General features: G+C 32.0%; 2 protein-coding genes across 2 annotated transcripts in view; both read right to left on the bottom strand.

The window, feature by feature from the left end:
* Window positions 1-2,384, bottom strand: part of NSFL1C (NSFL1 cofactor p47) — a 23,767-nt gene extending 21,383 nt beyond the window's left edge. The window contains exons 1-2 of the mRNA XM_051216732.1: window positions 2,126-2,384; window positions 1,909-2,087 (exon numbers count right to left, since the gene is read on the bottom strand). Coding sequence (XP_051073833.1) covers window positions 1,909-2,087; window positions 2,126-2,221 — 275 coding nt within the window. The 5' untranslated portion in view covers window positions 2,222-2,384. The remainder of the gene's footprint in view (window positions 1-1,908; window positions 2,088-2,125) is intronic.
* A 12,163-nt stretch (window positions 2,385-14,547) lies between these two features.
* Window positions 14,548-67,073, bottom strand: ARG2 (Amino-acid acetyltransferase, mitochondrial; the record flags this gene model as incomplete). Its single annotated transcript, XM_051218449.1, has 12 exons — window positions 14,548-14,872; window positions 16,721-16,875; window positions 20,345-20,566; window positions 23,057-23,305; window positions 43,120-43,540; window positions 50,541-50,739; window positions 52,820-52,956; window positions 55,794-55,898; window positions 58,939-58,995; window positions 63,843-64,257; window positions 65,348-65,509; window positions 67,055-67,073. 12 exons carry the CDS (start codon window positions 67,071-67,073, stop codon window positions 14,548-14,550), a joined length of 2,466 nt encoding a protein of 821 aa, XP_051073832.1.
* Window positions 67,074-72,089: the final 5,016 nt, after the last annotated feature.

Genomic DNA, 72,089 nt, shown 5'->3' with positions numbered 1-72,089 from the left:
AAAACACAGGACAAGAAAAAGAACTTAACAAACAAGGTTAGTAAAAATAACAAGGCAAAGCTAAGCAGTACAAATAAACATATGTAGTAGGATCTAAAACAAAGAGAGAATCCCCTTACGCTATTCAAACCGATTAAGACCCATGTCATACAAAGCCTGTGTTTTTCGATTTATTTTCATTTATTATTTATTTAAACACAAACAGTGGTACAAGAAGGCACTAAATATATATGCTCCACATAAATCATTCGATTTTTGTGAGGGCTGAGATATTGCCCGGATGCCAAAATCGATAGTTTTACTCAGCCAACAGACCATTCTTCTAAGCTGCTCGGATCAACAGTAAACTAGGAGCCAACTGCCTAAAGTCCTCCACCTACCTACTCGTATATCACTCAGCATCATAGGCTATTTGGGTCGTAGTAAATAATTCATTTTATCCAACAACCTAATATTAATAGACGTAGTCAGATGTCATGAATGATGCAAGTCCTACGTAGTTAGGCTGACCCATTTTATCCATGGTGATATTTGGTTGACTTATGAATAATTACGGTTAAAAAGAAATTCCCGGATAAATTACAAGGTCAAAGGACTCAGCTACTTCATTTACTATTTTATGAAGATGTAGAATTATGAATTATCTACCGTTTCAGTGATATGAAACCTTTGCCAAACTCTTGAAGATTTTTACAATGTTAAGCAAACCACATATTTTGATAGCATCTGTGCAGCTGCATCAGCACATACTTTACTAACAATATAAATTGACTAGTTTCTTTTGTCACACACTGTGTTGACAAGGTCACTTACCATCCTCATACAAGAAAACGAACTAGCGAGTGTGCTTGTACTTCAGAATCACGTGGAAAGAAATATGATCGATACATTCATAACTACGCCATAAACCAGCTGATTTCTAGCTCTCATCAAATGGTTGACTGGTTTGACGACTCTCCAATATTAAAATACAGCCTAATACCTTCAGTTAGTTTAACCAGTTATTTCTAACTTTTAGGAGCAAGCAGTTAAATGTTGCTAAAAACTTCAACGTTAGTAAACCCTAGCTTAACTGAATATGAACGATCGACGTCAACGACGTCAACTACAACAAATACACAAGGAGCAGTAGACTCGCAGTTAGCTTAGACTGTAATATTTTGACATTTCACTTGAGATCCGCAGAAAAGTACAGATGAGCACTGGGTAATATCCCAACCCTCACACAAATAGAATAATAACTTCAACTAGAATAAATTACGCTTGCGTCAATCCTCATTCTCATAAATTATACTCATAACTATTCGGTTACGTTCGTCCTTCTTTTATATTGCATCACTTGTCTGTTCCTTCCTATTTCCACTTCATGAATTCATTTATTTTTCAGCTCATGCAGCAGCTCGCCTATGTTGGAAATCCCATTTTATCGAGACGATCTTAAGTCACTGATTGAATGAACTATGAACCAGCCTTTTGGAAACCACGTACACCATTAAAAATGGGTTCCTTCAACGTTCCCACACTAATGCAGTTCGAACTGCAGATAGGGTTGATTGTCTTTAGAAAGTCTTAACGTCGATGTCTATTGTCTGTCTGAGAACCGCACTCAAGAATCTAGTAAAGTACTACAAATTCGCTCTCCATCTGTTGCTTGAAAAAGCTAGTTTCACGTGCGTTTATCTGGGCACTGTGATATGTTCGTCTAGTTTTGCTGGCGTTGATGTCGCACTTAGCGCTAAAGCTGAGGCAGCACTAATAAGCACTCAAAACAACTGTAAAAAAATGACCAGATACTTGGAGCTCGAAAGTGGAGTGGAAATTACGATGAGACTATTATTTATCTGATATGTTCAAACAAACATGTTCGTTTAAATTGAACAAAATGAATAAGACAACATATAATCTTACTTATCATTTTCCAGTGTACTCAGAGTTGCTATTTTAGGCTTGCTGTGAGGTGGTTTATTATACGTGGAAACTGATGGTTCCTTGTTGCTTTTACTCAGTGGTTCACTACCTTGGTTGAAATGAGAAACATCGCTTGAATGAACACCATCATCAGAATCGAAATACGCTTTGACTGCCTCCTAAAACAAATGGTCAGCTCAAACTCCGCTATTCCTACATCGCAATTCCAATCGAAAGCTTCTAAAAAATGTTTGGCTTCCATTTCAGACGTCCCAGTAATACTGCAAAAGTTTTCAATGACAGAAGGGTCCATCTGAGTGAAAAAAACAAAACCTTTGACAGATTACAGGCAAATTAAATGTGTAATTGAAACGAAAAGCAGACCAAACACACAAATAACTCCGGATACTTTGTAACATAGGCAATAAAAATCACTACTCAATCACTCTTAACTGTTACGCACCTTTTAAATTTTGGTAAACCTCAAGTGTCCAATATCTACCAAACGAAACCGGTTGAGATAATTTTTTGAAGTAAGATTACTTACACTTGTCACACCTGGAAATACACCGATAATGTTTTAATTGGTGATCTGTACTGGCGAATCCGATGGCACTAATCATTCTTGTGAATCGTCAGTTTACGCAGTTTCGCGAATCTTCTGCAAATTGAAAACAACATCGTCGCCTCGATCCCGAAACTAACAAGGTTTCGCACCAGTATCATTGACATGGGTCCATATTGACACTTTTGGTTCCTTTCATTCGCTTCGATATTCTTCGGTTTGCTTGTCGAATAAATAAGCATCACCCCCCGCTTATTATTCTGTAGAGACAACTTTGTAGCAGGAAAAATTATTCCCAGAAACAATTGATTTCGTGAGTCTTCGGCACTGATGCTGACCTCATTAGTTTTATCGGACACATCTAGCTGAAGGCTCTCGGTAACGCATCCGCACCAGATCTTGAATTCGTTTACCGTACTACGCATCCCTTGCAACCACCAGCCATGCCTAGACGAAAAGCATATATGGAAATCAGTAGCCTTTAAAATATATCTTCGAATCTCTTCATTGCTCATTTGACAAGGATGAGATTTCTCAACCATAAAGGTGTTACGTGTAAAGGAATTGTCAAACTACGAATACCTGTGACAACTTTAGTGGTGAGAATGACGTTACCAAGCATAGCTTTTCGCAAACGGTGAGTCCGTATCTCGTTGGAACATTGTATACCACTTTTCAACTTTATTTTTACAGACTGTTATATTGTTCTCATGTTTTCAGGTATTTTCTTTCTCGTTCACTGCCATATCATATCTTTACGACAGAACAGACACCTAAGCTGTTTAGGATTTAACCTCTTTCATGTCCAACACTTCAGCTAATTCCATTCTGACCTGGCAATATAAAAGTTCGGTTCTACTACCCAGAAGCTGACTTCTACAAGCACAGAGTGACAGACCTACGTGCACAACTTTTCGCAGTTGTGAAGGCATTACCGCGCGAGTTCCACAGGTACTCCAAGCTCAATATCTTTACTAGTAACGTTTCGGAACCTTATGACACTTTGGAGAAGGCTATGCTTTAACGCTGAGACCTCTCCGATTGACAAGGTTTGCACCAAATCTTCCACAGCACTAAATCGCATCATGGCTCGGCGACAGAAATGTTTCCAAGTATGTGTGAGGCCAATGGTCAGCGGACATTTGATGAGGTCCTGTTTACACAGCTCTTGTCGTCTAAGCTTCCCTAACAAGTGAATGCAATCCTTGTCTGATTACAAATTGACGTCGTAGACAGACTGGCTACATCTGCCGACCGGATTCTGGAAATTACCAGAACCCCCAACGTCGAAGTTTATTCTGTCAAAGAAAGTTCTCAAACGACACAAGACTACATCACAGACCACTATCAAACTCTCATACGCTGTCTCGATATTCATCGTAATCGTACACGCTCTCAAACTCCTCTAAGAAGTTCGTCAGGAGGAAGATCTGTTACTGGACCACGAGCGACTGATTATCTTGATTGGTTTTAGCACCACGATAAATGTGGTAGGTCTTCTAGAAATCGCGGGAAACCCAGTCTTCAAACCATCCAACACGAAATCTCTTAGGCCAACTTCCCAGCCAGCACGCATTTACGGCGACCGTAGCCGGCAAACACAGCTGTATGTTGTACATAATTGATGTGTTGACGAAAGTTCTCTATCTCGTCAACACTGGAGCGGACGTTAACGGTCATCTTGCGGATTCCAACGACCAATTGAGTGAAGCACTTTTGAACTGACAGGTAGCAAATGAGGAACCGATTCCTACATACTGTTAGCAATGTGTTCACCTTAATGTGAGTTTACGCAAACCCATTCACTGAATTTTCATCGCTGCAGATGTTTCTATGCCAATCCTTAATATAGACGTAGGTTAGTAGATGGAAATAATAAATTATTTGTTTGCATAACTTCCTTTTCTGGTTGTAGATTATCTCCAATCACAGTAAGGCACACAATCAACTCATTCAATCAAAGGATACTCGAACAGGTACATTGAACTATACCAAACGCACCTGAAACTATCTTGTGTAATTAGAAATATTCCGCATCACACCACGACTACAGGACCACCTATATTTTTGGAGGCTCGTCGGCTCATCACATTAGATGTACCCGACTAGGAAATCAAATGAGTCCTATAACTATAGGTAAGCAACATCTGGCAGTCTTTGTCATTCTTCTCGAGACGATTGCAAGATACTCAATCGAGGTAAAGCACTTTCGATGAGGAACCCCTAGCCATGTATTGTGCCGTACGACACTTTCAACGCCCTACGGAAGGCCGAGAATTTACACTGTTTACCGACAGTATGCCTCTCACCTTCCCTTTAGGCTCGTTCTCAGGCAAGTACTTCACTTGAAAGTATCGGCAACTCGACCACATATGGCAGTTCACTCAGGATATAGAACATATTTCTGAAGCAAATAATATATAACTTGGAATATTTTCAAGGTATCGACCTTCTTAAACCCACTCAACTTCAAAAAAACATTGATCTTCAGCATGAGCTATCTTCAACAAACCTGAAACCACAAATCAAACAGATGGAAACAGGCGAGAGAACTTCACTATATGACACAACTACATTTAGGAATCGTACAACCCTACCTAAACATCATTGACTCAGCGTCTTCAATACGTCTCACAAGCTATCTCACTCAGGTGTTCAAGAAACCATCGACCTCATCATGATACGATTTTGTTTGCCTGGTATGAATAAGGACATGAGAGAGCTGCCAGAAATCCATGGTGGAAAGACACAGCAAATGTTCCTCAGGCTCTTTCACAACTCCCGAACATGTTCATCTGGATTTGGTAGGACCTTTGCCAGACTTAAAACGGATGCTCTCACCTCTCAATGTGTGCATCGTTTCACATTATGGCCAGGAACAGTACTCATCAGGGATATTACTGTCGAAACAGTGGCTCATGCCTTCATCGAACGGTGGGTAGCAAGCTTCGGCTGCCCCTTAACTATCAATACAAACCGTGAATGACAGTTTTAATCTGGACATTTTCATTGTCTTATTTCAGTAATAGGAATCCCAAGACTCTGAACAACAGTCTACCACCCATCAGCGACTCGGTTAGTGGAATAATTTCATCGACAGTTGAAAGCTTCACTCTCAGCTGAAAACACTTCACAATCGACCAACGTCATTCCACTAGATTGACTTGGTATTCGCAATGCAGTGAAAGCTGACGTTGGACGCATTCATTGTGCGACACTCCAAATCCCAGTAGAGCATGTGAATCCTTCATCTTCTTCAATAAACATGGATCTAAACTCCTACACGAGGAGATTTACAGACTACATGCGTTCGTTTAAACCTGTTTCCACTCAACCGCGGTCAACTGGTGTTTTCGTTTAACATGATTCACGACATAGCAGACACATCCTTGTACGTCACAAACATTATAACGAACACTCGAAATAGCACACGAAGGACACTTCAAAGTTTATCGTCGTAAAGCTAAATACGAGATAGTCGATAAGAACGAAACAGAAGTTAATATCAACATTGACCATCTCGAAGCTGTATACATGGAAGTAGACACCTATAAAGTTCATTTGCCTCCAGTACAAAAGGAAGATATGTTTACTATCTTTTGCAATTACCAAGGTCACCTTTTAAGCATGCGATTGCAGCTTGAGCCCATTTTCGACTTTCGGATCTCATTAAGGTTGAACATATTAAGGCGAACATATTTTTATCTGATTTGATAAATTTGCACTTTTGAAACCCATTTGAAACTGAACATATGAACTGAAACCGCGTGGCGATAACCCATGGTCTTAGGGTCACGACCCACCATTAATCATAGAACATTATGAGACAGAAGTAAGAGGGAAGGCACTTCCTCAGTGCTGTAGTTGTTCGCCTTTGCATGTGTTAATGTTCATGTTAGCACACTTGGCCCCGTTCACAAACATTAACCATGGTTTAGACCAGATAGTTAAAACTCTATTTTTCTTTCCACTAGATCAACAAATTTGAGCTACTAACTAAAAACATCTAGGGCTCCTCGTAAAATGACCTCAAATGAATCGTATTTAGTTGGGGCAACATACGAACAAGTCATCGTGAGTTGAAACGATCAAATCGATGACATTTCTGAATGTCTCAGTCCGACAATTTAGCTTTGTGTACGGAACATAATTTACAGTAATCATCATAAGAACAATATCCAGATTTGTACTGTCACACCAATAAGTTTTTTTACCTAAACTCATGAATTTTGCGTGAAAAAATGTCTAGATTTCGATGTGTTAATTTAGTTCTGTCTCATAGATCGATATTTATAAAAATTTTACGTTTTCAAAAACGTCTTCTTTATATTGCTTATAGGTGTGGACTCTTTTGTTACTAAATATATGAGATAACCCTAACCAGAAAGATCAAAAGCAACTAATTTACTACATCTCACTCGGTGATGTCGAAAAACATAGTGAAAACTCACAACGAAATGATTGTCTAATTTTCCTATTCAACAAAACAGTGGTGAGTCGATGAGTTTTATCTTTATCCAGGTATTTCTTAATAGCTTAACCTTTCGCTAACGAGAGCCTTTAAAATTAACTACATTGTAATCTGATATGTCATGAGTTAAAGAGCGAATATGAAGTTTACTTACATCTGCGATGAACTCTCACTCTTAAATTTTAGACACTTGTAATAGGTACGACCCATTGCACCACAAAAACTTCCCGGGATATTTCTAGCTTCTTAAGACATACCAAATTGAATGGGGTGCGTGAATTACAAAAGTTCGAGGAAGTGTATATATATATATATATATACAATTGTAGTAATTCTGATATGTTTAAAGCTGAATGCAATTTAGTTGATACAATGTCATACTTATCTGATTACCTCTAGGCCCAGAAGAACTTTTAAAAGAACCACTAAATATATCAAACATAATAATCAGATAGAAAAGAACCAGGTTTATTAATGTATATGAGAAGGAACGTTGATAATGTTTAAAAAGTTATTCTTAAATTCATTTTATGAATCGTCCCCAGTCCCTCTATGTTTTAGTGTTCAGTTCCAAACTATCTTGTTGTTGAGAGAATTGATTAGATATATGTGATGTATTGAAGTTAGGGTTTTCTAAAGATAGGTAAACCACTTACTTATATTCGTATAAATACGTTTCTCATTTCTACATACATTTCCTGTAATTTTTCAAAGCTATTTCTAACAAACTATCAAAGGTAACTCCCAGTGTCCCAGTGAAAAGCCCTGTCAAAGATGAGTATGAAAATTAGAAATAGTCGAGTTGATAGGCTGTTTCTAAATAAACTTACGCTAGGCTTAAGTAATTGAATGAAATGATTATCATTGTTTGACGTCAACTCTTAAAAACTCAAAAATTTAGTTTATTTGAAAATTGATGGGTAGAAATTGTCTATACTTGATGTTTTATTAAGTTTTCTTAAGGTAGTTGAGAGATCGTTAAAATAAATTTTTTTTTGAACAGATTGCAAAAATTGCAATTTCAATAAGTAATCCATAATAGATTAAGTGGGAGTAACCAATCATTTCTACAAAAATCAGGTTGCATAACATGAAGAAGGACAATTCATCATAGTATGTTAATCATTTGACCATTGTTTCTAGGATGTTTGATCAAATTGTTAATTATATGAAATATTTATATGCAATTGAGAGTGTTAACGTATGTTACATAATAACTGGTTTTTGTTAACTTGAATAAATTTGCATAAAATATATTACATTTACTGTGTTAAAACTGATCAAAATATATACTATAATCAATTGAAGAAAGTTGATTTGTGTTAGATACAAACTATGCTAATGTACATAGTGTGAAATAAACAGCAAGACGCTGCTTAGATTTGTTAGTGTTCAGTTATGTAATCAAAAGAAAAAACATTCATACAAACACTTCATAAATAAAAATGTCTCTATGTACACATATAACAGTACGCTATTGTTGATTAAAGTTTAATCAAATATTTACCTTTATTTTTATTTTGGTGAATGAACGTATAGAAAAAATAGTTCATTCGTCAATCGGTTAAAAGTGAATAATAATTAGTAAACAATTGATTATGATACAAGTATATCTTCATTAAATTTATCTTATATTTTAATCTTAATTATCTCACTATGTTGAAGAATATTTTTATTCGTTAAAAAGGAAACATAATTTTGTGTTTAGTTTTCATTAAAGTTGAACTCCACCAATCGTCAATCAAGGGTGAGAATGAACTTCAAATTGAACAATTTTCACAATTCCTCATCGTGACAAAATAATTTTGAACATATGGACGAAATAGCGTGGTTTTTAAAAAATTAAAACTCTGAATTTTTACTGGGAGTTAATCAAATCTTCCATCGTGTAATAACTCATCCCTTACATTGGCCGATGATTCTACTAAACTGGAAATTAACTAAGGTTGAAAGTATGAGACATTATATTTTAACTGACTGACTACGATAATCCAGTATTGCAAATCAATACATGTCATGTTCCAAGGTATTTGTACGGTTCATCAATAAGTTATTGGAATATTAATTAACAATAGTTTTTTGGAGTTCATACTTGAGACTGATTAATAACAAATGGGGAAGTTCTCAATGAAAGTAAGTTTAGTTTTGGAGTGAAAAGGTGATTTGTCGGACTAGATAAGTGATTTAGATTCAGAGTGAATAAGAATTCCAATGTTGAATAGTATATTGTTGGTAGGATTTTGAGAGCCTCAAGTTTATACGAAAAATGAGAGTAGTGGAATTATCTAGATTCTTTGATGACTGTATATCTGTGAGTTATTTCTATTAAAAACACCTAGATAAAAACTGGAACTAATGGGACGTTTGTGATTAGGCAATAATTTTAGGTCTTCTAGTATCACAAAGTAGGACCGAAATTTGTTTGATTCTCTAATATGCCCCTGAAAAAAATGTTTTAGTATAGTTCTGATGAATAAAAACCGAAGGATTGTACAATTGCATAGAACTGGTATCATAACGGGTATCCAAAATACCGTATTAAGTAATATAGCCAAAATGAAGACAAAGCCCCTGAAGAAACCTCAGAAGGCAAAAATACTGTTTTCGTCCAATCTGGAGTCAAAGGTAAAGACAATAAACAGAAGATTAAGACATACAATGACGGGAATTTGTCACTAATCCTGATTAATATCAATTAAAATAAAGTGATGATGCAAATATTTGCGTACATTTGTGTGAGGCATTAGTCCCTTTGATAAATTTCGATAGTGTAGTAAAAAGACGAAGATTATCAGAAATGAAAATAATGTGAATACAATTTGAAACCTCATTGTTTTGCATAATAAGTTAATATTACCAGGGAAGGTTCATGGTGAGAACAAACTGTTTTTGAATACACAAAGGGGGTTTGAACTTTTTTATGGCTAAGGCTTCAGTAAATCCTAGTATACTGGGTTTAAGTCCCAGAGAGAACATTAACTTTGAGATGCAGGTACATCCAGCTGAAAAGTCCTAAATAGTACGAAACATGCGTCCTGGGTTTCACTGCTAGCCACTATCCATCTTTGCTTATAATGCTTAGTATACGCACTTTTTCACTTTTCTACAACACCACAAAAGTGGAGTTAAGATCAGTCTTATGACCTGCTTCAATTATGTGTTTGGCAATAGAGGATGATGGATGTTTAACCTCTACTCTTATTGAATCATTTGGTTTTATTTGTTTCTTAAGTCATTAACGTACATGTTCACACACCCTAATTTTAGATCACGATTACTCCTCCCCATATATGTGTGGCTATACACACATTTAAATTGGTAAGCACAGTGGGATGTGATGCAATCGTTCTCATGTCTTTTAGATTTTCGATGAAGTATCGACCTTGTTCATTCCTTTGCTACCTAATACGTATTGTTAATAACTGATTTAAGCCTTTGATTCAATAATAGGCTATTTGAATAACTTCTAGATGGTAAGGTGATGTAGACAGGCCTTTTTTCTGCCAAGGCTATAGTAGTTCTCACTATAACATGACCTTTCCAGCCATTTCTAGTCTAGTTGACTTTTTATTTTTATATATAAATGTTCTTAACAGGTATATGTGTGATCAGATTGTTTAAAATGTATTGCACTAATATATCTTATAGTTCTGATAATCTTTGTCTTCTTATTACACTATCGAAAGTAGATTTATGTATCGTAATTCCGATGGTGGTAAGTGTTCATTAAATTCACTTCAGTGAATTTTCTCCCAGCTGGATGTTTTTTCTAATTCCAGTCATCATGAGTAAATATTGTACAGTCTGATGCAGTTTCACTTTAGGGTTGCCTAAGGCGTAGCGAAGGTTTCTCTTGAGAAGTCTACTAAAAGTATCGTTTTTTAGCAACTTATGGTGTTTGGAAAATAAATATTTAATTGATATATCGTCATTTTGCAAAAGAACTATTCAACAAAATAAGGTTTTATTTCTAATGTTAGTTGAGAATACCAATTACATTGTTCACTCAATAGTGTGATCAATTCAATAATCAAATACTTTTCACAATACAGTTACCAAAGCAATCTATTGTATAAAATAAATGTATGCTCATCTATTATATTACTTATTGTATTTTACAGTAAATATTACGTTTATAATAGAATGTAAATGTTAGCAGTGACCACTGTACAAATTGAATCTATTTCTGGTAGGCATAGTGACTATTCAATAAGAGATTGTATATCTTTAAAAATAAAGTCAAGTTTCATAAGCCTATTCTACTTATTACAAACAATTTATGACAATTATTTATACATAATTATCCATAGAAAACAAAGTCTATGATCTAAAGAAGTCAAAATCTACCTTAACGATGTTGTTTTTCCGAAAAAAAGAATATTTTTTGGGATGAATGTAAATAGATTCAAATGTTAACACAATATAAAAACAATATTTATTTGAAGACACGTTGATATCAAGCGGGAAATTACTGAAAATCATGGAACGCTAAACGTTTGGTAAATCGTATTTCTAAACTCATCTGTACATGTATAGCCACACCCCATCAAGCCCACTAGTGACGAGTATAATAAGTGTATTATAGGATTCTGATTCGATAGTCTATAGATGTACCCTATTCGAGGCCTAAGGATTATCTGTTTTACACCGCGTGACACTATTTTTAAGTTTAGCTGAAAAGTTTTTTCAACGACAAAAGAACATGTGTCCTGTGCTTTCTGATTTCCAATGGTTTCCAGGCTGTCAGCCCGTGACGCAATTCATCCTGAAATAACTATTAATTTATTTACTATGTTTACCTTTCAATCTATCAACAAAAGTAACCTGTCGTATTATTATGTATTGTTTTGTATGACATTTACTACCCATCTGTAACTAAACAATACGTTGAATTGATTTCCAAAAGATCTTTTATCATTAAATGAGATCAGTTACAGGATTCTTAAAAAGTTAGAAACCCTAGAAAATTACCAAACAAAAGGTGCTTATATCCTGCTGTTGTAACCATAGAATCCAGTGATTCGATGAGAATCTACATTCTACATCATTCACTTTAATAAACTGATCGTGATTTTCTAATAATGAAGTTACTGAAGATTCTCCAACTTAAGCCAAACTGTTATGAAAACTATATTCATACTGAATAACATACTTCGATCTTCTACCACACCACTAATGAGTTTTGACATTTTAACATAAGAATACTTAGATTACTTATGTAGTGAATGTATCTAATGCAAAATTATAGGACTTTTTAATAAAACCTAACAATCATAAAGTAAATGCTTAATTTGCAAAATGTCCACCAATTGTCTCAAAATGACTCAGACTTCATTGCTCTTGTATTTCCATACAAATTGCATCCTGTTTCTATTCTTTACTGTTCTATCTTCTTGTCTCTCTGCTGCCAGACCTTCTGTTCACGACTAACATCATATACTACTTATGTCAATATAAGTAGCACACACTACGGAACTATTTTGACGTTCGTATTAAAGATTCTGACTTTGATATCGGTTGACAGTTGTTTTGAGTTCCACATGTTCTTCAAATGTAGGAATGCTGTTCTTACTTTGCCAATCCTTGCCTTCACTTCTGCATCAGACCCTCCTTGTTCATCGATGATGCTAACCAGATACGTGAAAGATTCCACCTCCACATTTTATTCAGGAAGATTTGTGAGGAAGAACAAGTGCCGACAGACTAGAGAGATAGATACCTCATCAGGATGCCAAAGTAAGAAGATTCGAACAAGTGTGAGAACTACAAATGCATCAAACTTCTATCGGTAGCGTGGAAATTTTTCAACAGGGTGAAAGATTCAGTAGGCGTTCAACTTCGGGATCAACAAGCTGGATTCCGTGAAGATAGGCTGTGCACAGACCAAAACGTGACACTACAGATCATTATTGAACAATCACTTGAATGGAACTTGTCACCATACATCAACTTCATTGATTATCAGAAGGCGTTTGAAAACGTGGATAGGAGAACATTATAGAAACTTCCTCGACACTATGAATTGGGTAGCTGAGAAAATCCTCAACATCACGCGGAATTCATATGACCGACTACAGTATAAAGTGGTGCACGGAGAACAGCTGACAGACCGATTTCAAGAAAGGACCGGAGTCAGACAAGGCTGTCTACTTTCTCCTTTCTCTTTTTTCTGGTAGTTGAGTGGATTATGAAGACCTCAACATCTAAGGGGAAGCGCAGAATAAAATGGACAGGTTGGAGGAAACTAGACGAGTTGGACTTCGTAGACGACCTAACTTTTCACTCTCGTACACACCAACAGATGCAGGTCAAGACAAACAATGTAGCAGCAGCCTCAGCATCAGTAGGCCTCAACATACAAAAGGGAAAAAGCGAGATCCTCAAATGCAACACGGAGAACACCAACCCAATCGCACTTGATCGAGAAGCTCTAGAAGAGGTAGAATCTTTCACGTGTCTGGGTAGCATCATCGATGAACAAGAATGGTCTGATGCAGAAGTGAAGGCAAGGATTGGCAAAGTAAGAACAGCATTCCTACATTTGAAGAACATGTGGAACTCAAAACAACTGTCAACCGATATGAAAGTCAGAATCTTTAATACTAACGTCAAGATAGTCCTACTGTACGAAACTGAAACTTTGAGAACTACCACAACCATCATAAAAATGTACAGGTATTTATAACCAACTGTCTACGTAAGGCACTGAATGTCCGTTGGCCGGATACCGTCAGAAGCTGCCTGATATGGGAGGGAACAAACCAACTTCTAGCTGAAGAGGAAATTAGGAAAAGACGTTAGAAGTGAATAAAACACACATTGAGGAAATCATCAAACTGCATCACGAGGCAAGCGCTAACTTGGAATTCTGAAGGGAAACGAAAAATAAGAAGGCCGATGAAGACACTGCGTCGGGAATTGGAAGCAAACATGGAAAGGATGAATAGCAACTGGAAAGAACTGGAAAGGATTGCCAAGGACAGAGTTGGATGGAGAATGTTGGTGAGCGGCTTGTGCTCCTCCATGAGGGTAACTGGCGTAAGTAATGAAGTAATTAGGAAACGATAAATTTGACCAATATGAAAAGAAACCCAAACTTTTATAAAAGTGTTTGCGAACATTATGCGTACAAATATTCGGATATGGACAAAAGCATTGCTAGCTATGATATTGAACAAAAAAGTAGGGCTGAATCGAGAATAACGAAATGTATTGTGTCTATTACCATTACTGCTTATTCCACGACTGACACCTTCATCTATGGAAAAAGAGGAATTTCAGATCAATAAATTTTATACAATTTCTACGAATGAGTAAAAATTACATCACAAAAGTAAAAAAATGAATTAAAATCCATCAGATAAAAAAATCACAAATGTATTTCAAATTTGACAATAATAAAACTAATTAATTAAAATCATAAATTCAATTATACAGTGAAAATGTCATGTAAATTTTGGAGGGTTCTTGGAGGTGCTTGACATAAACGTCTATTCATTCTTAAGCTTTTTTTACAAAAAAGAAACACAATGAAAATATAAAAATATAACTATAAAATCAAATCAACATTTACAAGTGTACTTGTTTTTTTTCTACTAAGTTATCAAATAATCGGAAATTTACGATTTTCACAACTATTCTCTCTCCATTGATTTACATCTTCATACCAATAAGGTCGTTCCAAGTTATCGATTTCATGCGCCAGCATACATAGTCGACAATCAGTGAATGTATTAAAATCAACTGTTCCATGGTTATGCCAATTAAAGTATTCATTATAAGCAGTTTTATTGTTGTCTAGATAGTACAAATAATCCGCTAATTGTTTGACAGAATTAAAATCATCTACATGAATAAAAGAATTTGATGGAGCTGATCTTACATATTCTGATTTCGATGCACCCATTACGATTGGAACAACAGTATTTCTAAAATACAATATATTATTAGAGCTATTAATTATTCTATCATAAAGTAGCGTAAACTATTAGTGGTTTGAGGAATTTAATTGAAAAATGAGGATTGTTAGACAAGTGCTCTGGTAAAACAATTACATTCCTGATCACTTCAGACTCATAAGCCTATAATAATTATTTATTGGAATATTTGAAATAGAAAGGGTTGATAGAGTACAAGTTTAGTTACAGGCGATCATCATAATTACTTGTAGTACAACTACTAACGTAAAGAGTTTGGTATAGTTTAATGTAATCTGCATAATTAATTTTCTAATAATTTGAATATAAAACAGTTTGGATGGGAAACGTGTTTATGAAACAACAATCCAGTGAAATTTACTTTCAGTATTTACTCAATAGTTGCCTCATCAAAATGCATTCTCCTTAAAATATGTAGTCAATCGACGAGATATGATTTTTCCTACTTTTTGACAGGAAGATTCGTTGAGATTGATAAAAGATATTGTAAATAGTCATCTAAAGATATCAACGCAATTTCTTCAGCCTAAACAACAATGTGATTTGATACATCGTTAAAAATGTCAATGATCTTCACAATTAAATTTCGAATGTATTCAGTATTCATTTATCACAAGTAAATTAAAGCCATAACTCAGTATAATCTGTTTCATAACTTTATTTCTATTAAATTTAATAGCTTTTATTTCAATAACACGTTTTCTATAACATGGGAGTTCTAGATATGTGAATAAACGAAAAACGATATTTTTCCCTATCAAAGAAACTATACTGAATGTAAGCTAAACTGATAATACTTGTGCAACGACATAAATCATGTTAATAAGATACTTGAAACTTTCAACTTAGTCTATTCCAACATGAAATTCACAATCGAACATAAAGGAAAGTATAAGATCTGTTCCCTAGGTCTAGATGTCATGGAAGAAGTGACGAAACCTATTAAACATTCATGTGTCGGAAAAAAACATGGAGTGGCCAAAATAATTTTTGCCTAGTCACTTACACTTATCGGTTGGTGAGAACGCTGTACCACAAAGCCAGAAAGTTGTGCCAAGTTGCCAAGTAGTCGCTAGTTGAATACCATCCTTTCGGATCAAGCTGTTCTTGCTCACCCATATATACAGCGCTTCTGTTGTCAATCTTTCTTTATGAGTGTTAAAACCTTATCAAGGTATCTCGCAAATATCCGATGAGAATTAATTGGACCCTTTCTTTATTCAACCTGTTTATTTCGCATGCATCGTTATTTTGACTGAAATTAATGTGGGTTATTTTAGCAATACAATTATGTATTTGATGATTCTTATTTGACATGCACATCAATGATTCAGAAACAATTTTTTCAACCTTCAACTTGAATTTTTTATTTTTCCTTTATATAAAAACATTAACATCTAATATCAACTATTAATAACTCAATCTTACACATACATAAATACACACAATTCGCTCAGTCATTTATTTTCACATCGTGAACTTTTGACATGATTCGCATTTAACTGACTCATGTTATCCTATTTACTAAAATCAACATCCAAATATGATTGGATTAACACAGTATAGATTTGATTGTTAAAACGATATATATATATTTCTTTGATGATTTTGACTTTGATTATTACACTGAAAAAGTCCAGACAAGTTAGCTGGACGAAACGTTGGAATGATTTATTTAAATTTCAATCACTGAGATTATTCCAAATATGATTTTTTACATATGATGACTTGTCTATACTCGGCGCCTAATTTCTGTCAAACGATTCATTCTAATCTTGACGAATATTCGTATAAATAAATAATATTTATATTTACAATTGCAAAAGAAAAAAATCTTACTTAAGAGCATTTAGAAAGAACTTTTCAGTAATATAATCTTGACAGATACTATTCTCAAAACTGAGATAGAATTTATAATCATTTTTCAATGATTCAAAACACTTGCTATTATATTTATCACAAATTAGATCTCCACATGCACCATAGATATCAACCTATTTGAAATATAACAATAAAGAGTTAATAATATAATGCACAACAATTAATGCTCAATCGTTTATAATGAGTTAATGATTTCTTTTTAAAAAAATACTTGTAATGGCTTAGCTTCGTCAATCAATCGCCTTTGTAACCGTTAATATATAAACCCCAATGGTGTTTGAAATCAGAGGGTAATAAGAAGCGGCGACTACAGATAACTAAGCTACAATCACATAGAGTGAATTTCATGCAGAGAGGCGAATATGTGTATGTGAGCGAATACAGAGGCAAATTTATAGTCAAATCGAATCAAGGCGCAGATAGGAAAGACAATGGCTAATAGTAGGATTCGAGTACATTTATGCACGGGGAAGAGAATGATTTATCGAACGATATTTAGACTGCCAACATTTTAGCTAGAGTCTGTTGTGCGATCAAGCGTACACGTTTATACAGATATGATAGTAACCATAATAGTACAAAGAAAAATGCGAATTGTTATTGTCTGAACAACCATAATTGAAACTGATTGTAGGAAAGCCGCTATATACTCGAGATAAATTTTTATCAATCGGATTATCTATTGATGTTTTATACGAATTAACATACACTGTTAAACAAATGTACAACAAGATAATACACAATAAAGAAGCATCTATTGGCACTTGACCTATAAAATTAGAAGAGAATACTTCAATTAATGATTCTTAATTAGGCCCATTAAAATACTTTTTATAATAGTCCATATTATACGGAAAAAATTCATTGTAATCTTAGCAACAAAACAGTCACAACGTATATTAAATACATCCAAGACAGTTATAGTTTATACACCTTATCTAAAAATTATCACCACATGTTAGCGGGACATAGATTTGATTAAAGCATGCTCGATGCACCATTCCGTTGGCGCACGCTGATTGGCTAATTATTATCCAATCAGCACTAGCCGATACTTGGCGAATACTCTAGAAATCTTCTCATGTAAAAACTATAAATATACTAACGCTTTTCCTATTGTGCTTCTTACTTCCATCTAACCTTGTTATTTGGAATATAATCTCTTTCCTGTTCAATCGTGTCCTGATTTGGGGACTTGTCGAGTGAATTGGTGTCCGAGAATACTAAGCAATAGGAATAGCTGAGTTATAACTGTGAGACAGAATTATAACACCACCACCTCAAGGTGATAGTTACATTTCTACATTAAGACATGACTATATGCTGAACAAGTAGCTTGCTAAATTGTTTAATCCTAATTCAAACCCATGAACAAGTAATGATTAACTGTTGTGTCCTTCTTATGAATTTGAAGAACTGATAAACTATTTCTCAAAGTTGCTTGTTTTAGCATCATCATTCAAATACGTTATCTAAAGATCATCATTTTCTATATAAATGACAATATGTGCATGATGGAATGTAAAAGAACGTTTACAACTTCAAATGTGACTATAGGCACAATGCTGTTGTTTATTTTTAAAGAAATACTACAAGCTAATACACAAATTATTCTTATTAGAAAACGTGTTAATCATTATACATGAACTGTTAACGCTATTAACTAGACCAATATGATCAATAATTAGATTGTCCACACTTACTGATTATTTTTTTAGTGGCTAATTTGCCAAACATAGGACTTTTCGGACAATAAGGATAATAGCCTAACTTCTTGAAGTAGAAGTTGATGATGTTGTCTACAATGACAACGAAAACTTTGTAATTAATGTATCGACATCACAACATCAACAAACATATAAGCTTAGTTTTAATATCTAATCTATCATGTTTTACTATTGACTTAATATTCTAATTTACTTTCAGTTTATTTTCTGCATTACGTATTTATCAATTATTCTTTTTGCACGCTTAAATCCAGAACAAATACAATGATCTTACTCAAATATTTACAAGTTAATTATTTTCAGCTAAAGTACTAAGATCAAATCAAGTTAAATTAGCTTCTTCTTACAGAAAAGTTTATTTCATATTATCAGTTTATGGGATTCCAAATGCTTCCTTTTAATGCATGACAGCATTGAACATGAAATGAAAGTTTTCATTTAGTCAAATAAATGTGTTAAAACAATTAACTATCAGATTAAGAAGTAATTGTTGACAGTTAACTTGTAAAATTATAACAGAATTTTAAAACAATCAAACAACCTTCTTATTCTATATATGTTTTTGAGTATCGTTGATATGTGGTTGTATTGTTGTTTACCGAGTAGTAAATAACTGTGTTGGATCTATATCCTTATCTTTGTTAGTATTCGATCTAAATTAGCTCTATAACAAAACAAAACTAAACCATTGATCTTGTCTTGAGCATACTCTATTTAGGACAAATGTGTAGTAGACATGATTGAATCAACGTTTCGTGATGTTTCAGGTAGCACAAAACAAAACCATTAGAATAGAAACAAAAAGGAGCTTGACAATTGTTTACTGTTGCAGTAAATTCTTCAGAAATAAATTTATCTCACAATACAATTATCCTCATCGTCATTATAAGTGATGAGATACACTTCCAACTATCAATAACTTTATTTAGACAATACCTAGTGTTCAAATAACTGCTTAACTTAAAGATTATTTAGCCTAATTTTGTCAAGATTTTTGAGGATGTTTTAAGAATATTTTGTAACGAATAATTAGAAGACGGGGACCTTTAACGAATAATTGTTAGTTGTAGGCATCTTGGAATATCTAATGTGAAACACTAACTAATTTTCATCACTTCTTCAACTAACATCAATTTATGGTAAAAGTTACCTTTCACAACAGAATTCACTTCAAAACTTTTAATTTCAAAATTGTCACGATCTCTTCAATAAAAGTTGTCTGATTATTAATTTTTAAATAGATGAACAAATCACTCTCTTCATTCACACAATCTAATCAACTTGAACTTTGTCAATCACAAAATTAATAAGTAACTTTTACTGATTAATTACATGAGTTTATTTTTTCACTTATATTTTTATTTGACTCAATAATAATCTCAAATATTGATTAACCTGTAACTTAATCTATTTTAACCGTTGATATGGCCTAGTTTTTTTTAGAAAAAAGTAAATGAAAATACAAAGTTAAATCAATATTCATTTTAATATTGTTTATCACTAAGTGAATTATTTTTCTTTTTTTTTTTACAAATTTTAAAAGAAAAACAAATCAACAATTATCAGAAGGGGTTTGTGGAGATTTTCGGAAATTTTCACAGATTGAAATCATGAGCCAGTTGAAGCTAGACCACCATTGAAAACCTGGAAGCACTGGACGGTTTTCAATGGTGGTCTAGCTTCAACTGACTCATGATTTCAATCTGTGAAAATCAACAATTACCAATATGATTACATATAAGTTTACAGTTATGTAATAAATCTATATTGTAATAATGATTATTAATAAATTAATTGAATAAATAAACAACAAAAAATTGTTTATAGATTAGGTTATTATTGATATTTTTCTTACTTTGATATATTTCATTAATTCCTTAGCATAATTCATTCGTGGACCACCACCATTACAATTACTTACAAACCATGCAATCATTTTAGTTTTACCATTAGAAAAATCTTTATCAAATTCAATTGAATGATTTAAATCTTTTGGCACCATATCTGAAAATGGTACATATTTATAATATGGTGTAACTATAGTTGAATCCACTGTATATGTAGCGGTAAAATTAATCTATAAGTAAAATTGAAAATTGATTTTATTTTGTTGAAATACCAATAATGATTAGTGTATAAATATAAGAAGAGATAATCTAAAGTACCATTCAATAGGATTGATATCAATAATACTGCATGATATTAACAAGATTACAACAGGTAATATAAAATTCAATGAATAAAAACCATATACCATACATTTACGTTATAATATCCCACTTCATATATCAGTTAACAACTAATATTCTTTAGCTTATTTTATACACATTAATGATATTATTTTGATGGAGTTTTGTTCTCTGAGCTGGATAGTTTAGTCGTGGAGCTTTTATTGTTCGTCTGGACGACATCATCAAGTAGAAGTCTGTGCTGATGACGTCATTCAGAAGAGCGGTGAAAGCTCCACGACCAAACCATCCAGCTTAGAGAACAAAACTCTGTCAAAATCATCCACCTGAGCTACAAATCTTCTCCACTATCTCACAACCAAATATGTATTATGATTTTACATTGAGGTATGATATATTGTGAAACAATTGAAATAGGTGAATGTAAAGAATTGGAATAAGAAAGGTTATCAGTAATAACTACATACATGTGTGCAAGAACAGGTTGGAGGTCATTCGGTGTTAGAATCAAAAAAGCACGAGGGGTGAGTGGTGTAATAATCGAATGAAGTACAGAAATAAAACTAATGACTGGAAATTGAATTACCGGGATAGTAATAAGTTTATTACTGTATCTTTTTGAATACATAGATCAGGTTTTTGATCGTTAGTTTTATTTTGTTAATGCTTAGTTTGTTATATTTCTGTTTCATTACCGAATTTTTATTTTATGTACACTTAAACCACCCTCTTCACCCACACATTTCCACTCACTCAATTCTCTTAAATTATTTTAACTCATCAAATTTTGTTTAATTATTGCTCAACTCATCTTACCAGATTTTTAATTCCAGGAATCTTGTGCAAACCCTTTATTACTTCTAAAATTATTACAAAATTTTTATTATCTGTCACTCGGTTATTAGATCATCCACCCCTAATGCTTTTTTTATTCTAACACCGAATGACCTCCAACCTGTTCTTGCACACATGTATGTAGTTATTACTGATAACCTTTCTTATTCCAATTCTTTACATTCACTTATGTCAATTGTTTCACACTAGATCTTACCTCAATGTAAAATTCTAATACATATTTGGTTGTAAGCAGCTGATGAGATACCACGAAATATAAAGAATTCATATTATTCTGCATCCCTGTTCGTTCTAGCTCTATTTAATTTCATGTTTAGTCAGAAAAATACAATACGTAATACGGAAATAATATGCAAACGAAAAAGATATCCAAATTCTTTTTTGAAGATTGAAAGAATAAATACGGTAAAACGTGTATGAAGACTTAACAATGTCTTTATTAACTTCGGTAAAATTAAAATATGACATACAGATAATGTGATTTGAAGATGTTGCAGAGTTTTGTTAGTTCATTTATTGGAAATGTATTACTAAAGGAGTTAATAAACACCTTATATCATACTTTGTTTATTCAAGTATTTTTATTGACCCGAGATCAGACTCCATTTGGATAGTATGATGATTTGTAGTGTCTGTGCTTTGTTAAACAATCACCCTCGTAACCGTTATCATATAATCCTCAACGGTGTTTGAAATCAGCTAGAACAAGTCATGTGGGCACTAAATAGCATTACATATTTTTACAAGTTTAAAAGTTTAAACATGCTAAAATTATATCGGATTAATATTAACCAAAAAAAGTTACATTAAGAAAATAAATAAATATAGTTATTGATACTCACCAATGAAAAATCTGAATTTTAATTCGACAGTATATTTCAGATTCATCTTTCTAACTCTGATTGTATGCATACATATAGATCTATTCAGATCTATAAATGAATTTCATGATACCAATCAAGCGATGGGACTATAATTTATGAACGACGTTTCAGCGACGCTAAAGTGACCTTGAGAGTGTCCACCTGATAACTGGGACCATGTGAGGGTTATAAATTAATGTGATGAATCCGAATTTCGATTTACAGTTGATGATTAATGTTAGAAATTAGATTTTCATCACGAACTAACAGCTATAATGCCAAGACTTTATTTAGCCAAATGGTTGAGTGAGTTTCGCGCCAAAATCCGTTACCCCTTATTTTATACTTGATTGGTTCGTCCATAAATTTTAGTCTCGTCAAAAACGGTATTATTTTGTCAGTGGAAACACATAGTTAGTATATGAATCTGAAATATTTACTCATAATTGTCAATTCATCAGATGATTTTCAGTAAACAAAAAATAATTCTAGGAATAAACACTGATTTATTTCGTCACATCAAGTGAATGTAAATAAATAAAATGGTTTTAATTGAATTAGTCTATAGGGAATATAAATGGTGAAAAACTATTCAGTCAGTAATGGTCGGATTAAAATTTAATGAACTGACATGAAACAATGCATAAATTTATTACTTACCAAGTTTTTGAACGTAGGGAATGAAAAATGTCGTGGAGATTCAAGATGATAAATCAGCCAAGATTGATTCTTTTGTTTCTTTAATCTACTAAGTTCTGCATCATTTTCAAAAACAACTAAGTCAGCTTGCTGAATCGTATGACTTACACTACATTCATACACAGGACAATGTGACAGATCGGGAAATGAATTAGAGGATTTACTTGGATAATAAATACGTTTCATAAGAGTCCGTCCATTTTTACGTGCCTAAAATTAAGAAATAATGGTAGATAGGATGATAAAGCATGACAAATAAATAAGACCTATGACAATATAAATGGTTACGAATTCGAAAGCAATGGATAAAAATGACAGGTTAAGGAAATGTGTTAAAGAACATATAACTAATAGTCAAGTTGGTTTCAAACCTGGACCTGGACATACCGACCAGATATTCGCCCTTTGATAGGTCCTGGAAAACAAACATACTTCTCGACACCAGACTAGAGATGTACTCCTTGACCTTAAGACAGTATTCAACTCAATTGGTCGAAATGTCTTCTGAGAGTGTCTATCATTTAAAGGCGTACCAAAGAATTACGTTAAACTTGTACAAACCTTTTTTCTGACACTAATGGTCGTATTAAAGCATATAGTGACTGTTATCAAAATTGCCAACCTCAAATAGCGTTCTTCAGGGTTCTCCACTTTCTTCTTTCTTACTTGACTCTCTCATAAATATCCTTTCAAAGATAATGCTCTCATCTTCTAACATTTTAAGGGTCGATGCGCTACTAGGGTATTCACTTTCTGACTTCGAATGGGCAGATGATATAGTGCTGTTTAGTGAAGATGCTGACAAAGCGCACAGTCTCCCGGCTACGTTAACCAACAGTGTAGGCATATTTGGGATAAGTTTTTTCCCTTGAAATGCAAAATGTTGCGTCAAGACTGGTTTATTTTAACGCCTGGACCAACAGTAGGAGGAAAGATAATTGAGCACATCAACCACATCTTAGGAGTCTCATGAGTCCTGATGGGTTGGTGTTAGACGAAATATAGTAACAGACTGAAAAACGGAGTATGGGCTTTCCCCCTTGTGTCACTGGAGGAGTAGGTGAGACATCCATCTGCTAACCAAAGGACGAGTTTGCTCAACATTTGTTCGTTCCATTTTACACTATTGGTGCGAAAAATGACCATTAACAGTAGTGGTTTCAAAGTATCGCTTGTGTCTCTTGAGTTGAACATGGAACACTACATAAAGATAACAAACCGGTTGATGAGTTTATGAATCTTCATCGACAGAGGTGGTTGGCATATATGTTGGCTATGTCTGGTTTGGAAGTAGGCTGGAGGGAAAAAAGAGGCTACTAAACTGAATTGTGGTGTCAGTATATGAGGTCACTAACTGCTGGACTCAGCCATATAGGTAGGTACAGACTACCTAGTTAATTTCCACGTAATTATTGCAACCATTATTTAGAGACCTTAGGTGATATAGCACATGATCTTTCATAATGAATCAGGTCCAGTCACTCTTTGTCTTTACTCAGACCACAGATTCTTAAATTGTCTTATCGTTCCTTTTCATTCGATAAATCCATGTTTTCTCCATGACGCTGTTATTGCTTCGCTTCTCCTGGAATTTGTTAGAATAATGTTATCTCACAGTTCTAGTGTGGTGCAGAAAATTAAATCGAAGCGCTTATATACTGGATTCTGTGTTGCACATAAGTGACTGATCAATAACCACTGTTTTAAGCATAAATTAGTCGACTTCAGTTTTCCCGAAAAGAAACATACTTTCTGGACAACGCATGTCAGATTGCCTTTAACAGTATATATCACTTGTTATTAGGGGTGTAAAAAGCCTTTGTTTACTACCATTAGCCAATTTGAATACGATCTGACTAAAAACAGATGTATTTTAGTTTTTTGACAACAAAACACATTATTAGTACAAAAATAATACTTATTATTCAAGTTTATTGCACTATACCAAACTATGTTCTATCATACTATCTGTATCATTAAGAATCTTTACTCAGAATATCAGTTAATTACTTGAATTTCCTAGTCAAGTAGTATTTTAACTAGCTGTTTTAGTGTTAGTAACTTGCTATTTTCCATCCATCCATCCATTTTTTATAGAAAGTTACTCATCTCTAAAATAATGCCTATCAAAATTTACTGGTTCATTCGATTTAGTAATTGCTTAGTCAAATAGAAACATTGTTCTTCAGTGCTGTATAAATTTGAACTAAATATGTTTCAATCTTTCGATTGTATGATATAAAAGATACAACGTGTTAACTTCTATCAAATAACAGTGGTCTACTTAGGCTTTTAACACTCCATTTTTCACGATATTCACTTATTGCCATGAACGTTTCTGTCTTTGATTCATTTTAAATAACTACGAATGTCTACTAACCATGTGTTTGTGTGTGCTTTCAGAAAATGTATTAAACCGATCGCCGTTGTTATTACTGAGAAACTCGAGAATTACCATGACGGTGGTTCATATGTTTTCGTCTTTCTCTATTCTTTGAATAAACGTGAAGAAATCACTATAGAATTCGTGCATCAAATATATTTAGCAATGTAAGGAGATATCATGGCAGAAGTAATGAGCGTAATCATTTATAAGTGAATATGAATGGCAACTAATCCTTGTCTACAAATGCCTGAAATATTTTGTAAATTTTCACAAGCTAAATGCTTATAAGTCATAAACTTCATAGCAGTTTACATGCTTTATACTAATAATTATTTTTTGTAATCAAACCAAAGAAAATGAACACAACAAGTATTATTATTATCAGAAGGGGTTTTGTGGAGATTGTAGTAATTTCAATAGTTGAGATTATGAGTCAATTGAAGCTAGACCACCATGGAAAACATGGTGTATGGTGGCGCAGTTTCATGGATTAGTTGGAAAACCCGGAAGCACTAGATGGCCATTCCGTCCTATTGTGGAACTCCTCAGCAGTGCGCATCCACGATCCCGCTTCGTGAGATTCAAACCCAGGACCTATCAGTCTCGCACGCGATCGCTTAACCACCAGACCACTGAGCCAGCATCCAACGGTGTTAATGTCTAACTTCAACTGGTGGTTTTCATGATCATAATTATTTTGTAGACAAAATCATTATGTGAAGCCACTTTAATGCATGAACAAACTATACACAAAACAATATAGTTAACAGATATTGGCCTGAAGTAAAGTTCAGGACATGGGATTTGTTTAATCTAAAACTCTTTTGTTCAGATCCACATTCTAACTTCAAAATTAAAGCTGAATTATTTTTTAATGTTTCCAATATTCCTAGTTTTAGAAGTTTATATACCATTAGATGCTATAACTAATAGTCAAATTTATTTAAGTGTTGAGAAAACGTTTTCTCAATACTTAAAATTCTTTCGAGCTTTAAACAATCACATTCAAATATACTTTAAAATATCTGATGATTACCACCTATCCAATATACCGATATTTCCCAACTAAAAACTTGTTATTTGACAACTTTCCAACAATCAAGGAAATGTTAAGAACGAACTTATCGTGTTTACTTATTTTTTCAAAAGAAAAAACTTTTTTTGAATTAAAACTAGAGTTTTCTCAACATTTATAAACGGTTAGACAAAATATACACATCATTTCACAAAATCATATGTTAAGTGATAGTCACGTTTACATCTAGATCATTGAAAACGTTTTATGAGGTTTCACTGAAAAATAACCTTGAAATTTGCAATCAATCATCGTCTTTTATTTCATATTTCCTTTATACATAATATATACTTAATATTGTAATATACAAAGTCACAGCCTGTGCGAAAATCATTTGAGAATCATTTATAATCAGAAGGGGTTTGTGGAGATTTTAGAAATTTTCACAGATTGAAATCATGAGTCAGTTGAAGCTAGACCACTATTGAAAACCTGGGAGCACTGGACGGCCGTTTCGTCCTAGTATGGGACTCCTCAGCAGTGCGCATCCACGATCCCGCTTCGCGAGATTCAAACCCAGGACCTATCAGTCTCGCACGTGAGCGCTTAACAACTAAACCACTGAGTCGGCATTCAACAGTGTCTAACGAAGTCTAACTTCAGCTAATCCATGAAACTGCGCCACCATACACCATGTTTTCCATGGTGGTCTAGCTTCAATTGACACATGATTTCAACTATTGAAATTACTAAAATCTCCACAAAAGCCCTTCTGAAAATAATCATCTGCTCACTAGTGACTGGCTTCAAGAGGCATTTCCTGGAGTTCTAGTGAGAAGCAGTGACCAGTGGAGTTCAACCAGGTCTGTTATGAGATACCAAATCACTGAAGACAATGGTGTACGGTGGCGCAATTTCCTGAATTCGTTGAAGTTAGACATTAACACTGTTGCATGCTGACCGGCTCAGTGGTTTAGCGGTTAAGCGTACACGCGCGAGACCGATAGGTTCTAGGTTCGAATCCGGTGAAGCGGGATCGTGGATGTGCACTGCTGAGGAGTCCCATACTAGGAAGAAACGGCTGTCCAGTGCTTCCAGGTTTTCAATGGTGGTCTAGCTTCAACTGACTTATGATTCCAATCTGTGAAAAATCATTTATAAGGCAAACAGAATATTCATCACTATGATAAGAAACGTTTTCATAAGTTTTTACTTCTAATCTACATACTTGTTATTTTTCTAGTGATACTAGTTAACTTTTTATAGTATTGTTCCTGTATACGAGGTGTGGTTGCGAACTTCACACTCAACTCTCGTTCTTTACATAGGCTTGGGACATGCAGAAACCTTAGGTGACCTCCAGATGGAGTTTTTTTTAACAACACTACTTATCATAAATAGTTTGTGAAGACTGTTTTAAAAGAAAAAGTAACACGTTATATAAGTTTTTGCATGTTGTTCTTTACATCACGAGAAACAGTAATAATAAATTAATTATTAATACCTTTATAATTTCACATAGCCTGTAACTATTTTGACACTAATATTTAGTTTTTTACAAGGGATATATTTCCTGTCAATTGTATAGAGTAAAATATTTCATAATATTGTATGAGTGCAAATTGTTTACCAGGTACAATACATGTTCATAAAACGAACTAATAAATCATTAAGCTTTAACTAAAATCATTGATCAGTAACGTTTACAACCAGTTTCATTAGCTTTCATTTGGAGCTGTTACAAATGAATGAAGGGAAATTCAAACTATGGTCACTAGTGAAGAAAATGCATTCGTAGACATACAAAACCATTGCTCTATAGATTTTCTTTCACTCTGAAAACATCCTTAATTCAATGAAAATTGTTGCATTCACAGCTTAACATTTTGATGACATATTTAAACTAAGTTTAATGAAGATAAAAAAACTCTGACGCTTTGAAAAACTACCTAAGTCAATGAACTTTCCGAAGACTTTCGAGAGGTAAACGATAATCTGTAGTTCAATCACCATGGTCCCAAATGTAGCAAAACCTGGATTCTAAAAACTACACTCTGAAACTTGGAATCAATCAAGTTAGTAGTATACTTAAAGCCAAGACTTTTCACTCATTTTGTCAAAAGTTCCTACCTTAATTTTCGTCAATCAGTTAATTAATCGGTTAATAATTTGAGTGAATAGTCGCATTGTGTTGGAGAGACCCAGAAAATTCCTCAAAATAAGCCCAAAGAGGCCCTTAAAATGCTGGAAACATTTCAATGTATCAGCATTGAATAAAAGTATCTCAGAAACATCTAGAAAGTGAAGATTCACGTGTTATATTTCTGATTGGATGATTACCTGTTCAGCTATCATCTTTTGAAGGTTTCCAAAACTTTCCAGAAACCAAAGACCGTCTGAAATGCTTTAAATACCCTAAATTTTCTGCACACAGACTAACCTTGGGGTGAAGCGTTCTTTCCATATTTCGCGTATTTCCTCTCGTGTTCACGTTGCCGTGTAGATTTAACCTAGGGGTTACTAGAACAGCCTAGGAAACTGAATCAAGCGTCCAGTCAAAAGATTCATCACACTGATCATAAAATATTCTGATAACATTTCTGTAAAAAGGTATTAATACAAATTGTATTAGTGATAGATCTTTTACTCTAACCATATTAATAAATTTTTAAAAACAATGACGACTTTAACCAATCACTATTGGTGTCAATATATAACCCATTTTCTCCTTACTTTATTGAAAAATTATAGAAAAATTACTGGAATTATTCTTGATACCTTTGCATAGTCATATACAAAACATAAAACTCGTTAAAATTGACACTTTTAGAATTGTATAAGTGTACATATATATTTTTAGGACGAATAGTTAGACGTTCTTCACAAACAGGACATTCCCTTTTTTTAGAACTTTGTATCTTATATTAATAATTAAAGAATTTTCCATGTTCATCTTGATATTATCTTCAGTACAATATTATCCAGAAGTTACTTACAACTAAAGCTACAAATAATCTACACTATCGTTACAGAATAATTTTTGAAGATTTCTGTGCTACTCATTCATGATTGTTTTTCATTATCATATGGTTGTCTGTTTTAAGGAAGATTGCCAATGAAATGACTATCTGTATACATTTGAATGCATGTCTAATCGAATGCTCCGTTAACAATTAGTCTAATCATGATCATTATGTATAGTCGATACCTAGTAGAGAATGTCTACTGTCTACAAATTTAGACTTATTCACATTAATAAAATATGTCATTATTAGTAAGGATTTAAATGAATTCTTTAATTATATTCTGGATTTGATTTTGATGTCTTTGTTTGCATACATTCAATGTGTGTAGATCGCCTCGATACTGACATATTGTGACAAGGGCTCAGTGGCATGGTATGGATAGTGCGCTGATGCACGAATCTAAAGGTACTAGGTTTGGGTTCCGATGTGAGCATCAACATTGAGATTTCGGTACATCTAGATGATAGGTTGTGAATAGGCTGAAGTTGAACTTCTAACCACAATCCATTTATACCAAACAACAACAAAAACAAATAGTTCAAATAGCTAATTATATAGGTATATTCTGATGGATATTTGTTTTCTCATAATAAATTTAATGTAAGAATGAAAATGATGCACTACCATCTTTAAAGTATGTGCAACAATATTCAAAATGAATGCTTAATCTGACCAGTCCTAGACTAATACATTAAAAACCAGTACATAGACTACCACTGCACATGACTTTAATGCTAGACTGTCTTCTATTCTGAACTAATTTAGAAGAGTAGCAAAGATCGTCTCAATCGATAGAAAGTAAAAATGATTTAGTATCTTGCAATTAAATGGGTTTCAAATAAATTTTGGCAAATAAAAAACAATAAAAGATGCACCAACGTTATATCTCACTACTGAAACAGAAGAACCACAAACAATCTTAAAACAACATTGAAATAAGGCTTTCTGCAAATGAGAAACCATTTGGAAATAAAAGACATGACTCCATTCATTTGAACACGCTAGTGGGTTTCCTTATAAAGTTTCCTAGGTAGTTGACTATTGTTTATTACTGCTTAAACGTGAATTGTACAAATTTCTACATAAGCTTACGAATAAGCTAATTTCGAATCATCTTTGGTAGACATGATAACCGTACTCAAAAAACAAAACTTTCTCTTGATTATTATCAATCATTACATAAGTCCGAATTTCGGTATACTTATTACACATCTTACAAAAAAGCAACTACTTATAATCAAGTAATTTACAAGTGAAAGTGTTTGTTAGTCTATAGCCAATAGCCTGAGATCAATAACAAGCTTAAGGTATGTATCTAGTAGTGTTCTCCTTAGTAGTGTAGATGAAGGCTACGATTATCTTGATCTTAGGTTGTTTAAATCCCACATTTTTGTTTTCTGCATGAATTAATGTATAAATTCTTAGTTCAAAAAGAGAATATCTTATGTTGTTCATTAACAGTTATACCCAATAATGAATAACACTTATGAAACACAATTTCTAATTTTACAGTGATTCAATAATCAGTAAGTAACTAATCCATATCTTCTTTTAAGTATTTGTTTTCATATCACTGACATCATTAATACGAAAACGTGAGGTCACCAAATTTTGATTAACACCATTGTGAAAACTTCTATATCGAAATAGCACCAATTCTAATGAGTCATTGAAATGCAGTAATTCACAGTTCATAAAATTTGAAGTATCAGTTGTTAAAGTGACAAAGCTCGTCATCATTTAGTTTGACATGTGAGAGTGATAAATTATATCGAAATTTATATCTCTAGTAGTATAATGTCTTACAATGTTTAGGACGAAGATAACTTCAAGGGATATCGTCGCTTAATAATTACACATTTACAGGTTCTGATAGCTTATATGTTTATAACATTTTATGTTTAATTTATTTTTGTTTTGGAGAAATAACTAGGAATACTTAATTTAAAATTCCATTCCTTGAATATTATTTTATTCGCAGTAGTATCCATCGATTAATGGAGAATCTTTGTTATCATGATTGAGCATCAACAACAAAACCTACATTCTAAAAATTATTAGTTCACTCCTAAGACATATGATTAATGTTAGATGATTAAAGGTTGTCGAGAGAAAATTCTGGACCTCCAATCATCTGACATCAAAACAGTCTACACAATGTCAAGTTATTCAGCCTAATGACCATAATGCAGTTTTACCTGGTCAATTTGATCAGTACTAAGGACTAAACAAACATAAAATTGATGTCAATCAATCAGTAATCAGTCAATTTATATGTAATCTGTATCTAAAAGTACGTTCATCTATATGTGTTGTTAAAAAAATTTAAAACTGGATGAAAAACTTCTGCTGTTAGTTCCCAAAAGTAAGATTCGTAGTTAATTTTTTTTTAAATGATATTACACCGTATACTGACTTCAAGCAGCTTATTTCATACTTACAAAATGTGGCGGCCTTAACTGATATTCAAAAAGTAACACTTGGCAATTGATCAAAACTATGTCACACTTACATCTATAATTGTAATCTCCATATTTCACATTTGTTCACACCCAAACACATGCCCACTACGATACTTATAAGAAAAGTGTTCAGTCGTCAAGTTTGAAATTAATGTCAAGTTGGTAACATACTGAAATAAGTTGGTATTCACTGTTAATTAGATTCAATTTACTTTAATAACTAAATCTCTGTTTATTTCTAAAGGTTGCTTATTCTCTGGAATGTAGTTTGTAAGAAGTGGTACTAAACAAGAAGTTTATTTTTCGGTTCCTTAGCATGCCGTAGACACACCATCTCTCCTATAGACAAAGTATTCAATAATGAGGTTGGAATTATTGAGTAAAATCTTATTAGTTATATTGTTATAAAAATTTATCTTAGCTATCTTAAGGTGTAAAACTAAATATATGAACACAAAGTATCATGTTCAATGATTTTGATTTGAGTTCCTTTAATGTGCTCATTGAAGTTTCATGCATTATGATAGATTTAAATCCAACTGTGATTAAATCATGCTCAATAAACTATAACTGTACGTGTGAACTTGTTTCATGTGTTTACCTATATTTTCTAGTTAATAGTCCAATCACTAACGTGTTTTTACTTGTTGGCTTGCGATTTAGAGCCTGCATTCACTGTTACTCATTTCATAGTCTAGATAACGAACTAATATTAATTAGATCACCACTGAAAACCAGGAAGTACTGTACATTTTTTTTATTTTAGTATGGGACTCCTCAGCAATCGGGATTAGTGACCCACTCCTGCAAGGAACGAGTTCGTGATTGAAACTGTGAAAATTCTAAAACTCCACAAATCCTACAATGATAACTTAACAAGAATGAAACTGCAAGTCACTTCAAATCCCCTAAGCAATAGACTTAGAATGAAAATAAGTTTTGAACACTCAGTTTGCTTTTATTTTTATCCATTTACTGAATGATTACCACGTATTATTTGACAATAATATATTTCAGATAACCATCACAAAAAAGTGGACTTTACAAAATAACATATGGTTTATGTTTATTATAACTGAAACAGATGGCGGCTGGACTACGTAAATAAATAGTTCGATTTAGCATAAATAATTGGATAACAGTAATGGAAACAATGACTGTTAAAGAATGTTTACATAATACAAATTAATGTAAAACTGTCGTTTAAATTATTTGGTAAAATCTCTTTTTTATCGTTGATTATTTTATTCTCAACGTACTTAAACTCTATCGGTCATAAATTCCCACTAAAATTAGGAAGTTCATCTCCAAGCTAATCGTTATTGAGTAGAAAGTTATTGTTCGGTTGAGAAGTTTGCAAGGAATAACCCAAGTAGAAAGTCACTTTTCTCCATAGACTCCCTTCAAATAAAAACTTTTAAAAGAAGTTCATCAGCGTTTCCTCAATCAATCAAAGGTTGACACTTGATGCCAATAAACACTCACTTTCTAATTTCGTAGCTGGCATAATACCTTTTGAGCAATGAGTAGTGCTCTGATAGCACTTATTAACGTTTTTCTCCATATAATTTGATCATCCCATTGATTATATTTTTCTTACTGTTGGAATGCTTAAATCTCAATGGAACGTCAAGCGGCTGGCTTCTAGATGGATTACCAAAGTTCTAGCTAGCTATTAGAATTACTAAAGTATAAGAAAATGGGGGACAATGAAAACTTTTGTCATTCGGATCCTTCATCAAATGACACTATCATTGTATTAAAATCGAATAAATTTACCAGTAGCGTAAGTAGCATGGATTAGTCAATCGGTGGCTAATGATATAAATTCAACAAACGAGATATTTCAGTACGAGAACTTCCAAATAGAACTAATATTTCTATTGTTCTTCGTACAAATGATACCACCTATTGTTCTAGTAATTTCAGAAGCATGTCTAATAATGATAAATGTATTCCTGTAAAGTTTTTTGTTATGCATCACTAAATAACTGGCTGATGATAATAAGTACAACCGGTAAACTTTAAATTATGAAATGTTTATCAAATGTGCTTTGGTTTACAGTCTTTCTCTGGTCAGAAACTATCGCTTAAAGTCATTATACGTGAAAATTATATTTGAAATAATCTCAGCGATTAAAATTTGAATAATTCCAACGTTTCGTTCAGCTAACTTGTTTGGACTTCTCTAGGGTAATAATCAAAATCAAAATCATCAAAGAAATATCATTAATTTATCGGATAGAGGTCTCAGTGCACACGAAATTTCATTACTTTAAAAGGGTCTCAACCTTAATATAAACAGACCTAAATTAACGCCTTTCAATGTTATACCAACAATAGAACCAGCTCTGAATGTAATCCCGAATGAAACAGAGAATGAACTGAGGAATAAAATAATGAGCACATTATTCCATCAGAAACCCCATAATCCTAACATAAATAAAAATGAATATTATGCATTAAAACAGCCGAGAGAGGACAAAACGGTCATAATTACGAGAGCTGATAAGGGTAACACTACAGTTATTATCAATAAAACAGAGTATAAGGAAAAAGCCTAAAAACATCTACAAGCGGAACCATATGAACAAATTAAAGAAGCGAAAAGTAGAACAACTATTAATAAACTCAAGACGGAAACCAGCAAACTCTTACAGTCATTAAAGGCTAAGCTAGGATCGTCTTCATGGTTTATGTTATACCAAAGAGTTGTAACCCATTCAGATTTTATGGACTCCCAAAGATCCACAAGAGTAATACTCCACTAAGACCAGTGGTAGACTTTACAAATTCACCGACTTACAATCTAACTAAATATTTAGCTAAGATACTCAAAACATGTGAAAAACTGATTAATCATGGAATTAAAAACTATGGAATTCAAGAACTTGACTGATACCATCGATATAGAAGAGGATGAAATAATGGCAAGTTTTGATGTATCTTCCTTATTCACTAATGTACCTATCAGTCGAGCTATGGATATTATCAATGATTGTTTAGAATCTGATTTAGATTTGAATTGACGTTGCCCATTAGATCCACCGGAGGTTATCAAATGCTTAGAATTATGCTTAAGATCTACCTTATTCATATTTCGAAGTCACTTGTACAGACAGAAAGAGGGTATAGTAATGGGCTCACCAGTTTCTCCGATGGTGGCGAATTTATTCATGCAATCCCTAGAAACTAGTGCAATCGCAAGAAGTGAATATCCACCAAAGTTATGGTTACAGTATGTAGACGACATTTTTATTATCAATAAACGGGATGTTGTAGAAGAACTATTTAACAATGTAAACAGCATTTCAGAAAGCATTAAGCTAACGAAGGAACTAGAATCAGTTGACCAGAAACTAGCATTTCTAGATTGTTTAGTTGAGTGTAGACACAATAATAATAAGTTGAAAATAAATGTTTACAGGAAATCAACACATTCCGAGAGATACGTAGATTTTGATTCAGTCCATGCGCAGTGCACGAAAATTAATGTTGCCAAAAAAAATTTAAATGAACAGAAGTACTAAGCTTGTTACAGATAAGGAAGACCAACGAACTGAATTAAATAAAGTATTTTCTACTCTTAGGGATAACAACTACCCAAAAGAGTTTTTAAAGAAAATTATTAAGAATGAATGAAAAAATAAACTAGAATGTATGCGAAAAGTCTGGAAGTACACCGTAGTCATACCATACCGTAGTGAAACATCAGAAGAAATCAAGTGGATTCCAAACAAACATGATATAAGAGTGTATTTTAGGGCGAGTAACACCTTAAGGTCGACGTTAGTGAAATTTAAGGACAGGTTACCAAAGGAAGAACAACAGAATACTGTGTATGAGATCAACTGTCATGATTGTAATGCAGCCTATGTTGGAGAAACATCCAGACAATTGAATGTAAGATTGGAGGAACACAAACAATGTTTGAAAAATGTTCCCAAATCCTCGATTGATTTGAAGAAACTTGAGAATAAGTCTGCGATAGCGTTACATGCATTAGAAACAGGACACAAGATTAATTTTGAAGGGACCAAAATACTTCCGAAAGGTTTTAACACCCATAAAGAAAGATTGACAGCAGAAGCACTGTATATATGGGCGAACAAGAACAGCTTGAACCGAAAAGATGGTATTCAACTGTCGATTACCTGGCAAATTTCGTTATGACAAGTAATTTGAACCCTATCTTTATTCAACCTGTTTATTTTTGACTGACTTCAATGAGTTTTTAGCTATACAATTAGGTATTTGTTTGACATGTACAACGATGATTCATTAACAATTTTATCAACCTTGAACTTGCACTTTTATTTATTTATTCCTTCATATATAACATAATCAACACAGAACATCAATAATTAATCTCACACATACATACATACCTACACACTGCACACGTACAATTTGTTATTCAGTTAATTATTTCCATGTAGTTGAATTTTTCACATGAATTGTAGTCAACTGACTCATTTTATCCTATTTTACAAAAATCAACGTCCAAATTTGATTGGTGTAACACAGTGTAGTTATTATTGTTAAAAAAGCACCATGGAAAACTCGAAAGCACTGGACGGCCATTTCGTCCTATTGTGGGACTCCCTAGCAGTGCGCATCCACGACCTCTCCCCATGCGAGATTCCAACCCAGGACCTACTGGTTTCGCGCCCAAGCACTAGTATAATCAAAATCTTAATAGGTCTGAATATGTCAATGTCGAGTTATTTGTGGTCAAGGTAATTTGTATGACATGTCATTGTATTAATTTGTGCGTCTGAAGATTTTTATGAAAATTGTATACGTTTGTAACATGAATTAGTTGGATGAAATTGAGTTTTTTTGTGCGTAGATTATGTGGAAAATAAATAGGGTTGTTTGGATAAGCAGTCCAGGTTGGATGAATATTCAGGCCTTCTTTCCTAATGAGGGCAGAAGAATTAAGCATTATGTGTAACACTTCGGCCACTCCCCTCTATAGTTGTAAAGCCTTTCTAAATTATTCAGTTCCATTTAAAACTGTGTCTACAGATTAGGTTGTGACGATTGTGATGCGTTCTATATTGGAGAGTCTTCCAGTGAGACATCGACTTGAGCCAAGTAACATTTAAGTTACACAAAAAGAACTAATAATCCTGTAGAATTGGAAAGTTTACAAGTAAAGTCAACAATACATGCTATTTTCAATAATCACCAAATTGATATTAAAAATATCAAAATAATTCACCTCGACCAGAAATAACTTGACATTGACATGTTCAGACCTATTATGATTTTGCTTGTACTAGAAATAGTTTGCATTATTTCCCTTGTACTATTTAAACTTGTATTAATTTAATGTTGGCTATTTATTTACTCTAAAGAAGTGGCTTATATTGAGTCACGAAATATTATAAACATAAATTTTCTACTCATTGGGATATAACTCTATCCATCGCTCAACTTGATATCTGGTTACCCTTGTCAATGTCTGCTTGCTTTCTCTAGAAATTATAATACACATGTAAACATACAAAATGTGTTAAAGTTATTTGAAATGTTCATTCGTTTATTCCTTTCTTTCTTTGTATTCTAAATAACATTGAGACTTATTTATATTTAATTAATTAACTGGCTATATTGAATTTACCATCATCATTCTTTATTCTCAGAAGGGATTGTTGTAGATATTATAGTAATGTTAATAGTGAGAGGAGTATCATAATAGGATGAAACGGCCGTCCAGTGCTTCTAGGTTTTCCATAGTGGTCTAGCTTCAATTGATTCATGATCACAACTATTAAAATTCTTTATTCTGTTGGAATTTTGTTTAAAACTACAAATCTATACTTAATTTTTTTTTGTCATAAGAACTAAGCAGAATATTGCATGATCATGATTCAGTTAATTTATCAAATAATTCACCAATTAACGTTAGTTTATAAAAGTGGTTTATTGAAATTAGATTCAGATTTTCACAAAACTGTAATGCACAACCAAATGACCAAGTTCGAAATGAATTTACTAAAATTCTAATTTCGTAATGACAAGTAAAACGGTACCACAGTAATCCAGCTGTATAACATAAAAATTAAGTTCGAAAGATGAATCAATGAGTTTCAAAGTATTGTATTCCTTCCAATGACTGAAAGTCAAGGATTCAATCTTAATTTTACTAATGCATTGATAAAGATACTGAAAGTAAAACGGACTAAATATTCAGTGTTTCTTATTTTGTAATAGTTCTATGGTAAATATTATTTTGTTGTAAAATCTTTATCTAAATGGTAGCTTAATTGTAATTAATAATTATTAAGAAGCATGTAGCAATAAAGTCAGTAAGAAATTACGTAATACGCGTTGAAAACCTTTTTTAAAACATAATCTATAAAGAACACTTTATTATTAATAAACTAGAAAAAATCAAAGCTAAAGTGTATTTGTTGAAAATGAATAAAAATTATTTGACTCACATGTATTGATATGTGGGCTTGCCATATTGTTAAAATGAATATTACATATACAAAGGTCTGTGGAGATAGGTCTGGCAAGCTTATTTTGTAAATAGTTTTTAATATTATTGGTATTTATTTTGTCAATTTCTCACTACATGTACATTTATCGTTAAATGATTGTACCTGTTGTTTTAGTAAATGACCTTGACCACTTTTTCCGTTGTGATACTAACATAGCGTGACCTATCTCCACAGGTCTGATAAATCAAATAACTGAAAAGTTGTCGTTGCTATGCTCAGTTAACTGAAAACATGGTACTGTTTGTTTTTGCTTACATTTTATTGTCTTTTCCTATATGCTTTTTTTAAAAAAATAATCCATGAAATATATGTATATCACTTTGAGATTCTCGTTCTTTTAATTCATATTAACCAAATTTTTTTAAATTTCTTTTTGTGTAAATGAAACGATAGAAATATTTAATTGAATCAATCCCATCAGCTTAAATCACTAACCTTATTTAACCTGGAAATAGATTTTCATGTTTGATAAAGCTCAAATATTTTTCATGTTTATCTGTCTACAAATACTTATATATATTCAATGACAGGTCGAAAGTGAAGAAGAGATCAAAATATACCAAAATAATCTCAATTTATTTATTATTGATGAACGATATATTTTTCACAGATTGAGCTCGATTAAGAAACTATGAAATTTCAAGGAGCACTAAAAACAGGCATTTTGTCTTAGTATGCGATTTCCTGATAGTGTCCAAGGCTTAAACCCAGGACTATAACTTAATTTGTAAGTATACTAACCCGTCTTTACGTAATTGTTAGCTCAGTATAGTTTTTATTGATAATCACTTAGAATTCACTTGGTGTTGTTTGCATATATCTTCCAATTGTTGCTTAGGACTGCAATCGATCAGTCTCTTGTTGGCATATGTGCACCCTATTCGAATTGCCTCGATAATGCCTAAAGTCACAATCTTGATAAGTAAAGATGGATAGTGGCTAGCAGTGGAATTCAGGACGCGCGTTTCTTCCTATTTTGGGACTTTTTAAGACACATTAGCTAAGTGGATAACGCGATGGCGTTTGAAGAGAGCGGTACTTGTTCCTAGTCCCGGAGTAAACATCAACACAGGGATGCAGGTACATCCATCTGGCAAGACGAAACGTGCGTTCTGGATTCCACTGCCAGCTACCATCCATCTTCACTTAGAATTGTTGATTATTCTACGTTCTTAAGAGTTTACTAGTTTTTTTTCAAACGACTTATGAGTAGACAAATAAATTTTCGATTGAAGTACATTACACAGCATAAATGGTATCTAAGTCACAAAGATTAATGTATTTTCTTATTATTTTTTATATATATATTTTATGTTGTAACACGTGAAAATTCGATATGCCATTATAATTAATGAAAGACAATTTCAATCTTGTGGAACCATGATTCTTCTCAAAATGAAACAGTTTTATTTTTTTTTGTATTTCACTTATTATTTTCTGAACTAGAAAAAGACAAGCCTGGCTAACTGATATTTGTAATTGGGATCATGAACCGACTGATGTTAGACCACTGTTGGAAACCTGGAAGCACTGGACGACCGTTTCGTCCCATTGTAGGACTCCTCAGCAATGCGAATCCACGTCCCCGCTCGCAGGGTTCAAACTCAGGGCCTTCAGTCTCTCGCGCGAACGCTTAACCTACTGGAGCACTAAGCCAGCATCCAATGGTGTTGGTGCCTAACATCAACCAGAGACTGAAGGCTCTGGGTTCGAATCCCGCGAGAAGGATTGTGTACGCGCCTTGCTGAGGAGTTCAACAATAGGACGAAACGGCCATCCAGAGCTTCCAGGTTTCCAACGGTGGTCTAACATCAGTCGTTTCATGATCTCAATCAAAAAACTTAATAATCTCCACAACCCCTATACTGATGATATTTATAATATGTACGTTCTTTTGTATTACGCAACTCATTATTATACTATTAAATACCATTAAAATACTTATAGCAAGTTCGAAGTAGTTTGATAATGCCTAATACAAATGTATAATAGATATGAATTATTACAACTCAGAAAATTAAATACTTAACTTATATTTCGATATTTTACTATTTACTAAAGTGAATTATGATAAATTCTAAAACAAAATTTATCACACTAATCATATCAAAAAAGGAATGTTTAAATTATAAAAAAAACACAGTAAATATTAGCTTGCTAATATGTTTGTTGTCCTTAGGTCAATAACGTGAATTAATATAGAACAAGGTTGGTCTAAAATAGCGATAGTACAAAAAATCTATACATGCGACACAAAACAAGATAATAATTTACTAAAATCAATCAATAACGATAATGTATATTGTTAAAACTAATGTTACTTACCAAGTAAAGAATTAGGTACTGGTATTTCAAGTTATATCGTTTCTGTATCAGTTATTGACTCTATGTGGTTATTCAAACAAAAGAATATTTAGTAAGGTTTGAACATGCTCCTAATGCTTGAAAATTAACTGATTCAAGAGCTGAACAATCGATCCATAATTTAAATGAGAAATTACCTAGATTTATCTCATTCGTTTAGAAAAAGGAATATGTATGAAAATGAATTACTAATACGTGAGGTTACCAGCCTTCGACTATTGACTTACTCAGTATCCTTTAATTATTAAAAATACTATTCATTCTGGCTTTTGAACAGTCAAGTAGATGTTTGACTTGCATATTACACATGAGATTAAATCCATTTATCGTTTAATGGTTATTTATTGATGTAAATGAATTAATGATTGTATGCTGACAAACCAACAAACTATGATAACTTTAAAAAATTGCATCTACTGGAAAAATGCAATTAACAGTATGGTTTTACACTTAGTATCATGATGAAATGTTTTTGAATAACTTATTGATTATTGTTTCAAGCAAATATGACGTTATCTATAGTTTGACATAGACCTTGTTACTTAATTAAACCTTAATAATTGTTACTAGTCTATTGTCTTTTGATTGCATGCAAATAAACCAAATCAATATGTGTTGATAATAGGTTAGGTTTATAAAAGCAGCAAATAAAATGACAATTATTATTAGCTACAAAATATTTTGAGTATAAACATTTGCATCAGAAACTTGTAAGATTATCCTTAATGGCAATTTTTTTAAAATTATGTACTTTAAATAATGTTAACAATTCTCAGTTCAAGGTAGGCTGTGATAAACACTAGTCAACTATGCGTTACACAACAAAAGAACATTAATATTATAGATTACCTACTAATCTTGTTAACCAAATTCTAATTTACAAACGTATCTTAAGCATTTTGTTTTGAAATATTTGTAGATTAGCTGAAAAATGAAATGTATTGTTAACAACGTGTAATCCATCTGTTCTTAGTGTCGTGACTTATCAAAAATAGGTTAACTGTAAATCAGCCAAGTCTTATAAATTCATTCAAAACTGTTCAGAAGGTGAGGAGCCTAAAATCCAGTGCGACATTCAAATGTTTTGTCCTCATACATTTTAAGAATTATATTTGATCTGAAAATTACCGTAATACATATACACAACAATAATGTTGTAGTATATTCTAAAACAGCACTGAAAACAATCAACTACTTACATGTCTCACAGTGTTTATTAAGAAAAAGTTTGACTTTGAAAGAAATTAATGAGGAAAAATCAACTGTTTGAAAAGTATTTCTTCAAACGATTTGAATACAACTGTATACAAGTATGAGTATGGTTTACTGAAACTTGAATGTGTTTCATTTTTTTAAACAAACTCTATGATTATTCAGTTTTCAATTTAAAACATGATATAACAGTAAAATAATGACTAACATAAAAAGAATTAAACAAATTAGAAATAAGAGATATTAAAGGTTTGACAAAGAGTTATTTGATAACAGAATAACGAGTTTAGGCAAATAAACACTAAATACCAGTATTTATGTTTATGAAAACAAGTATAACTTGATGAACTACTATAAAGTGTCTAACAAAAAAAAACTCTCAAAATTAGCGAAATGAAAGAAAATCTATGTGATAGTACTTGGGAATTAGATATACATGGTTCAGCTAAAAATTATTGTTGTGGTATTGTGCATCGGAATAAGCATGACAAGATGGAAATGAGTTTACATAGAAGTAAGCAGTTTATGACAATTTATTGATGGTATTACTACATTTGTAATAGCATTAAAGGTTATGAAGGGATTACTATGTAAAATAACATTTTTAACTATCTGAAAAATTGAAATTTGTTAGCTTCAGTAATTCACTCAATAAACTTGCCTGAACGTTTTAATCTAATGTTTTTTCATGAGGAACCAATCTAAATATTACTCTATATATCTAAGAGAAACACTTCTCCACTAATGTTTATTAATACTTTCCGTGAAATGTGATTCCAGGTCATTGAAACTGATATTAACGTTCACTAATTTTTTTTTATTTCTTGACTCAGAATCATTTCGAACATTAAAAGATTAGAAAAATGTTTAACCCAACAACCATACAAGATTGAATGTGAATAACTTGTGAATCTTTCATAGCTGAATGACAGATTACATCATTTCATAATAATAGACACTGTATAATAGATAAATAAAAGCAAAATTCATTTAACTTAAGACATAAATAACCATATTACAATAGTTGATGTATAACATACTTACTTCTAACACTTGTACAGGAACATAACTCATTTGTGCTAATATTCTATCATCCTCATATGGATTATCTGTTTCAAATGGAAATAAGATTAAATTATTCATATTGAATTTCTTTTTCAGTATAAAACCTTGTATATCAAATAGCTTTGTATCAATTGAACCTAAATGTCGTTTTGAATTTACATTTACATTTTTTTGTTTTTCAATACTAAAGTTAGCATAATCAATGTTGAAAATTAAATTCTCATGTCCACTGAATGATCGTTCATATTTTTTATACACGTTATGAGTGTTTATGTCAATTAGCTTAACTGATAAGAATGTTTTTTCTGAATGATTTGCAATTAGAAAAATTAATGAAAATAATAAAAGTGAATATACGAAGACAAAAATGGGCTTTTTTAAAATTGTTCGTTTTACATTTCTGTAACCAAGTAAGCAAAACTTCATAATAATCAATAAGGTTAATTATAATGATGACGATGGTGACAGTGGCGAAGATTGTGTTGATGATTTTGAAAGCATATATATATATATATATATATATATATAGACGTTCTGATGTAATTGTTTATTAAATAAATAGTTCAGGGTCATAATCAAATCAAACATTTGCTCAATTGTACATTATTATTTCACCGTTACTCTTATCGTTTGATTGGTTGGTCATCACAACTCAATATTAATTGGTTGGTGGCTTATAAAAATAGAAAGGTACGGTAGTAGAAATGTAATATTTTAAAGATATATAATCAATTGTAAAGTTAGCTGAATGCAAAATCGAATCATATAAATGTTTGCTGTTAAATTTAACACTTAATGAACTTACTTTCTCATAAGGTCGATTTATTATAGTCAATTACATTTGAACCAGGATCATATTTTGCATTTGACACTAAATTGGTCTTCCTTAACTGAGTTTTTGTTCAGCACAATACAAATTAAAATATTCAGAAAGTTAAACAAACTAAAGACAGTTCAATGAAGTGACTTTAAGCTGTGCAATCGTGTTTATAATTAAGTTCATATATTAGTCTGTGATAAAAAACAGAAGTGTTGTGTCACCCAAAAATTATCAATAACTATCCAATGTTTTCGAGTGTTGGTGATTGGTTATGCAGAAGTCATAAAGATATTAATAAGTAGTAATTTATGAAAGAAATGTAAAACAAAATGGTCCATTTGACGGATATGAAGAAAATGAATGGAGAACTAAGATGAGAATACGTAATAATATTAACATCAAGTATTGAACATTCACATATATACTGAATAAAACGAATAGAAAGGGAATATCAATCTTAGGAATAATTAGCTGAAATCACAGTTCTGGATAGCTTCATGAGTGTTCGACATTCCAACTTCTATTTACTTGCATCTCTGATAAAATATGAAAAATTACAGGGCTGGAATCTTCTGAAATAATTTATTTCTTGTGCGATACAAATCAATATTAGCGGATTGTCATACAGCTCTGATCAACTACAACTTACTGGATTTCAGGTCATATTTCTATTCCACAGCCATTAAACTTCAGTAATAACCATTTATTTATTTATTTTAACAAATAAACATTGGTATAGGGAGGTACGAAATAGACATGCGCCACATAAATCATTCGATTTGCGTGAAGGCTGTGATACTACTTAGTTGCCCAAACCGAAGCAGGTGGTTTTCATAAGAGGCCACACCCGAAGCCATCGACCTAAAGGTCTAATCCACAAGACAGTGGGACAACATTAGGAGATGCGTTCCCATGGTAGTAGTTGGTTCATACGCCATTTTTTTCCTTCAGGATACTGGAGCCCATGTGCACCATCGGTTTGTAATCATGGTTTTTCGACTTCCCTAGGTGGATCCTCCGTATCTATTAATTCGGTTAAAGTGCCAGGAATTCGCCTCTCGTCCTCCCAGTTTCTTAAACAACACCGCTGCCTGAGAGAGGGTAGTGAGTAGGACTTCCCTGACAGTGGTGGTATGCACGTGACCATGTGGGAGCACTTCGAGAGGGAGAGCTGACTCTCCGCACTCTCGGTCGTACCAGAGCATTTGGGGGCAGTAACCATTAAAAGAACATTTCGTATTTAAATGTATATCATAAGATAAGAAATAACAAACGTCGATGGTTACTGGTAAACAATCTCATTCTAAGACTAATCAAGTTATTTTACTTAAACATTTTATTCAAAATGCCGATGCTTACTAAATAATATAACAAGTAGTATAGGATACAAAGTTAAAAGGCTTGAAAAAGTTCTACAACTATTCAAGATATGTTTGACTAAAGATTTGTGTGACCTGTGAAATATACAGTGTTGTTTTAATCATTTTAAAACAGGTTCATTCCTGAAATCGATAACTGCGCAAATCCTATAAATATTCTATGTTAAACATATGTTTAAGCTAATGAAAACTACATTGTCAATTTAACAACTTTGATTTTATATCGATATCTGTTTATTGGTAGGTGTTATTACAACATATAACACTAAAGAAGACGACACAAAATCCGTTTCAATCAACTATTATTATGTTTTGGGTAGTTCATCAATGAGCTACCTTATCTTATTCTTTCTCCCAACAAAATGGATAACGTATATGAAATAATTGGACAAATATGAGATCCTGGTGAAATTTACTCATATTAAATCAATGTAAACCTGATTTCGGGAGTCAAACACTTCATCATTAAGGACTAAGTGAAAAACTGATCCTGAAGTATTATAAACTGTATGTACCATTATCTTTAACATCAAATTCCTGATATTTTGTACAGATTTTACTATAAATTCTTTTATATGATTGAAACAGAGTAATAGTGATTATACATTATATATTAATTATATAACAGATCCAACTGATTCATTGTTACGTTCAACTTGAACATATTTTTTTGTCATCTTGGTAACTAGATAGAAATGAGATTAGAATTATTAGTTAATTTCGTAAACATAATAAGATTGTTACCGACACTAAATACAAATTTATTTATTGACAAAACTTCTTACTTATATTCATATCATTATCTTCAAATATTAAATTAGTTAAAAATGTCACCGTTTTATTTTTCATCGACAAACATAACTGTTAACTCATGCATTACTAGCAGTGTTACCTAATTACACTAAAAAAACTTTTGTCGGAAGTCTTAGTTCCGTTTAATGTGCTGTTTGACGAATTTTTGATTTAAACAAGCAAAATTTCTAGTATGCTTTGTATAGTGTTTGAAATAGTTGTTACGAAATTATTTTGCTCATCTTATCATAATATCCTTAGATCAATTCAGAATTAAAATTCACTCACTAAGGATACGGTTGGATAAATCTTATGATTTGTAGAGAACTTTCACTATTATTTAACACTACATGGAGAATACTAAAATCAATTAGCAAAGAAATAAGTATTTTATATTAGGCTAAAATAATTTAAGAGGAAGAAATAGCTTTTGGTTCACCCTAGTTTTCAGAGTTCTTACTCTCACCCTTTCTCTTTCTCCTGGGGATCGACTGGATCATGAAGACGTCATTATCTGAAGAGAAGCATGGGATACAGTAGACAGCTAGGATGCAACTGGACGATCTAGACTTCGCAGATTGTCTGGCTCTCCTGCCGCACACGCAACAACAAAAAATGCAAAAGACAACCAGTGAGGTAGCAGATTCAGCAGCAGTAGGTCCCAATATACACAAAGGGAAAAGCAAGATTCTCCGATACAATACAGCATACAACAATCGAGTCAAACTCGACGGGGAAGCTTCGGAAGATGTAAAAACCTTTACATATCTGAGCAGCAGTATTGACGAACACTGTGGATCTGACGCAGATGTGAAGGCGCGGATCGGCAAAGCAAGAGCAGCATATCTACAAATGAATAACATCTAGAACTCAAAACAACTATCAATCAGCACCAAGGTCAGGATTTTCAATACAAATGTCAACACAGTTCTACTGTATGGGGCGGAAAATTGCAGAACTACGAATGCTATCATTCAGAAGATACAGGTGTTTATTAACAGTTGTCTATGCAAAATACTTCGGATCCATTGGCCGGACACTATTAGCAACAACGTACTGTGGGAAAGAACAAACCAGATCCCAGTGGAGGAAGAAATCAGGAAGAAGCGCTGGAAGTGGATAGGACACACATTGAGGAAAGCACCCAACTGCGTCACAAGACAAGCCCTCACATGGAATCCTCAAGGCCAAAGGAAAAGAGGAAGACCAAAGAACACATTACGCCGGAAAATGGAGATAGACACAAGAAAAATGAACAAGAATTGGATGGAACTAGAAAAGAAGGCGGAGGACAGAGTGGGTTGGAGTACGCTGGTCGGCGGCCTATGCTCCATTCGGAGTAACAGGCGTAAGTAAGTAAGTAAGTTTTCAGTGTTGCTTAAACTAATCACTATCAAACTATATACATATAAACTACATATCAGCATAATATAAGTTGATAAATAAAATTACTATTTTGCCTTTTTTTATCGTCGACTACCACTCATACAGCAATCATTTATATATATAATAAATACTTTGCTACATTGGAATAACCTGGTCAAATTACGTCGAAATGTGTAAGATACATTTTTGACTTAGATCAGTTACTGACATTTTCCAAGATGAAAGTTCTAGAAAATTAAACTGTTTTAATTGTTTTAGATTAAAAGAAATAAATAGAGGATCAACATTTTAAACGGGAACTTCATCATAGGTTTAATCATTTCATTAACCTATCTAACCAATACATGAGTAATTGTTGAGTATTCAGTAACAGTAATATTTCAAGCATAGTAAAATTAAGTTAATTTTAAGTGAATTCTGTATGCATAAAATAAGAAATGATATGTTTAAGGAAAAACGTCACTGGAGACCTGCTTGAATATCTGGGCTACCTGTTCCTGCCATTTACATATTTGAATAAGTTATTTGTTTCCTTGTTTGTTTTAACAGATTATTATGTCAATTAAATACAGAACCTATTCAGGTGCGTTTCTGAAAGGTGTACAACCTTTCGCTGTACAAGTTACCAGAGTCCAAATCAGGGACATCGTGGTTGCTGGAAATATGCATCAAAAAGAGTGTACATTATTCAGATGTCGATTCCTGAACTGCTAATATCTAACTGGCGATCACTCAATATTTATCGGCAATATAGATCAAGAAATAATAAGTGGGAACCCGCTGAAATACTTTGTGATGAGAACTCTATGTTGTACCAATAATATAATACTGAATAAAACTAATATTAATAATAATAAAGTAGTGTTTGTCAAGTTTCCAATTATGGAACTTTGATATTAATGATGAAATTATAATTGTAAACTTCTTAGAAATTGAATTTTGAGTAAATCCAGTGTTTTGTTGGGCAAACGGATCCTTACTTTTTCAAAGAAATATAGTCAAACATCAAAATTATCAAATACAAATATAAGGTTCTATAGTTAATTATGTAATAAACAAGTTATTCAGTCATATTATTAATGTTGAAAGTAGAATTTGATGTAGGGTGTAGGAGACATTTGATATGAAAAGTGTAAAAAAAGTGTGTTAAGATAACAGTTCTATGTAAGGGTAAGTGGATTCAAAGTGGGGGAAAATTTCATTGACTATATATCACCTCTGATCAGCAATGTTTTGATGAAAACAGACAATTATATAGATGATATGAGTCAAGCATGTAACAGCATTAACAGAATGAAGATAAGTAAACAAATAAACGTCTGTATTGTTACGTTAACCAAGCTGATAGTTCACCATATATTCAGATGAACAAGCTGATTAAAACACGTGAAAGTAATCGTGTGGAGATATGCATGACAAGCTTATTTTGTAAATGGTTTTTGATGTTATTTGTATTTATTCTGTCAATTTTTCACTGCATGTACATTTATCATTAAATGATTGTATTTGTTAAGTGTATGACCTTGAACACACTTTCTTCCGTCGTGTTACATTCATAGCATGACACACGCTGTCACGTATTAACAAATACACTGTTACACACATACCTCTTGTTCCGCATTCGCTCGTGATTGTGTTAACTGAACTCTAAATCAAATACCGTCTACATTTTTATACTATAATTGAAATATATCATATTCTACGTTTGGTTATACCACTGGGAGGACATCAATCTTACTGGAATCTTCACTCATCTATAATTGTGGATTTTGGTACCAGACTCAATCAGAACACGTACAAACCTGCTGAATTAAGTAACGTCTCTAATTTTAGTTGTGTTTATAACATTTAACTGATACATATTAACATTACTATTTGTACTTAATAACTCTTTTATCATTTTTGAGTTCATATATTGTTTGGTCCACCACAATCGTTGATGTTCACATAGTAAGGGATGAATTAAATGGAATAAAATGTAGTAAGGATTCCAAAAACAGCTAACTGTATTCCAGCGAACCTATTAACACTGTTCGGATTTTCCCATATGTCTAGGGCTTCAGATGTTATTCTCTCCTTGTATGAGCTAAAACGTTTTTCGACGATTCTTGTGTCAATGAAATCAATTGTATGGCCAGACTCTGTTGAGTCCAATGCAATATCAGACTTGTTTCCCAGCTTTTTTAGGTCTCTTAAGGATTTAAGAATATACTTCAAGCAAAGTCTGTGTTCCTCCACCCTCAAATCCAGCTGCCATGAAATCTCACCTTCATATATAGCACTATAGTCGCTTCATTTGATCTTACATAAACAATTTTCTTGTTCCTCCTTTCGTATTTAGTTTCTGACTCTTAACAGTTTAAAGCATTATTTGTTTGAAAGATTACTTTTATATCGTAATGATTTAGGACCCTTTTGATCGCTTTTGAAGTTCCTTCACAATATGCGATCACAACAGTTTTGACCCGTTCTTTTGGTATATCTTTTAACTTACAGTTTTGGTATTCTTTCTTAATTATTCTTTGTATAAAATACTTAGGATAATTATCCATCGTCAAAGTGGATATAACTAAATTCATGTCAGTTTCTTTGTCACTTGATTCAGCAAAGAGTTTTTGAACTCTGTTTATCACATTCTTAGACACTGTCTCCGGTGACCCCACTTATGATGCCATGGACGCACACTGCTGAGAAGCCATATACCATAATGATACGACCGTTCAGTATTCCTACGTTTTCAATGGTAGTATAACATGAACTGGTTCATTATTTCAATGGAACTCAACAATTTCCACAACCCTTTACTAATAAACAAAAAATAGTTAGGTTGTATCAATTTTCTTCAAATAATGTAAGTCAGTTTAGAAGTAATAACACAACAAATAAATAATATAATATTTTTAAAAAATACACAAATCATTGTAATGCTATATATTGATAATAATAATAATATTGATAAATGAGTTATATGATTATAATAATAAAAGATAACCAGTAACTGTTAGAGAATTAGGAATAATTACTGTTTTGTCTGCATATGTGCCATTCGACTAATAATACCTTGATCAGTTAAATTACGAACATTGAATGGTAAATGACCTGAACGACAATGGCCTAAACATGCTCTCAAAATCTGAACAGCGGATGATTGAGTTTTTACAACATCTTCCTTAGATCCTAATAAAGGATTTAATTCAGCCAATTCAACTATAGAAAGTTTTCCTGTAAAGAAGTGAAAAACAAAATGCAATAAATGTTGGATAATATATATGTATATAGAGATACATACTTAAGTCATTGAGTATGAAAATTATAAGTGTCTTCAACAAAAATCTAGAGAATTTCACACATTACGTTTCTCAACTGTTAGATCAGAATTTTTCTTTGATAATAAATTGCTGTGCCATTTTAAGTGTATTAGGATGAGTGCTCACTTTGTAGTTCAAATAAATTCTATTGTGTTTCAATCACTATAGCAACGTTCCGAAAATACTTGTAGTCTATTGTATCAAGATATTTGAAAGTAACAGAAATGAAAATCACTAATTCTTAGTTTTTAAATAAATTTCATTGTTCTATTAAGTTAGAAGCATGAATGGGATAAAAAACCAAATAGGACTCAGCAACTTTAAGACAAAAAAATATTTTGCACATTAAAAAATGATGGTAATTCATGAAAGTTATCATTCAATGATAAATATTCTCATACAAACCAATAGATATGCTATCTAATTTCACATACATTCATTATAAATCAACTAGTCAAATATCATGAATGAACGACCAAATGAAAGTTTACATCAGTGCACATGACTACATCTCACATCAGCACTATGATGAATAAATTAACAAAATGAAAAGCAAAGCAGTATATGTAATAATACTGATATTAGTGAGGGGTTAAACACAAGATATGGAACCTTCATTGAATAAATCTAACCAAAGAATGGAAGGTATGGAATGAATATGAAACGAATATGTTCAGAAAGATACAGAATAAATGTAACTTTGAAAGTAGTAATGAATTTAAACCATGCCATTTAAAATCATAAATCATAATGATTATCAATAAAACTGACTATAAGACTAATGTTTCTCTACATAGTATGAAACATATTATTATATTATTAACCAATGTTTTTGTTTTGAAATCTTACGTTTTCCTCCAGCTTATTCATGGTCTACTAAGCATAACCCATCATGTCAGGTGGTGATAATTCCTCCTTAACATACAATTCGACAGTCATATTCAATGCAAATATATTGCCTACTTAGAAACTTGTATTTAGTCTTAACATTTGCTACTTCACTATTCTGCAATGTAAGCTTAATTATGCTCAGATCTCTAAGATAGAATATTTTTATAGTTCACCAGCTGGATAGATCGTTTTGTTAACGGGTTCAAAATTAAAAGCTGAATCGCTTTTTTTCCTGGATTTCATCAATTAACTTTTATTTATATACACAATCTGAAACCACAGAAGTTCCTTTTTTCGATTCCTATTTCTGCTAGCTTAAATTTACACAGACATAATAACAAGGTTAGAAATTATTCAAAAAGTTGATGTCCTTTTAATTACTGTTTGAATGTTCTATGGAGACGAATTTTTAAAAAATTGATTGAGACTGATAAAATAAACCTCAGTAATTGACTATCGGTCCTCGCCCACAGATATGAAGTACAAAGATTTTTATGAGGATATGTTAAAGTGACATATACTTAGAATTTGAGACAATGTAGTGAACGAGAGCACAAGCGGGGACAACCAAATGCATTTAAACATAAAATTACAAAATGTCTAAGGACCACACAGTAAATATTTCATTTGCGAAATATCAATCAATCGTCTCAGACTTCATTGTTCTTTCATTTCCACACCAATCATTCTCTATTCTCGCTCTCTTTTCTTCAATCTTCTTAACCTACTCGCGTCACTTATTTCACTTTCGGTTGATGATATATACTACTTATATCTATCGGCATTAGCAGCACACACCACAACAATACCAAATCTGTGACAAAGGGGTTAATCATTTAGTTCTTTAACGATTAAGCCAGTTTCTATTTCCGCTTCACAAAATAATCAACGATACTTATAAGACATTAGATAATTTTCTAACTACTAAATAGTGAAACTGTCGATGATTCGCCATGGTATTTATTAATCTCAATTAATTTTAAATATATTTTAGTTTCCTTCAATTTACATAAACACTACGTAAACATTTTCAGACATACTACTAATGAGTACTACAGCAATCGTAATTTCGTAGCAAGTAATATTAAAAGGTAAGAAACTACCTGTCGCTGAAACCTCTTCACATATTCTTAAACCTTCACGTAATGTTAAACCACCTGGAACAGCAGTGCCAGTACTCGGGGCTACTAAAGGATCCAGTGCATCTATATCAAAACTCAAGTGAATAGCTTTCTCCAATCTAAAAATAATAAAGTACACAGTGCTTTCAGTACGATATAGGCGCTCCTGAAATTCAAATAATAGTAATAATTATATTTGGATTTAAGTTACGTGCTCAATAGTACTGGAATGAGGACGGACACTGAAAATCGATAAGTGCAAAATAATTGTCGACCAAGAGCTTACTATTGATTAACGTTGTTAAATATCGTCTTTCACATACTACTACTCAGTGAAAAGTAGATTAATTTACTTTCAATAAAATCTGTTATCCATAATTCCATTTGAGTAGATGGAGAAGGGTTTTTCTCTTTGACGACAGTTTATACTTAGTAATTTTTTTATTAATTTTCTATCCCCGGAATTTCAAACTCAAGGTCCTACAAATACATATTCAATTGGGAACTCAGAAGCGATAATTATCAAAACCTTGATAAGAATACAGCATAATATCTATGAGTCCAAGCAAACTTTTTACTTCTCGGTCACATTAATAATTAAGACATAGTCTGAAAATAAAGATTATTTAGGAATTGACGAACGGTTTTCTAAATAACTCTCTCCAAACTCGTAAAACTTATTATGCAAATCTCTGCAAATATTTGTTAAATGTTCAAAATCGATGGTCTGATTTCTTAGTTTCAGCCACCAATTTAAGACTTTAAACGATAAATCTTATTTTCAATAATGGCTAATAATAAAATCCTGGATGAGCATTTTCTCTTATCACTACACGTCAGCTGGATAAACTTGAATAAGATATCAAAAAATACGCAGGATCTAAATACATGTATTATCAAGGTATCTCTTTTGTGAGTGATGAGTCCTATTGTAATAAACAGGAAAATATTCGTAAATAACTAAAAACATTTAGCAGTTCTAATATTTGGAAGCCTAACATAAAAAAAGAGAAAATTTTTCCTTTGTTCTGTACAATCTCTGCAAATCCCTGCACTGATAATAATCATATGGTCAGCAGTGAATAGCTTCAAGATGAATTTCCTGGCGTTCTAGTGAGAATCCATGACCAGTGAAGTCCAATCCATATTGAGTGTGAGGTAGTTATCCATCTCAGACAATGGATAAAGGATTGTGAAAGATCATGGATCAAGTGAAGTTGGACATTAACATCGTTGGATGCCTGCTCAGTGGTTTAGAAGTTAAGTGTTCGCAAGCGAGACCGAAGGTCCTTGGTCCGAGGCCGTGTGCGAAATCGTGGATGCGCACTGCTGTAGAGTCCCCTTCTAGGACAAATCGTTCGTCCACTGCTTACAGGTCTTCAATGGTGGTCTAGCTTAGATTGACTCGTGAATCCAGCTGTGGAAATTAGCTCGATTTGTTTATTTTCAAAGAATTATCTCACTCACCGACTATAATCATTTACTACAAGTTATTTTTGAAAAAAGTCAATTTGAACTCTAAGTTTTCTTATATTATTTTACTTCAGAACTTATTTATACTATTCAAGATTAGTGAATATATTTCATTCCTAAACTAACGATCTAAAACAACATTTTCGACATACCATCTACAACAGTTATTAACTTGTTGTTTCCATAAAAAATGTATTTTGGCGCGGTTTTTGTAAAGAAGACCAATCATGAAATTTTAACGGAATGAAGCGAATTTATCTTGAATTTCGTCACAAATGAAAACACAAATTATTCTTTAAAGTAAATGGTGCTCCATTTTTGTTGAAATTCCAATTTGAAGTTTTCCTACAGACTACCTACATTCGCAGCTAACTCATTTAGTTAAAACTATTTTCGTATTATTTAATAAAAAAACGTTCTGATTAACTGTTAGTAATAACAGATTGTCGTGAAGATCTTCTATAGTACTGGCATATCTCAAACGTTTTGTGATATTCGTACATTTGTACATTTGTATACATTATATAATTATGATAAAAATACCTATAAATTTAATAAAAGCGCTTTTAATAACCGAATGGAAGTGTTACTCGATAGTATAATATTATAATGACACTGGAGAAAATGATTTAAAGATGGTGATTACTCGCATACAAACAAACATTAACATACTTTATATGAAATAAGTCTTTAGAATTAGATTAAATAGACTTAATTAGAGTCATCATAAATCAGAAATATTAAAAATAGATTGGTAGTTGTTTCAAAATATAATCTCATGCTTTCCCTAATTTAATTTAGTGAAACTGACTTATTAAATACATAGTTGGCTTTGCGTTATACATGTTTTATAAGGATTAGTTGTACGATCTTGCTGCTCAGAACTTGATTTTCCGCCCAATGACCGACGGTTGAACGTTTGAAACAATAAGGCATCGTTATGAGTATAATTAACTAAATACTTTAATTTTTGTTATCAACTATTCCTATCAGTAAAATCGTGTCAAACTAGGTCTAAGGCCTCATAGATTAAACATAGAAATTTAGCATTCCAGGGTGAAGTGTTTTCAGGAATTTTCCATATTTTTAAGTGGTATTTTTTCTCAGAATAAGTAATACCGTTATTAGTAAATGTAAACGAACATACCATAACCTGTCAATTTAGCAAACACACGCCAAATATAGACGATATCCGGAAAACCGATTAATCCAAACACAATATTCCATCTTTTAACTTAGGATAGTTGTTGGAATCCGATATCTTCATGTCATATTTGGGTAAATATTGCGTGAATTTTTAACAAATATGAACACTTACATTCACACGTCCAGTACAAGACACATCATCAACACCATAGGCAAATTATTTGAATAATAAACTTCATTTTGGAGACGAATGTTTAACTAAATGTCAAGTTATTAGTAAAATTTCAGAGAACTATAGTATATATATTTTGCTATTTAATACAGTTAAAACAATAACCTTGGATTTACTGCTTGCAATGCTTCTTTAATAACAGCTTCTATTCCCATTCGGTCAACATCCAGCATTGTAAAATAAGCAATGCCATGTTTTCTAATATCATATCTACAAGAATAAGAATAATAGTATCAGACGTTTTGTAATTTGCAGTAAATATGTTTGAAGGTAATTCATGCTACAGAATAATATTATCTGAAGAGATAGTGAAAATAGTATGTTTTTGTTAGAGTTTCATTCTTTAGGATGGATGGTTTGGTTGTGGAGATTTCATTGTTCTTCTGAACGACGTCATCAACATAAAATTCAGGTAGAAGGGAAATGTTCAAATTTCTTCAAATATGACTCACAGCTTGTCCTGTCGACTTCGATCTTGATTGGCTATTGTTGGCCTCTAGCTTATCGTTATTATCGTTAGCTTATCGTTATTTTTCTGGTGTTTCCTTTTGATCTGATTCTTGGTCTTATGTATGTACATAATTTTTTTGATTGGTTGATAGATTGGATCGAGTTCGAAGTGCTTGTTGATTCCAGATTGATCTGAGCGCCAAGCTTCTAAAAATTTCCCGTTGTTCTTGATATGCCTGCACTTCAGGATCTCAACATTTTTTTCAATCGGATGTGTGTCCACAGTTGTCCATATTCACTGATATAAGCGAAAATATATCATGGCGTTTAACCTCTAACTGATGCTCTAATTTGTCCGGTATAGTGTTTTTCGCAAATGGAACAGTTACTTTTGTAGATTAGATCATTTCATCCCTTGATTTGTATAGAGTTGATTAAAGTGATTTCGCCGGCTTTTGTGACACACCTATTCCATATAGCTTCAATGATCTCGCTGTGATTTCTGATGTCTTTTATAAATGTTAGGCTAATCCGTTTGCCGGTTTCTGTATTTGATTTCGTTTTTGGCAATATGTTGGGTTGGTATTTCTTGATGAAGTTGCGTGGGTAACCGTTCTTCCGAAGGATAATTACTAGATATTTTTACTCAATTTTCTGAGTTGAAAGTTGAAAGCCCCACGACCAAACCACTCAGCTGAAAGAACGAAACTTCAACAAAATCATCCATATGAGTTACAAATCTTCTCCTCTATCTCAAATGAAAATCTGCTGAGCAGCTTTCAGGTTTCTGATTTGAAGTAATTTACTAAAGTAAAGAAAGAACATTCAGATTAGTGGTCTAGAGGTTAAGCGTTCGCGCGCAAAACTGAGAGATCTGGATTCAAGTCTCAAGCGTGGGATCGTGGATGCGCACTGCTGAGGAGTCCCATACTAGAACGAATCGTCCTTCCAATGTTTTCAGGTTATTGATGGTGGTCTAACATCGATCCATTCATTATATCAATCTAAGCTCAACGATCTCCACGACTCGATACTGATAAACTAAAGGTATTTGTAACCACTTCATCAGTATATCCTTCATAAGAAAATCAATTTCCCAGTATAGATTTGTATTGATCATTAGCTTATTCAAGAAACGTTTTGTATGAATTCTTTTAACATATAATGGTAGATTATCCCTAAAACTCTTGAGCTAACAATTTAGTCAATAACATAAGTATGTTGGATTTATCGTTACGAAATTAATAGTCTATAAAAATACCAAAAATGTGACTATATAAATAAGAAATATAACCAAGTCAAAAATAAATGCTTATAAAAGTAAGTGTAAATAGAGTTAAATGTAAGTCATTTTGTTCGTTCATATTTTCAATATACTTTCAATTTCTTAAAAGAGTGAATCACACAGCTTAGCAATTTTGCTTAAAAACTAACTTCTTGATCGTTAATTTCTAGGATCCATATTCAGTTGTTGTCTAAGCAGCACTAGATACACGTGAAATGTAATCATTTTTTTAGGTTCGGATAAGTAATTGTTTAACGAACGTATTGCTTTTCATCTGAAAGAATAGTTACCAGTACACTACATTGATCATTTTCATTAACTTAAGAGTGAACCTTGACCCATCCTATTGAAACGGTATATAGCAGTATCTGAAGTTAAAGGATTATTAGGAAAACATATTGTCCTACTTTATACATTTTTGTTAAACTAGTTGACTCGTATAATAGCTTACAGCAAATTTTTATTTGAAGTTGCGATTATGCTATTCAGTGTCAACTTCTCGCTTCAAATGTTGAAGATAGATTCTTTTCACTTGGTTGATAATGTATTCTTTACATGAGGAAGTTTTGTGAGACTGTAATTTATGGACGACCTCTGAGCGTCGCCGAAGTGACCTTGATAAGAACCGCCTACTTACCAGTTTCAAAAGAGGGTTATAAATTGGTGCAAAAAATCAAAATCGGAACTTAGGATCAGGAGATAGGGTTCGGAATTAGAGTTAGGGTTTTCATAACGAACCGACATCAGCTATGATGCGAAAATACTATTTAGTCATATAAATAAATGGATTTTGAACCAATATTCAAGATACGACATCTTAAACGTTATTGGTTCTTCCATTAATTAGGATCTCGCCGAAATCTTAATAGAGCTGGTGATCGTTTACAAAATAGTCATAAGAGCCTTAAAAATAAAAAGACAAGGTCTTTCAAATAATTTGAGCAAACATTTGAGAATGCTTATTATTGCTGTTTAAACTTGACGAATTCAAAATATACTGTGGTATTTAATCTCACTATCATACAGTTTACAACTAAAAAGTGAGTGGGAGTGGGATTGTAAAAACCAGTTCATTTATTTAAAATAGCTACAGAAATTCAAATGAGCAGAATAAGGAAGTTGTACCAATAAAGATGTATATGATGTTTTTAACGTTCAACAGTTTGAACAACACTAGATACCAGAGACAACTGTATTTTTTCTAAAATAAAGATTTAATAACACAGCAGTCTGCTATCTGCTTCTCTTTAGGTTTGTGATATGGCATTTGAGAGTGAGAGATGGAAGATGATTTGAGGTTTTCTATAAATGGCCCCAGATATCAGCACAAATTAATCAACAAATCTATAAATTCTCAGTAATTGATAGTGACTGCATTATATATATATACTTAAATTGAGTCCAAGTTTATGCACAGCCTAATAGCGTGTTTATGGACAAATATTTCTCATACTAGCTTACAAAAAAAGATAATTACTTCTTTTTAATGCTTTGCTCTTGTGGTGGCTTACTTACGTTTCATAAGCATCTAAATCCCGCAAACCAATATAGGCAATATTACTGGCATTGAGACTGCAAAATGAGAAATGAGAAACAAATAATTCCAAGTAAATGTTAAGTATACACCAAATTAAAACAGACAAAACATGTTACGACACTGTCATAAATTGATTAAAGTTGAAAATACCGACTAATAACTTTTAACATAGTAAAATAAAGTTATCTAATTCCGGACAAAATATGAAAGTACAGTGTGGAATACATAATTGGTGTTCATTAGTGAGGAATTTCGAATAAGTACAAAACCCTTGCCTAATACTACTTGGTTCACACTGGTTGTTTAATTGTCATTAGTTTTTATGCTGAAAATTGTCATCTAAACAACTAATTGTATATTGTTATGAAAAACTGAATACCTAATAAAAATTATTTTAAATGTTTTAAGGTTATGTAAGGATTACTGTTTGTTTTGTTGTACAATATAACACACTTTTCCTTAGAAGAAAACTTCAACAAGACAGTGTGCATGAATGCTAGCTCAGTGGTCTAGAGGTTAAGCGTTCACGCGAGACCGAAGGTCCTGGGTTTGCATTTCACGTGCGGAATCACGGATGGGCACTGCTGACATGTCCCATACTAGAACGAAACAACCATCCAGTGCTTCTAGGTTTTCAATAATAGTCTAACATTGGTCGGTTCATGATTTCAACGAAATTTAGCAACCTCCACAACCCTAAACAGAATATTCACCAACTCATTTCATTTCTAAAATATGTGGCATGAACAAGGTTGGTGCGAGTAATGTTCTACTCTATTGAATACAAAGGAGAGCTTTCGCTGTTGCTGAAAAGAATAATACCAATTCTCTTCTCTAAATAACTCCGCCATAGGCCCTAGTTGCAATACCTTGACTGAGAGATTCTTGGTCAAATTTCTTAAATATTTGTTCATTTGTTCGCTCCTCTTTATATATATGCATTGATACCTAATATAAGACGCCATTAATTTGTATTTAGTACAATAGACGTTTTTATTAAATACCCAAAAAGACAAGAATTATATGTTCTGGATTTATGTTTTTCATAAAAGATAAAATGTTTCAGTAAACCTGTCAATTATCATTTAAATTAATACCACTGAATTAACAAATTTCCACGCTTAGATAATTAATTTAAATAATGAAATATGTACAATCACCATCATATATTCAAAAGCCTAATTTTATACACATAGTTCCCTTAATAATGTTGAAAAGTACAAGAACAAAGATTCTAGCAGAATAGTATAGTATAATAAAGGTGTATATAAACTTTCTAGACTGAGAATTGTAAATATATACCTGATGTAAAAGAATATTGCACAACATTCATTGTGACAATAGTTCAAATGGCCAGAAACAAGTGATTACATAGTGAGTAAATGTCGATAGGAGCAAATAAGATTACTGATTTGGAAGATAGTTGAAATAAAACTTAATGATATAATAAATGCAAGAAAGAATTTAAAAAAGCTTGAGATGCAACGAAAGAACATTTGTCACCAAGGCAAGGAAAAGTCAATAACCATCTCCTTTTTAACACATAAGTCAGGTTTTTCGCGTCTGATAGCAACGGCTTCAGTGAACTTCAGAAGACTGAAGTTTGGCTGCTTACTAATCATTCACTAATCTACTCATTTTATTACTATCAACCTTTACTCATTATACAATCACTTGTGTCTGGCCGTTTAAACTATTGTCATAATGTTTTAGGATGTTCTTTCACATAAGGTATATATTTACAATTTTCAGTCTAGTAAATTTATTTACATCATTGCTATACTGTACTAATATGTCTTCAACATAACTTCCAAACAAACCCTTTCATGTAAGTAATTTAAACCCATTTTTGTGAATATGTTTTACTAAATATCACAGGTTGTTAGCAGCTGATGAGAACCACCGAAATAGAATGGATTCATACTATTCTGCTAGAATCTTTGTTCTTGCTCTTTTCAATATTTCTCATTATTGACAAAATTTGTTGAATAAGATCATTTTATCATTCTTAATAAAATCAGAAAATCAAATAATATAAGTAGATTGCCAAATACTAATAGAAATAAATTCACAGAACAATGAATTTTAAACATTTTGATTTTAATACTGATGATTAATTAATACGAATGAAATAACTTTCACACTGTATAAATAACATTTTCATAATAAGTAGTTCAATCTTTAATTAGTTCAGAATTTGTTGTTTTAATATATAATTCAAGAATATTTTAATACTAAACAATTAGTATTTCATTTTACTTATGTAATGATATTGATCCACCGGCAATATCCGTATACCTTTTTAAAAAAATCTGATCATTTAAATGTGTACTTATCTTCTTTGAAAAATGTTTCAATTAATGAACATATACTTTTAATTTGTTTATTACATATAATTTTTACTTCACCTTCATGAATTAATAAACACGGGCGAAGGATGTAATTCCTATAAAGACATTAGTAACATAAAGTGTTTTTTATCATCAAGATTTTCAGAGAATTTGTAATCGTTCAAACCTATAGATAATATCGGTATTTTCAAAATTATTTATTGTATAAATGGATAACTAACTGCATGAATACATTTTCTGGTGGTTCAGTAACTACGTTATAAATGATGACTGTTTGGATAGTAAATTCTTAAACACAGTCATAATCATGTAAGATGTAAATCTGAATGTTGTTGAGAAAATTATCTTCAAATTAGAGTTTCACTCTTTTTATAAGCATGCAAAAATAGTATGTAAAAATCCTTGTTTAACGTACATTTGTAATTCATTTGTTCGAAATCTACTTTTATCAATATTATTGTTTTATTTGAACACATTAATATTGGCACAAAAGAGTACCGAATATATATGCAACACACAAGTTGCTTGATTTGTGTGTAGGCTGTGATACTGCAAGGGTGCCCAAACCGAAGCAGGTGGTTTTCTTAGGGAGCCACATCCGGAGCCTTCGAGCTGAAGATTTAATCCACAAGACAGTGAAGCAACGTCAGGAGATGCAGTCCCATAATAGCCGATGACCAACAATAGGTCCATACGCCATTTCTTCCAACAGGATACTGGAATCTATGTGCACCATTGGTTTGAAATCAGGTTTCTTTAATTCCCCTAAGTGGATTCTGTTAAATCACCAGACATTTGATTTTCTTTGTCTCAATTTCATAAACAAAAGTAATGCCGCAAGAAGGCAGTGAGTAGAACTTCCCTGGCAGTCATTTCAATGAATAAAACTAAAAGATTTCTACTCTTCACTTTATATGATTGAACCATAAATACAAATAGCAATTAAGGCTTTTAAGTCAAAATAATTCTTCAGAATAATAAGCTAAGAACTATAAATGTTTCTGTAAAATATTACATAAAACTAAGGTTCAATTCGATTAAGATTGTGGTATATTTAAAACAGAATGCTGGTTGGCGGCCTATGCTCCATGAAGAGTAACAGGCGTAAGTAAGTAAGTAAGTAAGTAAGTAAGTAATATTTAAAACAAAACAAAACAAACTCATCAACTTTATTCACTGTTATGTAATATGTAGTTGAATTAAAGTCTTAGATTTCCCTGTGCAAGTTATTTACAAAATCTTGTTAAATATCTCAATACATGATATACTTAAACATTATTTTGTATTATAAAACATTTGAATTAGCCGAATAATTTGAACATCTCTACTATACGATATTGAAATTAGTCTCTTTATCAGTTTTATTTTTTGAAAAAAACAAAACAATCTTATTATTTAATTAATTTAGACAATCTATTAATTCAATGAATGTATATATATGGTAAAATTATAAATTAATGAATTATTCTCTATAGAAACATTTCACAATTTCATTATCATTATTATTGTTATCACCATGGTAGTAATTGTTATTCATTATGTAATAAACAATAAATAAAATAATCTAACTTCAATATGGTCACATTTAACACATCACTAACTTGTCCTTGAATATTGGACGATTTATTAAGGAAGTTATAAGGTAATTTTCATATATATATAAAGACTAATATTAAAGAATTGTCATCTGATAAGTAATCATAAGATAATTTCATTGATTTAAGTTTTGACATTGTGAATTATGTAATTTTGGTAATAAAAACAAACAACAACCTAATCTCATATACATTTTATTGATTCATGTGACTTTTGCTGATGAGAGAAAAGAAAAACAACAAATACTTATCTATTTATTCTAAGGTGAATTACCTTCATATCATTACAAGAAGTCACATTCATAGAGATCATTGAAGTGATGAATTTAATATTAATGTATTTCTCTATTTATTTATTTTTTACATCATTAATAATAATGTCAGTTGTGATGAGAAAACAGAAGAAAGGTCTAAGTTAAACATTTTTGAAACTGTCATGATATAGTCGGGCATTTACATGTATAGATTGACATTGCTAATCTGAAAATACATTGAAAAAAAGAAGCTTTTTGTCCAAGTGTAAGACAGATATCGTCAATGTGTTTGAGTGATTATGAATTAATGTTACGAAATAATTGTAGCTCAAAATGTAAACTAATAAATTTCGGTAAGGTTTAAAGGTCCTCAATTCAATTAAGCCTAAGTTCATTGGTTCACACTACTAAGTAATATCATACTGTGATGGTAAAGCTCTTTAATAATATGTCTAATTTCATAGATTACATTACAATCTGAGTGATATGCAGTTCCTATGGATATTGTTTGGTGTTAGGTACTAGTAGGATAGTATGTATTTAAATTTCATTCTAACACTCTAGATTAACTTTATTGTTAACTATATGAAAAAAATGAAAAAAAATACAAATAGCTTAAGATTTTACAATTGAAGGATAAAATATTTATTAGGCAGAACATATATATATTCGAAAAACTTACCAAGGTTTTATGCCTTCAAAGTCGTCCAACCACGGTATTTGGTCTTGTAATTCTTTTACTAGAAAACTTAAAGGCATTCCATGTATATTTCCAGAAGCTGAATTCAGTGGTGTATTTATGTCACCATGAGCATCAATCCATAACACACACAGATCTGGTTTAGCTTTAGCATGTCCAAGTATGGTTCCAGTTGCCATACTATGATCACCACCAACAATTACTAAAGGAGTTGATTTTGATTCATTTGATTCAGTATTATGTTTAGTTGACTGTTTCATTAATCCCTCCACACGTTCGGCTATTTTTAAAGTGGTCAATGAGAAACTCCGTGACCATTTCATTCCAAAACGTTGTGGATCCTCTGTTTCACTTAGTTCTACAGGTGTAACATCTCCACAATCAATTAACTGTATTCCTAGAGTTCGAGTTTTGAAAAAATCAAATTTACTGTTAATAATTGTATTTGAAATAACTATCACTAGTGGGTCACTTTGTTTTTTTAGCAACATAACATAACACGTTACATGAGACAAGTAACGTACTTACTACACCACCTTGATAGAACAGATTAATAAATTGTTTTTAGAGATCTATTCAGCCATGCTGAATTAGTTACACAATGTTTCGTGTACAAAACACATTATACATATTCATGACTCGTATGATATCGCGGAGAAGTATTTCAATGTTAAACTGAACGCAATTCCTTGAAAAGAATATTGTTTCATTGAATTTCCTTACTACTTCTCACTTAATTCTTAAGATTCAGGAATTATTTAATCATAACTTCTAATAACCATGACATAAATCATACGTATCCTTCAGTATTGCTGAATAGAGAAAGCTATTTCACTTTTGTGATAATAACCACTAATATGATACTAGCAAGATAAACAAGATAAATATCTTTAAAATATAAAGCTCAGAATGACAGATTACAAAAAGGAAAACTTCAATTATATGTCTCAATGTTCAATCTACGTGACACAGTCAGTGATTTCGTGAATGTGGAGATAAAATGTCTTCATTATTAAATTATTTCGTATATAACCATTTAATTTGGTTTTATCAAGCCATGTGTTTGATTATAAAATGTTCACGACGCCTGATGCCTTACACCATCAATAGTTTCATAGTATACATAAGCATATCTACCCATTTTTAAAGTCCCTAGAAAACAGGACATTTGAACAGAATAAAAATGATTTGTACTGATAAATTTCACACTTATGTATTGTTTATAACACGAGCTTCAAACCACAATAGTCATTTAATTTTTATGACCGGTGGTTTTAAATACTAAAGTACCTGACCAAACTGATACCAGAAAGTTTAGTTTATAGTAAATACTTGAGTAGTAGTGATGATAAAATAACTAATATTTAAGTTAGTAACTTCGAAATATTGGACAGACAAATGCGTGCGTCCTGGATTTCATTGCTAGCCATCATCCATCTCTGTGTAAAATGTGTGTTTCCCAAAACCAATACAATGTTGTATCTTACCATCTTCAGCTACAAGCTGGAAAAAATTAGATTTTCGGATAAGTTCTGGTCCTTGATATGTACCAATTTTTGGTTGTCCCCTGTTGGTGGGTATACCCAAGAAATTAGCAGATGTATATAAAAGCTTTGGTTTTTCATTATCCTGAATAGGATAATAAGGGGCTACAAAACACGATACGCAAGGACAACTAATGATTATGAAGTAGAATAAGAATTAATTTGATAAACGATTGATAAATCACAAAATATTCTTTCATAGTTCATACAAATGAAATGTATTACGTATTATATAAGCACAAAGTACTTTAAAGAGATTTCCATTAGTCTAAACTTCTAATCAACCTTAACAGTTCTCTTTTTAAATTATTTAAGCCTGGAATTCATTGTTTTCAAGGAACTAATTGTTTAAATTCTTTCTTTTATTTCTTAAATAAAAAGCGTTGCGCACCTTATGAATTATTCTCAATATTGTTATAAAATCATCTTGGTTGTGAAAATATTAGGAAGATGATGCTCAGCAGTTTATAGCAGATTTTTCAAATCCAAAATTTTAGATAATTCAGGGTGTTATTAAAATATTACTTTTTATACATCATTTTAAGTGAAAATTATGTCAGACTTTCTGACACAGAACGGCACTTATCGACTCAAACAGTTATGCTTTATTTCAGCATAGTAAGGAAATGAAAGAATTGGATAATGGTATCTGCATTTATTATAACAGCTCATCTATTTTTGAAGGAATCAAGTGAAATGATAGGATATGTATATAATTCATTGACTGTAGATGAATCATTATGGACAGAATAGATTTACATTAATAGTCAATTTTGATACGAGAATTTAACCCTTGATACTTTACAGTTCGTACTGAAATGAACAATTAAGTAATCGTGAATATATTTAACGGAGAAAATTATAACTAGATATACTTAGGGGATTTTAATAACAGTTAATTATTTTATTACAGATTTTTATTCATCAACTATTACTACTGTTTGATATACCGTAGTGAACGGGAACACAATGGAGGACAATGGAATGTATTTAAATACAAAATTACAGAACATCTCAGTGAAATTTAAGAACTATACAGTAAATATTTCATTTGCAAAATGTCAATCAATCGTCTCAGACTTCATTGTTTCTTCGCTTCCATATCAATCATTCCCTGTTCTCGCTCTCTTTTCTCTGATCTACTTAACCTTCTGCCTCCCTACATTTCACTTTCGATTGACGACACATACTACTTATATCTATCGACATCAGTATCACATACCACACTACTACTTAAAATAAGAAAACCTACAATCGAATCAATAAAATATTGACTTTATTGCTTTCATTTGTAGATATGTACCTATTTTTCCCCATATAGGACTATCGATATTATCAATTGGGTGATCGTGTATACCATGAAAGAGAACATACTGAACCATAACTTGTCACAGTAACGTGTTGTTTAAAAAGCAACACAATAAATGAAAACACTAACTTTATATACAATTATTAACGAAATTTTAAAAGTACCAAAATTTTTATTATTATTTAGGTTTAAAATATAAATTTCTTTGTCTGTCATTCATAGAAAGAATTAACATTCTCAAACATGTAAGAGTCCTAATTTAGTATTGAAGACCGAACTCTTCTATGATATACTTAAACATTTTATCCAGTAAATAAAAAACCCATAAACTAGTGACTTACTTGCAACCGATTTCAACATTTTTTAGTTGGGTAATTAATTTATTTCCATATGTAACGATATAAATAAATAAAATGCACTGTAACTATATCTACAACTAACCACCGATTGGTTGATTTGTCAAGGTCCTTTTAAATGTTAACGGATAGTTAATGTAGATGTATACGGTAAGTATCTAAATAAAGTTATGCTATATTCACTAAGATGATGAAAAGCTATGAAACGACAGTGACTAAATTGCAGTTCAAAGAAATGTCATTATTTTTCAATTAAATTAGCTGTACACCATATATCCAAAGTCTAAACTAACTGAGGACCTATTGCAGAGTTACTTGATAAAATAGAAAAACCATACTCCAACAATTTACTTGTAAAATGTTCATTAATTGTCTCAAATTTCTTTGTTCCTACATTTCCATACCAATTGCTTTCTGTTCCCGTTTTTTTCTCCTCGATCTTCTCAACTTTCTGCTGCCAGATATTCTATTCCTGGCTAGCGTTATATACTACTTATTTCGACATAAATAGCACACACCACAATAGTAAGTTGATTTAAGTCTTTATTTCTCTTGTAAAATGCTTATTAAAATAATTTATAATTTGTATTATGATTACCAATTTTAGAAGTTTGAAAAAAATGTATATCTTAAAATAATGAAAGTACGGAGTATTTAGCAAGTTTTATCAATGACAACTTTTATTCCTCTAAATCTGTCTTATGAAATATAAAAAGAATGCTATAAGTTAGATTTAATTCTATTATAATTAAATGATTGTATAGAACATTCAAGACATATACGGCACTATATTACCTTCAGGTAATGGGCATTAAAACATTAAAAAAGTAACACTAAAATATCTTAAATTACCCAGAAACAAAAAATAACTGTCTAAAATGATTGATATTTTAATTAGTGATTAATTATCGGAAACATTAACACTCAACTATGAACAAAGTCTCATTTCATATGTAACATGAGTAAAATTTATCGTTCACTTCGGTAAATTCTGAAGATTACTTTACAATTTTGAAATGCTTTCCATAAGAAACTGATTAAGACCTCCGGCCAATGGGTACAAAAAAGAAAGCAAATATTGAATCAAAGAATTATAGGTATCTCAGTGAACAAATTACTATCTTATAGTCACCATTATCTATTCTATACAGATTGACTATTCAGCACTTATTGACCCATGATGAAAACCATTCTCAAAGTAATTCTATTTATAACTGATACAAGATTAATTAAGCTAACTATGACTGAAGAAATTAAATTATTAACAACATTAAACACAAACTAAAATTTTGGCGGACTCTACCATTAAAAGACTGACACAAGTAACTTTCGACCTGATATAAATATATAACGACTCAAACAGTTATGCTTTATTTCAGCATAGTAAGAAAGTGAAGGAATCGGATAATGGTATCTGCATTTATTATAACAGTTCATCCATTTTTGAAGGAGTCAAGTAAAATGATGGGATAGAAAATCGGAAATAATATTGTTACTATGATTTTAAAAAAATAAAAATATGAAAGGATATGAATCACCGTTTACGATTTTGAACTCTTCACATTAATCGCTAAAGGATATGTGAGTGTTTTTTATTTTGTTGCAGTTTACAATTCTCGGGTTTGTTTTACAAAATTCGGATGTTTTTGTCAATGTGCAAAGAGAAATTAAAAAGTAACAGCAAAAAAGAAGAGCTATGTTTTTAAACATTATTTGATTCAATTAGAAATCTGTAAATTGCTAACATTTAGATCAGTGCCTGTTTTATTCTATTGTTCATAAGTTTCTATTTGATGTATAAATTACTGTCGTATTCTATTTTATTCCGAAATTGCCGTTAATAAGACGTGATCCTTGTATTCCATATTTTTCTGTCTTGTCTCGGATAAAATTATATCCTTCTCATTCCGTGTGCGTTGTGGTTTTATCAGTCGTATATTTATCCATGTACCTATTTTAAGTTAGTTAAATCAGGAGTAGACCAGATTCTCTGTGCCAAATAGATCGTTTTCTGTCTCTCCACTTCCCAACGTATCAGTTCACAGGTCAGTAGCAGGATACTTTTCGTCAATATGCCCTCAACACTGTTCATTCATAAGTCGAACTTTTGTGTTACGTCTCAAAGTTTTACTGAGAAACCTATGATTTAAATTCTGTAAGCTAGATCAAGACGACCCTCTCTGATTACTACGCACAGACTAGTAGACAGACTAAACAAGGATATAATAGGTCAGTATCATAAGTTGAAATAAAAGTGCCCTTCATATAAAATGAAGGCCTTAGATTACATTAGTTGTAGTACAATGAGTGTGTATTATCTAGGTATATTAAAACGTGCTCCATGGTTTCCAATGACTTCTTATTCAATTTCACTTCATATTAAAAGTCGCATTCAATTAAAATTCGTTATTGTTTGATGTTATTATGTTACACCACACAAAGATAATGCATAATACTATTTAGAAACACGTTGAACATAAGTGTCAAGGTAAGTCATCAAAACTTCGTGAAGTTTTATCATGCTTAGTCAGACTAATCCGGATATTAATTAGTAAATTCATAAAAGTTACAGGTCCATAACAGTATTCTCGTAAGCATTGCTGCAAAGGCTTCTTCAGTATTTTATCAAGTAATACGAGTATATGAAAGTTTATTAACTCTCTTTGCTATTTTTAAATTTTGCTTATTGTTCTAACGCCAAGAATAGTAAGGAGGAATAAATTGTTTTATAAAGTGTTAAACTATATAACAATTAAGATAGACTCTATAGCCCTAAGATAAAAATGAATCTTTCATTTACAAAAAATGTTATCTAAAAATGGTAATAATTAACTCTAGCAATGAATATAAACGCTCTTTGAACAGTGATATTTTAAGAATTGAATTCAATCTCTGTATATCCTCTCTAGGTCTATGAGAACATAATACGCTGTGTCGTCCAAATATAAGTGAACACTATTGGTGAAGAATAATCACTTTCTAAAGAAAGAGATATACGCTATTGGTTGAGAATTAGGCCATATTTTCTGTAGGAAAATGGTATTTATGAACGAGTGTATATAAATACTTAACTGGGTTTTCCTTAATAAAGTGTCCTCCTCATTCTTAATTTTCCCACTCAAACAGTTGGTTCGAGTTCGCGTTTAGAAAGTTTGCGTATTAGTATCATACCCAGACGATCGTATAGTACAACAGGGTGATTTAAATTTTACATTTCCAGAAATAAAATATCTCAAGAAATGTATGCTATTGATGTGATGAAATTAGTCAAAAAATGAGTGTCATACTTTGTGGCAAATCAATAAAGTAACCTCGAGTAATCGACCATGTAATCAAATGTTAATTTTCTATATAAGCTCATGTTCATATGATATATAACTAAGTCATTATTTTACAAGACTTAATATATTCTATTAATCGAGATGACAATAGTATTGAATGCTATATGTCCTCAACAAGTTACGTGAGGATTATATCGAACAAAAGCGTTTAATGAAAACATTTCGGAAAATATCGGTAGCATGCTGTGATCAAATGGTACTATCATATTGCCTCTCTTGATTACATTCTTCTAGTTAACCTGACATTATAGTCTTCAGTTAAATACATAAGGATAAACAAATTCTATTTTTATATTGCAAACAAATGAAATTAAATGTATTTCTATGCAATAAATAGATCAACAATATATTTGTCTTTATATCAAACTTAAGAACCAGAACTATATCTGCATGATTATCACGAATTAACTGTTTGACTCAGTAAGTAATCGAGTATTTATTAAAGAATTTTCGAACTACCTGATATTTTAATCAGGATTCACTTTACATTATCATATATGACCACTGAAGCACAATTCTTAGATCTGATGTTTAGTGAGAAATATTCTCATCAACATAATAAGAAATAATTTTTCATTTTAGTGCATCAAGATTACTTATGGGTTTGTTTTCTAAACTTATTTTATTAACTATATTGTTCGAAGTAAAACAGTGTGATTCAAGGTAATGAATATTTTACTCATTGCAACGTACACAGTCAGAGAGTTCATTTTAACTACCTTTTATAAACTTGCAATTTTGTATTTGGATCATGTTATCTCTCTCCAATCATCAACACTTTACGATGATGCAATCAGTTTGGTAAAATACTGAAATGATTAATGTGGTCTACTTGATAGTATGATCACTTGATGGTGACTTAAATTCCTACTAGACAGACTAAATGAGAAAGAACTGCTCGCCATCTGAATGAGTATGTGAAAATATATGCACCCATAAACAAACTATTCATTTATAAATACTATGGTTAAGTTACTCGTTGAACAGCAAATGGCTAACTACGAGTTTAAACGAAAACTCAAGGTTATTAACGACTGTTTTGAGCTCCTTACTATTGATCCTTAGCGTTGGTAGTTATGATTAGTAAATTACGACATATTATTAATGATCGAAATCTAATTTCTTGGCTGTCTCACCTGATCAATTTATATTATTTTCTAGATCATGTAATCAGGTGTCAAATACAATTAATATAATAGTTACGCATAGTTGTACTTTTCAAGATAAAATATATAAACATATTTTGTCTACCGAATTGGTTTTTCATCAGTCATTCACAAACAGTTTTTTGCTCATTACCATATTTTGATACGCATTTTCATTATTTAAATATTTGTAAACATGTATCTACTTATTTCGTTATAAAATCAAACTTGATATTTTGCATAAATTTTATTCAGTATAGTAATCAAGTACTGAAATAAATAATATGTACATTCAAAGAGTGTAGTACCTGGAAATGCATTAGCTTGTTTAAAAAGAACTGTTTAAATCAACTTCAATAGTAAGATCATTTTATGGTTATTTATTTACGCCAGTAGCACTAAACTTTGACACATTATATAAGACAACAGTGAAGTAACAGCGTTAAAAAATCCACCATAAAAACTAATCATTTAAATGTACTATTAACTTATAAAAAATAGAAACTTTAAGTTCTCATCCCATTATTTACCAAG

The sequence above is a fragment of the Schistosoma haematobium genome, chromosome 1 (assembly GCF_000699445.3).
Source record: "Schistosoma haematobium chromosome 1, whole genome shotgun sequence".
Lineage (NCBI taxonomy): Eukaryota > Metazoa > Platyhelminthes > Trematoda > Strigeidida > Schistosomatidae > Schistosoma > Schistosoma haematobium.
Note: the sequence above shows the minus strand (reverse complement) of the source record. Positions and strands in the feature narration are given on the sequence as shown.